We start from the raw sequence: 72,089 nt of genomic DNA, 5'->3' as shown, positions 1-72,089 counted from the left end.
TCTCAAAAGCATTTAGAATGGTGGAAGAAAGTACAGGAGTACTCTTTTAGATATTCTTACATGCCTTTGTGAATTAGCTCTAAACTGGCCCACTTACTATTACTTAAAGTACAGCAAGTATTAATATTTTACACTTAATACTTTGCAGCAAATCAGAAGGGTTGAACTGTGACTCCGTGATCAGCTGTAGTGTATGGGTTATTGTGGTTTTAAGATTGAAGGTCTACAGGTGTGTGAATCAAAAAAAGGTACCCCACATCTACAAGTCTGTTTGATCACTTTGACCATTCCTTTCCATTCCATTCCATTCCCATTAGTTTTTCCACCTACCATTTTAAAGGTACGTGTAATTTTAGTTGTGGCATTTACTTCCTTTTTAAAAGACAGATGACAGACTGGATATTGAATTACTGATTTAAATTTAATGTTTTGCTGAGTTCTGAGTATCTAGCATGTAGCACATCAAAAGTACTTCTGAAAACCTGCTCCTTACACAGGCTTCCAGGATTTCTTATGGAAACATATGCAAGTTGTAAAGTGCCTAGAAATATGTTGCATTAGATCTCTAAATCTCCTTCTATACATTTACATTTTTGTTCGCTTCACTTAGGCCTGTGTCTAGATCAGTTCAAAGAGCTTTCTTGGTCTGCAGCATTTGCCCCAATTTCCTCTCCTTCAGCACTGCTCCTGTAGAGGTAATGAAAAAAAGTAATAGCCTTGCATGTGTGGAGTATAACTCCTATCTACCGGAGGCAGCAATGTGATTAAAATAGTGTTTGAAGAAATCTCTGCGAACCAACAGTAATAAATAAGATGCTTAAGTAGTAACCCAGTAGAAGACTAGTGTAAGAAAATGGGTTATTAGTTTGGGAGGATGTGAGTTCTTTAACTCCAAAATAATTTCAGGACCAACACACAAGTTCATCAAATAAACCTGGGCTTAACCCCTAGTAGCTATAGCACAGAGCAGACAGGCATTACTTAAGGAAAGGCATATAAAGAATGTAGCAGTAACAAAACAACTGAAAAGTAAAGCACAAAATATTAAACAATCAACACCAAATGTCACCAAAATAACAAAGATTTATAAAGGTGAAACATAGAAGTTAATTGTAAAATGTTTAGGGCAATAAGCACCATGAAAAAGTAAAACGTCAATCAAATATCACTGTCTGTCATTGATCCAGGCCACCTGTCCCATTTCTAGCTCCAGACCATGGGTTTCAGCATGAAACTTTCAGCCGTTATTTCCTCTTGCCAACTGTGGCGACTTTGCTCAATTTGCTGCAGGAATGCCGCTACCAATGTGCCTCACTCAGGTTCTGATTCCTGCTGCCTTTTTTTCATCCTGTGTTGAGCGGGTGCAAAGAGTGGCTAAAGCTACACATTGCTTTCGTGGACATTGTCTTCCTTACTGTTGGGACACAGATGCCTGGTTTCTGGCAGCTCACCTTCATTAAGATTCTAGCACATGGAACCACCTCCTCATCCTTTTCAACTATCATTCCCAAGGAACCCTATTTTTTTTTGTACTATCTTAATTTCTAGTAAAGTTTATGTGTTCTCTCAAATCTCAGGCTCGGTTATGTCTTGATAAAGAATACATTATTGTCTGTGGGATTGAAATGTCAGCTTGAATTTGAATTTGAACCATGTACCCTTATCTGTATTGTTTATAAGACAAGAAGACGAGAAGAGGCCTTGCTATTCTTGTTTTTAGCTACGCACATTTTATCACTATTGTTATGTGTGTGTTTATCACCGATGTCTGATGATTAAGCATGTTTTTTTACCCACACCCACTGTGCTGCTGTACATTTTTTTTTTACTAAACACATTTTAGCTTATTGTTTTGTATAAATAACCATTTGACTGGCAACACTGTTGATTCTATAAATTTAAGGACCACTGATTTCAGTTACAGTTGATCAAGACCTGGACATTTTGTTAGCCTCACAGCAATGAAGCAGAATTAAGATACCCTAAGCAGCTTGTCATGTTCTAAGATGTCACCATCTGACTTGTTCTCTGAAATAGCTATTTAAATATTGCAGTGGGGAAAGGCTTCAGGCTGTGTCTAGCAACATTTTCTCAAAACTCGATGGCCATTGGATGAGGTCCTAATGAAGCTGTCTGTTGGTTTGGAGGGAAAAGTTCTGACTTTCAGATGTAGGGCCTAAATTAAGTTGTGGAGTACAGATGACTCTCTCAAACATTGACAGCTAGCCCGCCCACCTTATGACAAGTGATTTAGGTTATATTGCATTTGTAACAAAGCAGTCAGGTTAGCCTTGATATTTGTTAAATAAGTACCCATCCACCAAACTAAAAATCAAGCACTTAGGGGGTCATTCTGACCCTGGCGGTCCGAGACCGCCAGGGCAAAAATGACGAAAGCACCGCCAACAGGCTGGCGGTGCTTTCTTCCCTATTCTGACGCCACGGTCGCACCGCCGGGGCCGGCGGTTTCCCGCCGTTTATGCCCCCGCGGTGATAATCCACCAGGGCAGCGCTGCACGCAGCGCTGCCCTGGGGATTATGACCCCCTTACCGCCAGCCTGTTTCTGGCGGTTTGCACCGCCAGGAAGAGGCTGGCGGTAAGGGGTGTCCATCAGGAGCCGGCTCCTGTGTTGCGACCTCATTCCCGCTGGCCCAGCGGGAATGTCAGAATGGGGGCCGCGTGAGTGCGGCCGCATTGGCGGCCGCATGGCGGTTTCCGCCTGGCGGGCGGCGGTAGCCGCCCGCCAAGGTCGGAATGACCCTCTTAGTCTTTTTTAAGGAGTTCACCATCCTCTATCTGGGCAAGCCTAAAGCTGTTGTAAACAACATCTATTTGAAATCTGGCACCTTTGTCGCAAGGTGCCTCTGAGGCTCTAGAGGTATGTAGTTAACACATTTTCAAGTCCCACCTTTACAGACTTCTCATTGCAGCTTCCTCCTCCTAAGGCTCTTAGGACCACATGGACAGCACGTAGGAGCCAGTACTTTCTCCATCAGAGGCTGCCAGCAGGTTCTAGTCCAGGTCCAGTTGCTACTGGGCAGCAGGGCACTCCAGTATAAAGGCTTCCTGCAGCTTCTTGGCCTCCTGTAGTCAGACAGGAGGTCAACCAACTGACCTTGAAGTTTATTTTCTCAGCCCTTAGTAAAAATGGGAGGTAGACTAGAACCTCAGATCTCCACACAGGTCAGAGACAGCACATCCAGTCCTCTTCTGTTTTTCAGGTCCAGGTGTGTTCTGATGAGCTGTGGGTGAGGTGCCACTTTTATATGATTCACAACCCATTCGGTGGGGTTACCCCTGACACTCCCTAACCAATGAGAAAAAAGTTTCCAGGAGCACTCCTTCAGACTTCTGCAGTGCATCCTTTTTGTCTTACTTCAAGCTATCCCAAAGTGCACTATTCTAAGTAAAATCCAACACTGCAGCACCCTTTTGCCCTTTGATTTTTCTGGTGTTCCTCCTCAGGTGTGTTTAAGAAAATGGGAAGTCCCCTTCTCATCAGCTCCATCAAACTAGTCCTACGACCAGCTCCCGCTCCTACCACTGAGTTTGTGCATACCTGGCTACAGTCAGCCCAAGGAACAATGACCTATTTTCCCGGTTTCCCTTTCACAATTAACTATGAATGACCAGGCCTCACCCTGTTCCCTTCCAAGTTAATTATTTTCTGAGTCCCCACCATCCTTCCTTTTTCTACAAAAAGCCATTGTTTCTGCTTTGGGATCAGATGTCAAACCTCATTAAGGGAAATCACTGATGGGGCAGCTGTTGGAAGGCTATTGCTAATTAGTCTTCTCGATGTTTGGGCAGACAAAATCAAACTTTTTTAAAAGTTACTTTTCCTAAGTATTTAGCAAAAATCTGACATCATTGTTGAATTGGATTTGCATTACGGACATCCAAACCCGCAGTGGCGGTCGGACCACCGCACTCCTGGTGGTCTGACTGCCAGATTATAATCCTGGCTGTGGGATCGCCAGGACAGCAACGCCTGTGCCGGGATCAGGAATGCTGACGAGTTGGCGTTGGTCAAAGTCATTGTCAGCCACAGTGATGCTGAGTTCTGCACTGCCCTGCTGATCACGCCTTTGCTTTCCACCAGGTGTTTCATGCAGGGTGCCCGCCATAAAAATGCTGGCCGGGTTGGGGGGCACTGATGGGACGCTGCACTGCCCACAACCATGTCCTAGGCGGTGCAGGGACCCCATGTCAGCACCCTCTGTTAAGGTAGACAGTGGACATTCAGAGGGTACTGTGTGTGTCTGCATTGGCCTTGGCTCCTTGAGGAGCCAAGGTCAATGCCACCACAAGGTTTCCACTGGGATGACAGGTGGAAAGGTTGTAAAAGACATTTCCACCAGTCAGCTTGGTGGAAACATCATAAAATGATGGGGTTGAGGCTGCCACCTTCTCAGCTGCCTCACTACCGATCTATTGGAGTTGTGACGGTTCAACTGCCCAAACCGTAATGTGGTCCAGTGACAGAGAATATTGCATTAGGTACTTACTTTTCACATCATTGTGGATTTTTGGTCCCCTATGTCTCATGTGCAATTTCCTGCAAGCTGAAGGGAGAGCCTGGATTGCGGCATGGTTACTGGTGTGTGAGACACTGGAACCAGCTCCTGTCTTTTTCTCCTACTCTATTTACCGATTCCCTACATGCATTGTAGCAATATGTATAATCTTCATGGACTGCAGTTCAAGTTTCAACAGTTATCGTTCCTGCCAGATACAGACACCGAGATTAGTGCCTTTGTCAATATTATGCATCTCTCTTTTGCACTTTACTGTACAGTAGCAACCAGTGCTACAGTTATCAAGATCCTTTGTGATGAATTTCATCTCTTCCATTATGCATTCAATACCCAGCACAAACTCACAGGTTATTCAGTCAATAAGCCTCTCAGATGCAACTAGTACTCCTTCTTTTCCTTGCTGTAGTGGATGAGCTAAGCACCCTTTCATGTTCTCTATTTCCCCTAATTTCTGTAATAACAAAAATCAGCTTTATACTATGCCCCATTTCATGTTTGTAAATAAATGTTGTTTAATTGACAATCATTGCATTCCCGGGAGACACAGTTCAGCTTGGCTGTCTATTAAGCGTTGTTTCACTGTGCAGTTTAAAAAGACTGTGTGCAGTTTCTGAGCCTCATGTAGCAAGACGCACAAGAGGCCAAAATGTGCCCTCTCAATTCTGCAGCTATTGACATGTAAATGCAGCCTCAAAATACTCTGTTATATTTCCAAGACTGAGGTTCTTTCACAATGGGTGACTGAGATATCTCTCTCTCTGCGAATTCTATGAACAGTACCTTTATTTTTTGTTAACATGTGAATGATTGTATTTTCATAACACTTGGCTATAGCTCATCAGCAGTGTTTCTTTGTCCTGGCATTTTAGGACGGACTACCCATAGCTTTACTTGTTACTGAACTGCAATTTGAGTTTTTAAATTTAGTATTAGTAAGGGGCATGTTCAGGGAGTCCCTGCCTAAAGGCGACTTGCAGTGGGATGTAAGAATGTTTTGCAACCAGAATGCGGTCACAAAGCATTCACAGGTTAGCGCTAATTTCAAATTGGTGGTAACCCATTCGCAAATGGGAAGGGATCCCTTCCCCTTTATGATTATGAGTGACAACATTTTTTAGGAGCAGGCAGTGGTCCTGCAGACCACTGCCTGCTCCTAAGAAATGACATTTTAAGAAAAAATGCTTTATTTAAAAAGCAAAAAAGCAATCACTGACATGGTGGTTTGTTATGCCCAGCAGGCCCTGTGATATTTAGCCTTTGGACACAAATTACCCCACAAATGGCTCACAAATTGCGACCTACCTCATGAATATTGATGAGGTAGGTCCATGTGCCACCCACTGGGAATCACTAAATGTGTTTGGGACACATTAGTACATCGATGCTTCCAATTTCCTAATTGCGAATTGCAAAAAATCACAATTAGTAAACACATTTTTTGCACATGTGGCCCTAAGCTCCCATGGGGACCAGAAAAACTTAATCAGTGACAAACACCATAATCTCAGACTGAGCTCCATCAAAATGACCTCATTTTCTTAATGATGGGAATACCCTCCTGGACTCATTCACTATGTTTTTATTCTCAGTCTTAAAGACTTCTAGGAAAAACTTTATTATCTCAGTCTACCATAACAAGAAAGTGAGCTACACTTCAGCGTAAGTGTTATGCTCCAGTCCTGATACATCTGCCTCCAAAACTTCCTACATTGCTTAACAAATCTGTCGCCCCTACAGCTTACACAACCGTATTGAGTCGATATTAGATACCCACTGGGCACAGGAGTTAGCTTAGCCTTTGGTTTGCAGACCTGTGTGCCCATTTTAGTTGTATCATTGCTTACATTTTATAAGAAATGTTTTGATTTTCATCATCAGTGCGATTCTGAGAAGGTGTAGTTATCAGTGATGTACGTAGGTATTGTCATTATGTCCCTTTCTCACTTGTGTGAGAGGAACATAATGCACACTAGTTAGGGATTGTTTATGCAATTGCCGACACAAGTCTGACATATTATCAGTTGTTTAGGTAAATACATGTGTCAGGGGTCCTGCATGATCTGTATAAATACACCTCACATGGGCATGGTCATTACAGGGGGTCCTTCCAGATGACATCTATGCTGCACTTCATCTTGCTGCAGAACTCAGCCTTTGTGTCACCATAGAGTCTGACCTAGAGACCTCATTCCAAGGTAACAAAGGCTAACGGGCGCTTCTTATGGACATAGTACTGGCACATTAGGTTCATCAAACTTAATGCTCATTAAGGTCGAATTAGTCTTTCTTGATTAGGAATCTTATATCTCATATTTATTGTAAGATGGTGGGGGTTTTCACATTCACAACTCTCATCTTCACAATTCTGCTTTTATTATTATTCATTATCCTAATCATTGTAGCACATGCATTTTCTTGTAGATTGTAGTCTTTTCAATAAATATATTGAAAACTCTCCTTCATCCTCTTCATTGCCTGTATGTGACTGAGTTGAGACTGATTGCAAACAAGAGAAAAGGGTAACTTCTGTTTCACCATGACTCCCCCGAGAAGTCACAATTTTGCGTCCATGCCTAAGACTGCCAGACATCAACTTTACTGTCTGAGTTTTCGTGAGGTACTGCTTGTGAGCCGGGAGGGTTGGGCCATCAGTTGTGACTTGTTGTAGGAGTGACTCAGTCACACAACTATGTTGGTGTTTTGGTACTAATTTATGGGTATCCTGAGTATCTCAGGGTCACACACAGCAGGTACCCTAAAGTACCATTATAGGCAGACATCCATGGTTTTAGGGGAAATCCTCCTTAGCTGAATAGGGAGCACCTAAGTAGGTTTTAGGTTGCTCAAACCTGAACCCATAAAATGACTTTCCCCATTTGGTGTTCCTTCTCTGTACCCATCCATTAGTATGGCTAATGCCATAAACATTCCAGGAAATGTTAGACACACATTAACACAACATCTAGTAGCCCATGGCAGCTGATGAAGCTTACCAAACAGAAATATTTTATTCCTGGGTCACTTCTCATGAAGAAGACAGTACAACACATACATTTCACACATACAAAATTGTGAACGTACAGTAACAAGCATACCAATATCTAGAGATGCCGCTATCTTATCAAGACCATCAAAATTGGTTTGATGGCACCCTACCACATGTAATACAACCTGTGAGATTAGGTCCCTTAAGTAATGACAGACCAACGTGGCCCATGTTTGACACATATACACCACATCCTGGTGAACAGGCAATGAAGCTAGCTAATGTATCCACACTTTATAATGAGCTAGTAGCACTTTATAGATGACTTGTACAATTCACTATGTAGTCCATGAATACTGCCCCACCATGGGCTGCACCAGCTGGTCACCAATTAGCCGTTACTGGGATTAACCCACAAACAGTACATTCTATGGTGGGCAAGGTGCCCACAGAACATGAGAAAATTCTGTTCAGGATAGCAGAAAAAACTAACCAGCTGCAAGCAGTGTTTATCCATAGGGGACCCCAAAATAAACATAGAATTCTCACAGTGGGCTTTTGCCGTTTGGAGTGCTTCCCTCAGTAGATGAATGCACCACATGGGTACAGTCTTTGATTAAATGTACACTACCAGGCATGGTACCTCGACACTTGTCAATTTACCGGAAGTATTAAAACAAATTCAAAATGAACACAGGGCTGTTCCAGCCCTAGATTTTGGGATGAAATTGATGCACAACTTCAACACGGTCTCCTCAATAATACTCAGTAACATTCAAGGGGAATCAGTTGCATTGGCTATACGCAAGTGGCTCTGGGAGATTGCACAGTTAAAACAGGAGCATCAACTACTGAAAATTATTTCTGGAACCTATACTAGTATATGATGGGATAGTTTGGGAGTCAAACTGAAGAAGTTTGAAATTTAGAGTACCACCCTAAGGGCGGTGCTAAACAAGCATAAGATGGTTCTAAAAAATGCTGGGATAAACAAAAGCCAAATAAAGACAGAAGAAGTCAAAGGTCAGACTCTCCACATCTGGAGAACTCCAATTGGCGATATAATCCCAGAAATAGAGAAGCTTTAAAGAGTCCTGCTAGACATACTGATACACGTCCCTCTCGTTCCTTTCAGGACATGCTGGATAGATGGAGTGAGAGAGTGGGCCGGTCAGAGCCACACACTGACTGTGTGAAACAGAAGACAGACTTAAAGCAGTCCTCAAACAAGAAAGAAGACCAATCCCCACAACAAAAGCCACAATTCAAAAAGAAAAAGGTGGCCGCGATTTCAATAAAACATGCCAGCAAACTTGAGAGCATTGCTGAGAAGCAAGACGTGGGCGGTGATCCTGCTGGACAGTGCTGCAGAGGTCAGGATATGTCGCCAGAGTCTGAAAGATCAACTGGTTGTGAAAGCAACTAACAACTTTGTTATAGTCGAAACTGGACAGGCGCGTTCTCCCATCCGACAGGGTTTATGATTTAAATATCCAAATTGAGGGAAAACATTGTACACACTATTAGTGGAAATTTTCGGGGAGAACTTGATTGTGATTTCTTATTGCCAGAAAAAGACTGGCCACCTAAGCATGTCCGCAAGCTCCCACATGGGGAAGATGTCATTTTGCCTTCTTTTTTAAATCTTGTTCCGAATGCGGTAAAGGAAGCCTATGATGTTGAATGGGCTTTGGTGCAGACACCTGTCATCTATGACCCAAAACTTCAAACAAAATAAATTCTACAATATGAACAGGAGTACCTACTAAAATCTTGCTACTTGACAGATACCAAACTGTCATTTACATTGATGGCTCAGCACAACCAGATGTAGGTACAAAACATCAATACGGAGTCGCTTGCCCACCTGTAAGTGGAGTGATGAAGGATGGTGTATTCCACCCTCAACATACCTACATGCAGACCCTGGGGGACTGCACAGCACAGTTGATAGAGCTTGAAGATCTTACCTTGGCACTGGAAAATACAGACCTAGAACAACTCACATTAACTGTGTATTTTTCATACTACTGTGTTCAGTCCTACAATGATTAGCTCAATCATTGGCAATTGAACGGGTTCAGAGACTCAAAAGGGAACACATTAATGCACAGAACTCTGTGGGGAGGGTAGCTGACCTTAAGGACAGACTACCAAATGCGCATGTAGTACATACACAGGGCCATCAACGTGTAGAAGTACATGTTGTAGGAAATACTTTGGCTGATGAAGCTGCCAAATCCACAGTAGCTACGGCTTCTGTTGCTGCAATGACTCATTCTTATACTAGATTGGATAATGGGATTCAGGCTGCCGTGAAATCTTCAGCTGAGGGCAAGCCTTTTCCAAAAGCATACCCTACAAAATATTCCTATCATGTCAGTGACCAGAATATTGCCTTTGCAACAATTCCTAGGGTGGGAGATCGAGTGATCCCCAACCAAGATCAGAGATTAGATCTCATCAAAGCAGCGCATAAGGGTGTCGTCTCTGCTCATGCTGGCATAGAGGCCACAATATCACTTTTACAGATATGCTTCTGGTGGCCGTGTATTTTGCTGTGACATCTGCCAGTAAATAAAGGGCTCCAACATCAACCGCCCATCGCAGACATCCCTCTTGGTGTCCAATACACCACTGCAATATGTGTACCCATACAGTTGTGGTCCCTTACAACCTGATGGTACATACAAATACATCTTAGTTGCTGTAGAATCTTGCTCTAGAGCCCTGTGGGTATGGCCACAGTGGCCAGCTGACTCTCTGTTATTAAAGACTTGCTGGTCTATATCGGGACATATGCGGTTGCAGCATTCCACTCAGACCACTAGGGCATTCAGGGACACCATGAGGATGATGGGTGTTGAACTCATTACTCTTCCAAATATCATCCTGAGAGTAATAGTGTTGTGGAGAGGAGGAATCAGCAAGAGTAGTGGGTTCAGGTTGCAGTTGACTTCATCACCTATATGGGGTCCAGAGAGCACTGAATAATCTGCCAAGACGGTCCTTGGGGAAAGCACTCCTTATGATCTCCTCTTTGGGATACCTATGTATGTCCCAGATCTAGATGGCCCTGGTATGGTGGTGGCAGACACACCATTCAACATAATGAACATCTCACTGTCTTACAGAAGCTTCAACAATTTCATGATGACAATTCATCCACCAGTGCCACCTCCTTAGGAATAATGGATTTAAAAACATACATAGGCTGGATTCCTAAAGTTGGGGATCTGATTTGTGAGAAGATTGCTGTGAAGAAGGAATTTGGGCCATTTTACAGATCACCAGTTCCATTCCCTGGGAATCTGTGGCACCAGAACTGTCATTCTACACCACTGTCAGGTTCCAAAGGGAACACATTTGTCTCCAAAGACAACATCAGATTTCACCATGTGGCCAATCCTGTGCAGTAGACCCCAAGGTCCCTGGGGTAGTTCCTTGTCCCCTCTCACTACCCAACAGATTATACCTCTTCAAATTAGAAACAACACTTCTTAATATACTACCATGTTAAACAATGTTACAAATGCCTCCTCAAGCATGAGGAGGGTAGAGAATGAGCTTCTGTTGATTCCTGTTACCACCTCACCGACACGAACTGTCCAAGATGTGTCTGTTTATTAGTCCATGCAACACAAACTGACAATATCGTCTACTTAGAACCTCTGCGAGAAGTGGATCTATCCACCAACTCTTCACCAGCTTCGTGTTTGCAAAGACTGCTTCTGGTTACTTCATCGACCTTGATGACTTCTCTTTAGCTTCATCTGCAACCGAAACCTTTTCAAAGACTGGTAAGCTGTACATATGCCTTAATAATAACTAACTGGTTTATCCATGGTATTATCTATGGATTCTGCTGACATTGCTTGCCTTTCTGTTATAAATTGGTTTTGTTTTCTTCTCCTGATAAATGGTCAGTATCTTCCTGTACACTTTGATGTTGAGCCAGTGGGTAAAGTTTTAACACACTATCTTTCTCACATAAGGTCCGAAAAGACTTGTCCCATGAGAACATTTCAGCAGTACCAATTCCTGATGGGATTGTTTGGGATAAAGTACCGTTTGATATACATGGACCTACTGAGGTTATCCAAATTCCATTTGTATTTAAGATTTCAGTTACTGATGTAATGACACCTGGTGTTGTTTCTGATGACTGAAATGTTAAAACAATTGATTCTGTGCTTACTGAGCAGTAGGATTACACTGTATTTGAAAGTGAAGATGTGTATATGAACACAGCAAATTACGCGGAAATGTTATGCTATCATCATTGGGTACATTACCTTCTGCACCGCATTTATAGACCTAGAACACTATTTAATTACACACAATGGGAACATTGTTCAACTCCACCTGTGGGAAGCCCCACAACATATGTGGAAAAGTTTGCATATTTTTCTAGGCACGACACAACAAATGTAGAATCATATTGTTTTTACTTATCACCTACTAAAATGAGAACAATTTTGCTAACTGACACCAAATTAATCTAGATATATTCCTTTGTGTCTTGACTTGCTATTGAAGGTTAAGAATACTGGAAGAACACAATTGAGGTGAAATGTATATAGGGAACAAAAGATTTGCAAATTCAGGGTAGGAAGCCTTTGTTTAGAGCATGCCTTATTCCCGTAAAATTTATATTTTTAAATGAAACAGTACAACAAACATCCTGCTTAGGGTTGGCAAAAATATAAGAAATGAACATACCCAGTATTCCCACACATGCCAAATTCACCAATTGGCAAACATTGCTAAATGTCACAGAGGAAGAACTAAATGCTTGGGTTCAGAATGGTATCTTTAATTCCACACTTTGTGGTTATTATGGCCTTGGGTCCCGAATGGGTCTTAGGCATGTTTTGTTAATTTCTCAGGCGGTTTCAAGATTAGCCGGCCAGACCCTTGCTATGTCTTGGGTCAACACTTGGTGGAGTTACTACATACAGTGTGGGAGAATTCTGCCAACAATGGTTATACACTAAAACCTTAGCAGAATTAAAGAACATCTTACTCTCCAATCAGAGGAAAGTAGACTTACTTGCTAGGTTCAAGAAAACCCTGCTCTAAATGGTTCCTGTATGCCATACTGTATACAATGAGATCTGGAAGCTTTCTCAAATAGAAGCAGCTGCACATTTAAGGCAGATAGATAAGGAAAATATGGGAAAGGCTTTAGATGTTGTCAAAAATGGTGTGAACACTCTGTCGAACAGAATATCTACAATTAATAATATTGTGTCATCTGCTATTGATGTCATTCAGAATGACGTGTCCCTTTTACAACATGTGAAAAGTCCGCTGTGCTCCATCATGCTGTTGGGTTGGACATTGCAGATTCTTAAAAATGGTAGCGTCCCTTGGAAATGCATAAACAATAGTGAATTGTTTGCTACTTTTAATTTGTCCAGGGATCGATAGATAGTTACACCATGCTTTACACTGAAAAGTTAGAAAAGCTGTACCAGAGACACCATCAACAGTATGGTTAGGCCATGGCATTATAAATCTGCCAATTTCCACCTTTAATTTTACAAAATGTTTGAAACATTTTGTTGTTGGCAGGTGCGAGCGACTAGGATCATAACACAATCAAAAATAACAAAATTAATATCCCTGTGGGGCATGGAATGTTGCAGTTTCATTGCACAACCTAGAGTGCATTCAACCTTATTACCTCAAATACATTAAAGAAAGCATTGGTATTCTATGCTCTCAAATTTCTCTAGACAAGAAACATTCCAGTTTCTTCTCTCCACCAGATCATAAACTCCTCTATGACATACAGCTGTCTGTTTTGTGAGATGAACCATGTTTGTTCTCTTTAAAAAAAAAAACAATGCAGACTCATAAGTGCTTCCTCTACAACATTCTATAAATATATGTGTTGACAGATAACTAGAAGAGTGCACTAGTAATAATCAGTCCATGGGAGACCTCAAATATAGGCTCCTTTTTGGGCACATCCCTGAAACTTCCATTCTTAAAATTGTGGATAATGCGCTTTATCTATTAATTGGAAGAAACTCTTGCCTCCTGGGCATCCTCAACAATTTAGTAAACTTTGACATAGTTGATTTGAAAATCCTTTTATAAATCCAAAGAAACAGAATGGGTAATGAGGGAACAATACTCAGTTGGTCAAAACTACCAGACAGAATACAATCAATCAAACGTCAAATCTTTTATTCAACCCTTCCAAAATCCTATATAAAGTCCCTCAGGGATCCATCCTCATACCTTACTATTCAACCTGTTTGTGAAACCTCTATGCAAGGCCTTACACAAATCATCTCCTTTCTAGAATATGCTGATGACACCCAACTCTGCGTTAAAAGTGAATAATCAATCTCAAATCCTTAACTTGCACCATTAAAGAAATTCAGAACTGGATGGCAAATATCAAACTTAAGCTCAACCCACAGAAAATCAAATGCCGCCTGCTCTTTCAAGACAAATGCCAGGAATTACACATTGAGTGGATAAATCACCATAACACCATGAACCTTTTAAAGAAAGCAGCCACCTATACTACATTCTTTAACTTTAAACTTAACATATAACTCAACATTGATGGTAAGCTATCGTCATCTCTTATTACACTACAAATCATCGTTCTAGGTTGAAGGATTTCCGAAAAAGTACAGTCTTCCTTGAAAGTGTGGTTGGTTGTTTGTATTTGTATTTGCTAAGTGCTTGATTTCTCTTGATCTACAGGTGATCACCATTGGTTGTGAAAAGACACATTTTCATTTGGCTGTGATGAGATTTTTGCCTTTTCAGCTTTTCTTTTTCATTTTGTGTATTTGCATTTTCATGTATCTAAGTTCACATTCTTCATTCAGACACATGTACTACATTTAGCATTGATTGCATAGGTACAACATACTTTTATTATATTAAAGTTTGATAGTTTATTAGTCATTTATATGTATTAATGTTTTATGTATGATAGAACTTAGAGAAGTTGCACCAAAATTAAAATGCGAATTATTCCATTTTACATCGTTCATCGCAAGGTTTGCTTTTTCAAAATTATCACAAAGGTGTCATTATGATGATGAAATCCATATTTCATAAGAACTGAAAACTTTAATTCATAGGACCACATTAAATGTGGGTTTTACAATTCTCCAATTTACATTTTGTGCAATAGAAACACCAAAACATATATGATAGTGACAGTAAAGTTATAGATAGGCAAGCATTTCCAGTAAGAACCCATTTTTGTTTTTTTGATTACTTTTGTCCCATTTGTTGAACCATCATTAAACAAATTCAAATAGAGGTCAGCCAATCTGGATTCAGCATGGCATGTTTCGAGAACAGAAATAAGCAAGCAGATGGGGGTGTTAAAAAAGTGACTTTTCCAAATGTAACTCCAATTAGCTTTTTTTAACAATAATTGCTGGAAAGTTATCTTCTCTCTGCACAATTGTAGAGGAAGTGGATACCCAATAATCCTCTGTATTCATCTGCCATTCAACAAAAATTGATGCAGTCAGGTACAAACAAACTACAAAAAGAAAGACAAAACAAGAAAAAGAGGCATGTGCATAGCTGCATACTCCCTATCGATCTTTACATCTTCTGGGTTCTCCTAACTTTTCCAGGATTCCTTTGTCCATTACTTTTACCTAACTAAGCTCCTTTTGGGGAGGAATAGCTGAAGTCTGTTGTAAGTGTTGTAATCTGAGGAAGGGAACGCATGACACCACCCACCAAAGTAGCACTGTCAAGCATGTCCCCAAGTCTGCCATTGTAGCCTGTCTGTGCAGTTTTAAACTGCCTTTTTGACCTGGTAAAATACACCTTATGCTAGGCCTAAACCTTTCTCTTTGATGGTTATAAGTCACCCCTAGGCTAGACCCTAAATGCCCATAGGGCTGGGTGCATAATGTTTAAAAAGTAGGACATGTGTATTTAGGATTTTACATGTCCTGGCAGTGAAAACAACTCCAAAGTCATTTTTCAGTGTGGCAAGGCTGTCTCCCCTATAGAAAAGCACTGGATTATATTGGAACATCATAAAATGACTACCTTAAAATTGGGACTATCTAGAGAAACTATACAATGACTCAAATCAATAGTAATTTAAAATCCAGATTAATGGTTTAGTGACATGTTATATTACTATTTTGGAAAATACACTTTTAGAAAGTTGTAATTTCCTGTCTAAAGCCAAATCTGTCTTTCTGCTAATGTCCAGTGTCACCTGACCCCTGACGGCTCCCCTGGAGAGTTATGTGTATGGCTCCCAGGCAGCGGACAAAGGACCTGGGTTGTGGGAGATGTGTTCCCCTCTTGAGCAGGATTAACCAGGGGCTATACTCAGACCCTTCCTAACTTCAAAGGATGCCTACTCTGTCACTGGCAGATTCAGCTCACACCTGGGTCTGCCTGCCCTTTATGTTTGTGGTCATGCTGGCACCAAACCCAGTGGGGGTAGAGGAATTGACCATAAATGATTTAGGGACTGGACAAAGGCTTGCAATCCACCCACAGGCTACCACTGGGTATCAATAGATGGTCACCACAGTTCTCCTCTCAGAACACTCCAGGACCCATGTTGATCAGAATAAGAGCTACCCTACTGCTTGAAGACTCCGAAGGACGAATAATCCTGCTTGCCTTGAAGCTAATACCTCAGAAGTGAGTTTAAGGGTCAGTTGTCTGACCTCCAATTTGAGCTACAGGGATACAACAAGCTTCCATAGGCCTCTTTCCCTCTCTCTCTCTCTCTCTCTGCAACTGCCCAGTTGACCAGTTTCAACAGGACCTGCCCTTGACTCTGCTGATGGCCTCTACTGAATTGAGTTCTACTCCCCAAGTGATGTCTCTAAGGTCTTGTACTCCTGCTGGTGTTAAAGTGTTTTCCTCCCGCCCACATTGAAAAGCTGGAGCTTAGAAACTTTTTGCCAACTTTTGCACCACAGAATTGATGGGATACTGGGATTGTCGTTGAGACAAATACAATGACTTTGACGCGCCAGTGGTAATCAATTTGTTAGTTTGCCCCATTAAAGGAGATCTCACTTCCAAAAAAGTTTCTAAATATAAACATAAAGAGCCTCATCAGGACCAAAGCTGAGCAGCAACTCATCGCTGTTGAGGCTTTCCTGGGCACATACTTCAGACTTCATTCACTTTGAGCGTTCCTACCTTAGTCAGCGACAGCATCGAGCCCTACTCTGTAGCAAACCACCATCATTGAGCCTTGCATTGGACACAGCTTGCAGCTTACCTTGCTGATGAATTATGCCAACCTCTTTTCTCCAGAAATATTTCAGTCCAAAGGTAAACTTTCCACCAGAACTAACCTGGTCCCAGTATCCAATGGGCGCTTGTTCATGGTCGGCCTTAACCTTTGATTTTGACATGGGTATGCTCAGCCAGTAATTGCTTTCTCTATTACAGCTTTTACATGAAAACAAATGATCTCATGGATCATTTATTTTCATGTAAAAGCTGCAATATCAGGTTGACAGCAAAAGAGATTCCCATAATTTGTATTGCGCAGGTGTCAGGCATGGGCTTTTATAGCCCAGCCTAACACACTCACAATACATATCTGAGATGCTGCACCAGCGTCATGCAGTGCAGCATGTCAGATAAGGAAGATACAGGGCTTGTCAATCATGCACCCTTTACCCTTCATAGAAGTTGGAATAGAGGTAAAGAGTCTGCTTCCAACTCTATTCTAGCTTCTGATAGGGCAGACGCTCCTGGACTTGGTTCTGGTGTTCTGTTTGCAGTAGGTGGGGGATGGGAATTGTGGGCCTTGCAGATAAAGAACATGCATTGTAGACAGTTATTGAATGTGTCTGCACCAGGTAACTTTTATGTTCACAAATGTCCAAATTTGTGTGTGTGTGTGTTTGTCCGTGTGCTAGTACTACATAAATGTATCGTTGTATGCATGCCTGGGACTATGCGTATATGCATGTTTATATGTGTGAAAGTATGTTTAGGTATATGAGTGTATGAACAGGGTGACAGCTATGTTTTATTTAACAAAAGACTCCTGTTAAGCGGTATTTGCCTGAAGGTATGTGGATTGCTGATTGAAGGCCTCAAGTCAGCCGTTGTACTTTCATTTATGGAGTCATGTTTTTGCGTGACAAGCACAGTAGACCTCAAGCTGAGGCAGTGCCGAGCATTTGGCTTGTGCCTGGTTCGAACTTTCAGTAGCTCGCCCACCTCTATTATTAAATGGCGCACAGGTGCAAACAGCAGTGCCAGGTTGCCACCTTAGCCACACAAAAATATAACACCCACTTGTTGGTTTTAAGATTCCTGGCAAAGCCCAGGCCTTGAAGTTACAAGCAGCTGTAGAACACATTTTAAAGGGCTTTCTTCTTATATTCTTCTTATATTTAAGGATTTATGTTTGCACTGAAAAGGGGAATAAAATACCATCAATAGGCGATTTTACTAATATTTGTACTGGCTGGAATATCACAATACTGGCCATGCAGGTATAAAAATGGCCAGGTGGACATCTTACATGGGGCCAGGGTCCAGGTCAAAGGAGGCAATATATGCCTAATTGAAATTGTTGCTGGGCAGAGATGGTACAGCCCAATCCGGTTCCTACACTGGTCATATCAGGGCCTGCAAACTAACAATACTAAGATGCACTGGCCTACCTTGAATACATTACATTATCTGACTAAGAAGAGCCGTGCTTTACAGGCAGCAGGCAGTCTAACAGAAGCAGGACTCAGGCTAAGACCAAGAATAAATGGCACCAAGTACAAAGACTCTTATTTTTGGTCGTCTTTTCCATGATGATTGTGTGGCTACTGCTATCTGGCCTATATGCAACTTGTACCTGCTCAGGATCTCAAGTGTATTGTAGTGCTTACTGATCAAAAAGGCCTTAGGGCCTGATATAGAGTTCGGCAGATGGAATTTACTTTGTCAGGACGATAGTCTCTCGCCCTAATGGAGTACATACCCGCTTAATTGTCTGCCGGCCCAAAAGACATATCTTTCTGCCACTACAGCAGTACCTGTCAATGCATTGAAAGTTTTACAGAAGGCTCCATCAACATGGCAGAGCCATATGGCACACTTTCAATATTATTATTTTTTTCAAAACGAAACCCAAAAGCTGAATTTTCTTTATGAAAATAAAAGAAAAAACAGTGAAAGCCCTTGCCATGGAAGTTTTCTCACAGTAGCAGAAAAGTACATTCCCTCTCTGACCCTCCCTGGACTGGCTACTTTCCTGGTTATGAGTTCTTCTTCCAAAAGATTTGTGCATACAGTGAAAACGATGTGGCTGTGTGAGAGCAGGGTTTGTGGTGTATTTGTGAATGCACGATGGGAGGTGTGCCTGGGTTAGCACAAGGTGAGCAATGTACCTGTATGAGTTCAGGTTGTGCAGTGTACCTGTGAGTGCAAGGTGAGTGTACTGTCTATGTGAGAGCAGGGTGAGTGGTGCATGTGCCTGATATGTCTTTTTAAGTGCAAGGTCAACTGTGTGCCTGTGTGAGTGCAGCGAGAGCAGTGTTGTTTGTGTGAGAGCAGGCTGAGCTGTGCACCTTAGTAGAGAATGCTGTGCATCTGTGTGAGTGCAGGTTCGGACATCGGTCTGGGAGTACAGCATGAGGTTTGCAGGAGGGTACCATTTGCACCTTTTATTCAATAAGTTATAGTACATTTTCTCAAAATATCCCTCTGCACATTCTCTTTCAATTAGGGATTCCTCACTGCGCTAGCTAGCTTTTTATACTCAGTTCCATTTTGTCCCACCACTTTTAATATCCACCAGCCACCACTGGACTTTGCCCCAGTTTGATCAGATAACCTCAGTTAACGCTTTTTCGAGCTATTTTAATTCACACTTTTAAAAATACACATTACTGGGTCTACTATTTGAATTTTTGTCAGTTTGATAATATTTTATTTATTAAAATGTATTCTATTTTTCTTAGTTGATTACGGATTTTTCTTTGGTTGTATGTTTAAAACAGTTTGAGTGCTGCATAAAAATTTAACTCATTACATGTAAGTTAAGAATGACTGTTTTGTGCCAAGCTACAAGAGGGCCAAAGCACAGGTTTAAATAGTGACTTTAGAGGTTCACCTTGGCAAGGACGATTATAATACTATGAAGTGGGTTCTCACCTCCTTCATCAAATATTCAAATTTCTTTCAAGCTGCAACTCCAAAATGACCCCTGACATTCTTGGGTCTTGTGTAACTGCCAACTCTCATGAGACCTGCAAACTGGAAGCACTTTATGGTTGTAACTCTGTCAACCTTTCTGACAGCATTCTGTCAAAAAAATACTAGGCAAAGAAGTGTTAAATAAAAGATAATAAATATGCCATGAGCCCTACTGAATATGCAAGGCCCAGTCCTCTGGATAACCCTAACTGTGCAAGGCTGTGCGCAGTGAGGCTTGGAAAAAAGGACAGATTGGAGGCTAGACCCTGCAGTCAACACCTGCTGCATGCTGCCTTTAGCAAAGCTTATGACCTCACAATATTTGTACCAATATGCAACGAAACCTAAAGTCTCAAGTCCTAAATATGAGTCTGGTGGTCCAAGAGTCGCCAGACTCACGGTGTCAGTCAGACCGCCACCAATGCAGTGGTTTGACAGCCACATTATCACTGTGGGGAAAGTGCCACAGTCCGTCCGCCAGCACCGCCACTTTTTCCCTGGCCGATGGCTGTGTCCGCCAGATTTTGCATGGTGGTTCCACCGCCATGCAAATGTTGAAGGAGATGGGGTGCCATGGGCCACTTGGGGGCCCCATTATGCTTTTCGCTACCTGAATTACAGACAGTGAAAAGTACAACAGGTGCTGTTGCACCTGATGCACCACAAGATTTCCGCTGGCTCCATTACAAGCCAGTGTCAATGTTGTGGGTAGTTTCCCACTTGGCCAGCAGGAGGAAACTCATAATAGGGCCAGTTGGCAGGAAACCAAACTGGCGGTCTTCCAACCTAAAGAGTTTGGCGCGCGGCCTCCACCGCCCGCCAAACTCATAATGAGGCCCTCAATGACTTTAAACAATTCAAACCAATCAAAGTACCATATCTATAGTCATCTCATTGATAGTGTTTATGGTAATGAGGTATGAAATCTGACCAATAAGATAATTTGACATTTGTGATTGAATATATTACATTAAAACTGATGTAGTAAGCACTGCATTTGATGTTTCAGTTATGATTTCTGTGGTTTCTTTGAGAATTATGGATTATGAAGCAAACTTAACTGGGGTATTTTGTAGTTTTTCAAATTTAATTTGTAACCATAGCTATAATGTAAATGTGTTTTATAACCCCTATGACCTATGCAATTAATCCCTATATCCCAAATAGTTAGCACTTCATCCCAAACCATTAACCCTTAACCATATACCCCAACCTCTTAACCTTAGATATTTTAATGTTAGACCCTAAGTTCTTAAACCCCTATGGGAGAAAATGTGTTTGGGACCACCCTTTTTTCTTTGCCCTGACTGTCATATCTCCAACTGAACTGACTGTCATATTAGTTTTGAAAATTTCGTGAAGATTCATCAAGCAGCGTCAATGATATTGGCCAAACAAAAAATGCTCTTCTTATATTCCTATTGTAACTACCTACTGGTGACTGCCAGTAGGCTTTATATATATATATATATATATATATATATATATATATATATATATATATATATATGTTACAATGATTTTATAAATGATGTCAAAAGAGATGCCATGAGCAATGTAATATCTGTGGTAATTAGCAGTACATGGCAAGAGTTATAGTTACCTTAGGGCACAAGTTATAATTACTTGAAATACATCTAACTATGACTGCTGAATTTCAATGGTTCTATGTGAGTAGAATCTGATCCTAACCATAACATCCCTATAACCTTTGTTTGTTTTGTGAATTTCAAAGCTTTTTTTCGTTAACCCCTTCACTGCCAGGCCTTTTCCCCCTCCTGTGCCAGGACTTTTTTTGCCTATTTGGAATAGTTCTCGCTTAGGACCTCATAACATTTTGTCCACATAAGCTACCCACGCCAAATATGCGTCCTCTTTTTCCAACATCCTAGGGATTCTAGAGGTACCTAGACTTTGTGGGTTCCCCTGAAGGAGGCCAAGAAATTAGCCAAAATACAGTGAAAATGTTGTTTTTGTAAAAAGAAATGGGGAAAAAGGGGTGAAGAAGGCTTGAGTTTTTTTCCCTGAAAATGGCATCAAAAAGGGTTTTCGGCGGCGAAATCACCAGCTTCCCAGCTTTCAGGAACAGGCAGACTTGAATCAGAAAACCCAATTTTTCAACACAATTTGGGCATTTTACTGGGACTTACCCCATTTTTACGATTTTTTGTGCTTTCAGCCTCCTTCCAGTCAGTGACAGAAATGGGTGTGAAACCAATGCTGGATCCCAGAAACCAAAACATTTCTAAAACATAGACAAAATTCTGAATTCAGCAATGGGTAATGTGTGTAGATCCTACAAGGGTTTCCTGCAGAAAATAACAACTGAAATACAAAAATATTGAAATTGAGGTGAAAAAAACAGCCATTTTTCTCTACATTTTACTCTGTAACTTTTTCCTGCAATGTCAGATTTTTGAAAGCAATATACTGTTACGTCTGCTGGACTCCTCTGGCTGCGGGGATATATAGGGCTTGTATGTTCATCAAGAAACCTAGGCACCCAAAGCCAATAAATGAGCTGCACCTTGCAGTGGGTTTTCATTCTATACCGGGTATGCAGCAATTCATTTGTTGAAATATAAAGAATCAAAAATAGGTATCAAGAAAACCTTTGTGTTTCCAAAATGCGCACAAGATAAGTGTTAGAAATGGGGTCTTTGGTTGACAGTCAGGTTACCCCCTGTTCAAGCAAGGACCCTCACTCTAGTCAGGGTAAAGGAGAATCACCCTCAGCTAACCCCTGCTTACCCCCTTGGTAGCTTGTCAGAACAGTAGGCTTAACTTCAGAGCGCTAAGTGTAAATTATTTGTACAAACACACACAGTAACTTCATGAAAACACTACAAAATGACACAACACTGGTTTAGAAAAATAGGAAATATTTATCTAAACAAAACAAGACCAAAACGACAAAAATCCGACATACACAAGTCAAGTTATGAATTTTTAAAGATTAAACTCAAAAATAGCGCTTAGAAACAAAAATGCTTCGATGAGATGTTAACACGGCGTCGTGACGGAGTCGTTCCCAACAAGCCGACACCAGCGGCGCCGGACACGGAGTCGTGTAGACCCCCAAGTACAGTACCTTTGGTGAAGAGTGAAAACAAGCCGATGCGCGAAGTGGGGATCGCGGCGTCTGTGCGAAAACGTTGAATCCGCGCACTTCGAGCGGCGTCGGTCACGTCGTGGTGCGGCGACTTCCACGGAGTCGCACACTTCAGTGGGGCTGCTGTGGCGTCGGGCCTGCGAAGAGCGTCGCGTTCCAGCGAAGGTCACGGCGTCAGGTGCAAGCGACGTTACCGGATTCAGCAGCGGCGTCGGTCCGAAGTCGTCCGAAGTCGATTTCCTTGGATTCCACCAGCTTTCCTTTCAAGGGCCCAGGGACTGGATAGGGCACCACTTGTCAGAGCAGGAGTCTCTCCAGAGACTCCAGGTGCTGGCAGAGAGAAGTCTTTGCTGTCCCTGAGACTTCAAACAACAGGAGGCAAGCTCTAAATCAAGCCCTTGAAGATTTCTTCACAAGATGGAAGGCACACAAAGTCCAGTCTTTGCCCTCTTACTCTGGCAGAAGCAGCACTGCAGGAAAGCTCCACAAAGCACAGTCACAGGCAGGGCAGCACTTCTTCCTCAGCTATCAGCTCTTCTACAGGCTGAGGTTCCTCTTGGTTCCAGAAGTGTTTCTAAAGTCTGTAGACTTATACCCATTTTAGTCTTTGAAGTCACCTTGCTTCAAAGGGGACTCACACCTACTTGTGAAATCCTGCCTTGCCCAGGCAAGGCATCAGACACACAGCAGGGGGTTGGAGCCGGCATTGTCAGAGGCATGCACAGTCCTTTCAGATGAGAGTGACCACTCCACCCCTCCCTCCTAGCAGAGATGGCAAATCAGGAAATGCAGGTTACACCCCAGCTCCCTTTGTGTCACTGTCTGGTGTGAGGTGAAAAACAACCCAACTGTCAAACTGACCCAGACAGGGAATCCACAAACACAGCAGAGTCACAGAATGGTTTAAGCAAGAAAATGCCCACTTTCTAAAAGTGGCATTTTTAAACGCACAATCTCAAAATCAACTTCACTAACAGATGTATTTTTAAATTGTGAGTTCAGGGACCCCAAACTCCACATGTCCATCTACTCTCTAGGGGAATCTACACTTTAATCATATTTAAAGGTAGCCCCCATGTTATCCTATGAGATAGACAGGCCTTGCAACTGTGAAAAACGAAATTGGCAGTATTTCACTGTCAGGACATATAAACCACATTACTATATGTCCCACCTTATCCATACACTGCACCCTGCCCTTGGGGCTACCTAGGGCCTACCTTAGGGGTGCCTTACATGTAAGAAAAGGGAAGGTTTAGGCCTGGCAAGTGGGTACACTTGCCAAGTCGAATTTACAGTGTAAAAATACACTTACAGACACTGCAGTGGCAGGTCTGAGACATGATTAAAGGGTACTTGTTTGGGTGGCACAACCAGTGCTGCAGGCCCACTAGTAACATTTGATTTACAGGCCCTGGGCACCTCTAGTGCCCTTTACTAGGGACTTAAGAGTAAAACAAATATGCCAATCATGGAGAACCCAATTACATACAATTTACACGGAGAGCATATGCACTTTAGCACTGGATAGCAGTGGTAAAGTGCTCAGAGTTGAAAAGCCAACAGCAACAGGTCAGAAAAAAATAGGACGCAGGAGGCAAAAAGACTGGGGATGACCCTGCATAAGCAAAAGTCCAACACAACCCCCTACCAGCCTAAAGCCAGGGGAGAACAATCAATACCTTGATGTACTTCCCTGATTGGGGCGATAGAACAAGGACCCAGGCCCACAACAGCAGGGGCATGTTCCAGTTCTACGCCTTCCTGACTCCAGTTGGATCCCTCTGTCCATACTCTCAGGGCCCACTAAGCTAACCCATGGGGAACCCCTCTCCACATCTACAAACACCATCTGTGCAGCACCTAACTTTACTTTGCCCACAGATGTAGTGCAATGGGCAGATAGTACCACCAGGGCCAACACAGTGGTGTTGCCCACTCCACCCCTGGGGTGTGACTCTCGTCCCACCCCAGGGGCTACCAGGACAGCAAGCCACAGTGACCCCTGATGACTGTCAGGGATGAGAGCCTGACCTCTGGCCTCTCCACCCACTGTGACTGTGGAGAGTGGGGGGCGTTAGCCACAGGTGCCTGACACCCTGTGACCACTCTACCTTCCACCAGGTCAGAGAAGATAACCTGACCCTGGTACTCCCCTCTGGGGCTCTGTACCCTCCCTTTAGGAGCGGCACCCCCAGAGTAAAAAATTGTCAGGGTGCTTGTAGAAGCAGTCCTGCACAATTCTTCCACCAGTGAAGGGATGTTAACCTGCAACTGGTCCTCCAACCTGGGGTCTGTACCTTCAGGTTGGACCAGGGCCAGGGGTGAGGCTTCCCTCCCCCTGCCCTCTCTTCTGGGGTCCTGAACCACCCAACTAGGAGTGGCCCCCCCAGAAGACAACATGGTAGGGGCACTGTTAGCAGTAGCCCCTTCCTTCAGGCCAGGGTTTATCCCCTGCACCTGATCCTCCAGTCCAGGGTCTGTACCCACAGACTGGACCACTGCCTGGCAACCCAGGAATTCCTGGGGGGCATACCTATCCCCCACCAGGTCAGAGTTTACCCTCTGAACCTGGTCATCCAACCAAGGGTCACCACCCTGCGGTTGAACCACTGCCTGGCGCACCAGGACTTCCTTGGGAGCACACTTACCCCCCATCAGGTCAGAGTTTACCCCCTGAACCTGATCATTCAACCCAGAGTCACCACCCTGCGGTTGAACCATTGCCTGGCACACTAGGACTTCCAGGGGGGCACACTTACCACCCTCAAAGGACACACTGTCCCGAAGGGCCACACAAGAGTCTGGCTGGCGCAGGTCTCCTGACCTCTGCCCATCTGACAGAGTCTGGATTCCCCCCAACCCAGAAATGGTCTCACCAAGGTCATTCCTGGGGGGCTCTGCTCTCAGAGCTGACCCCTGACCCACCAGGTTCTCCACTGGGGTCTGCAACCCCCTCTCAACCCTCTGTCTGGACTTCTGCACCCCCTCACTAGGAGTGGTACTGCCAGACACCAGAACTGGTGGGACGCTGGCTACAGCCGCCCCCCCAAGTTCTCCTGACACTGTGGGATCTCCCTCAACAGATGGCCCTATGGTACAGGCTAGGCTCCCCTCCTGGTGTTCCCCCATGGAACCCTCCAGGACCTGGGACCGGATCTCGGGCACCTTGGACCTCAGCCCATCCCCATTCCCTCTCCTCAGAGACTGGACATGGGGTCCCTCACCCATCCCACTACACTGGGACCTACCTGGGACACTACAATCCTTCCCTACCTCACCTGGTTGGGAAATACCTAGACCACTCCTCTCAGGAGCCCCCCCAAATGCCTCTTCAGACTCTCTGGTACTCACCAAGAGGTCGGCCTCCATTGTAAGCTCCCTGGGGTCAGAGAACTCATACTCCTCCTGGTGTTGGCGTAGCTCTGGAAAAAAGGACTAGACATATGCTCTCCAGCAATTACATCACTCAGCCCCTTACATGAATTAACCAAAGTACCCTTCACCCAACCATCCAGTGACTCTGCTTTGGAAAAACACCCCACATCACCCTCCTGAGACTGGTGAGACAGTACCTGGCTGTCCCTGACTCTCAACCCACACTCTTCTGGGATGTCTTCACACTCCATAACCAGGACTTCTACGTGGGGGGAACACCTCTCCCTGTCACTCTCACCTAGAGTCAGTAGAGTGTCCCTCCCACCAGTAGGAATATGACTCCCCATGCCAGTTCCCCAATCCACCTCAGGGACCCTGTGCATCACTGGAGCTACCTCATACCCCTGAACCTCATGTTGTGTGTTAACTCCCTCCTTCAAGTAGGGCACCACATCTCTGGGCATGTGCACTTCTTCAGCAGTACTGGATACAAGATTTTTGCTGCCACCATCTGAACTGGACTCAGCCCTCATGGCCTCCAGCTTCAGCTCTTCACAGCTCAGCTCTTGAGCTGTAATCCTTTCTTTTTCCAGGACTAAGGCTCTCTTCTCCTCAGCCCTCTCAAGCTCTGCATCTAGCTCTTCCAGACTCCGGATTCGAGCTAGGAGCCAATCATCTCTTTCTGTTCCCTCCTCAGGGCCACTGCCCTCCTCCTCAGAGTAGTCCTCCTCCTCAGAGTAGTTATCCTCCTCAGACTCATTTGGTGGTGTTGCCTGACAACGTTTCAATTCATACTGAAACAGGGCTGACTCAAGATCCTCCCTTCTGGATTTCTTGTTCACAGCCAGTCCCCTTTCCATGCAGAATGCTTTAAGCTGCCACTTTTTATACATAAATAGGTGCCAGAAATTGACTTCCATTCTGCAAAGGCTTCACAACCAAAAACCAAAGTCCAAAAATATTAGCAATACTTCCAGCAGGACATCAGAGAACAAAAAGCAGAATCACAAGACAAGTAGTATGTGGTCACGTAGTGGTCTGAACTCAAAACAGTAGTGTACACTTAATCACTGTATGTCAAGTACAAATACAAGTCCAAATCCCAACCGCTGATCACCAAACAAGTTAGAAATGGGGTCTTTGGTTGACAGTCAGGTTACCCCCTGTTCAAGCAAGGACCCTCACTCTAGTCAGGGTAAAGGAGAATCACCCTCAGCTAACCCCTGCATACCCCCTTGGTAGCTTTGCAGAGCAGTAGGCTTAACTTCAGAGCGCTAAGTGTAAAGTATTTGTACCAACACACACAGTAACTTCATGAAAACACTAAAAAATGACACAACACTGGTTTAGAAAAATAGGAAATATTTATCTAAACAAAACAAGACCAAAACGACAAAAATCCGACATACACAAGTCAAGTTATGAATTTTTAAAGATTAAACTCAAAAATAGCGCATAGAAACAAAAATGCTTCGATGAGATGTTAACACGGCGTCGTGACGGAGTCGTTCCCAACAAGCCGACACCAGCGGCGCCGGACACGGAGTCGTGTAGACCCCCAAGTACAGAACCTTTGGTGAAGAGTGAAAACAAGCCAATGCGCGAAGTCGGGTATCGCGGCGTCTGTGCGAAACGTTGAATCCGCGCACTTTGAGCGGCGTCGGTCACGACGTGGTGCGGCGACTTCCACAGAGTCGCACACTTCAGTGGGGCTGCTGCGGCGTCGGGCCTGCGAAGAACGTCGCGTTCCAGCGAAGGTCACAGCGTCAGGTGCAAGCGGCATTACCGGATTCAGCAGCGGCGTCGGTCCGAAGTCGTCCGAAGTCGATTTCCTTGGATTCCACCAGCTTTCCTTTCAAGGGCCCAGGGACTGGATAGGGCACCACTTGTCAGAGCAGGAGTCTCTCCAGAGACTCCAGGTGCTGGCAGAGAGAAGTCTTTGCTGTCCCTGAGACTTCAAACAACAGGAGGCAAGCTCTAAATCAAGCCCTTGAAGATTTCTTCACAAGATGGAAGGCACACAAAGTCCAGTCTTTGCCCTCTTACTCTGGCAGAAGCAGCACTGCAGGAAAGCTCCACAAAGCACAGTCACAGGCAGGGCAGCACTTCTTCCTCAGCTATCAGCTCTTCTACAGGCTGAGGTTCCTCTTGGTTCCAGAAGTGTTTCTAAAGTCTGTAGACTTATACCCATTTTAGTCTTTGAAGTCACCTTGCTTCAAAGGGGACTCACACCTACTTGTGAAATCCTGCCTTGCCCAGGCAAGGCATCAGACACACAGCAGGGGGTTGGAGCCGGCATTGTCAGAGGCAGGCACAGTCCTTTCAGATGAGAGTGACCACTCCACCCCTCCCTCCTAGCAGAGATGGCTAATCAGGAAATGCAGGTTACACCCCAGCTCCCTTTGTGTCACTGTCTGGTGTGAGGTGAAAAACAACCCAACTGTCAAACTGACCCAGACAGGGAATCCACAAACACGGCAGAGTCACAGAATGGTTTAAGCAAGAAAATGCCTACTTTCTAAAAGTGGCATTTTCAAACGCACAATCTCAAAATCAACTTCACTAAAAGATGTATTTTTAAATTGTGAGTTCAGGGACCCCAAACTCCACATGTCCATCTACTCTCTAGGGGAATCTACACTTTAATCATATTTAAAGGTAGCTCCCATGTTATCCTATGAGAGAGACAGGCCTTGCAACTGTGAAAAATGAAATTGACAGTATTTAACTGTCAGGACATATAAACCACATTACTATATGTCCCACCTTATCCATACACTGCACCCTGCCCTTGGGGCTACCTAGGGCCTACCTTAGGGGTGCCTTACATGTAAGAAAAGGGAAGGTTTAGGCCTGGCAAGTGGGTACACTTGCCAAGTCGAATTTACAGTGTAAAAATACACTTACAGACACTGCAGTGGCAGGTCTGAGACATGATTACAGGGTACTTGTGTGGGTGGCACAACCAGTGCTGCAGGCCCACTAGTAACATTTGATTTACAGGCCCTGGGCACCTCTAGTGCACTTTACTAGGGACTTAACAGTAAAACAAATATGCCAATCATGGAGAACCCAATTACATACTATTTACACGGAGAGCATATGCACTTTAGCACTGGATAGCAGTGGTAAAGTGCTCAGAGTTGAAAAGCCAACAGCAACAGGTCAGAAAAAAATAGGAGGCAGGAGGCAAAAAGACTGGGGATGACCCTGCATAAGCAAAAGTCCAACAATAAGGTGTTGAGGAGCAGTGGTTATATGCACATCTCTGAATTCTGGGGTGCCCATACTAGCATGTGAATTACAGGGCACTTCGCATATAGTCTTTTTACACGCTGTCTTATATTTGGAAGGAAAACATGTAGAGCAGGACAAGGGACAATAACACTTGTTTTGCTATTCTATGTTCCCCCAAGTCTCCCGATAAAAATGGTACCTCACTTGTGTGGGTAGGCCTAGTACCCGCGACAGGAAACGCCCCAAAACACAACATGGACACATCACATTTTTCCACAGAAAACAGAGGTGTTTTTTGCAAAGTGCCTACCTGTGGATTTTGGCCTCTAGCTCAGCCGCCACCTAGGGAAACCTACCAAACCTGTGCATTTTTTAAAACTAGAGATCTAGGGGAATCCAAGATGGGGTGACTTGTCAAGCTCTCACCAGGTTCTGTTACCCAGAATCCTTTGCAAACCTCAAAATGTGACTTAAAAAAACACCTTTTCCTCACATTTCGGTGACAGAAAGTTCTGGAATCTGAGAGGAGCCACAAATTTCCTTCCACCCAGCGTTCCCCAAAGTCTCCAGATAATAATGGTACCTCACTTGTGTGGGTAGGTCTATTACCCGCGACAGGAAACGCCCCAAAACACAACATTACACATCACATTTTTCCACAGAAAACAGAGGTGTTTCTTGCAAAGTGCCTACCTGTGGATTTTGGCCTCTAGCTCAGCCGGCACATAGGGAAACCTACCAAACCTGCCCATTTTTGAAAACTATAGACCTAGGGGAATCCAAGATGGGGTGACTTGTCAAACTCTCACCAGGTTCTGTTACCCAGAATCCTTTACAACCCTCAAAATGTGGCAAAAAAAACACTTTTTCCTCACATTTCGGTGACAGAAAGTTCTGGAATCTGAGAGGAGCTACAAATTTCCTTCCACCCAGCGTTCCCCCAAGTCTCCCAATAAAAATGGTACCTCACTTGTGTGGGTAGGCCTAGTGCCCGCGACAGGAAATGCCCCAAAACACAAAGTGGACACATCACATTTTCTCAACAGAGGTGTTTTTTGCAAAGTGCCTACCTGTGGATTTTGGCTTCTAGCTCAGCCGCCACCTAGGGACACCTACCAAACCTGTGCATTTCTGAAAACTAGAGACCTAGAGGAATCAAAGATGGGGTGACTTGTCGAGCTCTCACCAGGTTCTGTTACCCAGAATCCTTTGCAAACCTCAAAATGTGGCTAAAAAAACCACTTTTTCCTCACATTTCAGTGACAGAAAGTTCTGTAATCTGAGAGGAGTCACAAATTTCCTTTGACCCAGCGTTCCCCCAAGTCTCCCGATAAACATGGTACCTCACTAGGCCTAGTGCCCGTGACAGGAAATGCCTCAAAACACAAAGTGGACACATCACATTTTCTCAAAGAAAACAGAGGTGTTTTTAGCAAAGTGCCTACCTGTGGATGTTGGCCTCTAGCTCAGCCGCTACCTAGGGAAACCTACCAAACCTGTGCATTTTTGAAAACTAGAGACCTATGGGAATCCACGATGGGGTGACTTGTCAAGCTCTCACCAGATTCTGTTACCCAGAATCCTTTGCAAACCTCAAAATGTGGCTAAAAAAACACTTTTTCCTCACATTTCGGTGACAGAAAGTTCTAGAATCTGAGAGGAGCCACAAATTTCTTTCCACCCAGCGTTCCCCTAAGTCTCCCGATTAAAATGTTACCTCACTTGTGTAGGTGGGCCACGTGGTTGTGACAGGGAAGAGCCAAAAACATGTCGAAATTGAGGGGGAACCAAAGTGGATCCAAAGGGGCAGTTTGAAAAAAACATTTTTAGGCTGACAAGTGCAGCAGAAAGTTTATCGGTATCGATGAGACAATACTGGGTGGTAGGAATTTTGTGGATTACTCTGATCCCGGAATGTTCCATCACAAAAATGTGGGGAAAATGGGTGCTTTCCAGCAAAGTTGCAGGTTTGCAGGGCATTGTGGGTAAGGAAATGGTGTGGGGTGCATGTGAAGCACACCACCCTGGAATCAACTAGATGTTTAGTTTTCAGAAGTGTCTAGGTCTTGCGGATTTTTCTACATGGCAGCGTCCCAAAGTTTAAAAAAAGTGCAGCCCTCACCATGCCAAGTGGGACGATTCTGAGAGTTACCAAGCTCTCATGGCCCAAATGTAAAACAGAAACCCAAAAACATCAATTGTCCTCTTGCTTGCTGTGGGATAAGATGTTTTAGTGTGCAGGTGAGAGCTGAAAGACTGTTAGCCCCTTCAGTTCAGGTGGGGGCATAACCAGGCCCATACTGGTTGGTAGCCACCACCCCACTATTTTCTTTTATTTTTTTTATTCCCTGGCATCTAGTAGACTTTCTGTCCCCCCGGGGTGTGGATCGGGGGTAATTGCCCAATCTGCCCACTGGTGGGCAGAACAATTTTGGCCCCATTTATTTGGGGTGCGAGTATGGCCATACCCCCAACCTCTTATTTTGAAAAAAAAATCTTCCCTGGTCTCTGGTGGGCTTTCTGCCCCCCTTGGGGGCAGATGGGCCTTCCAAAATAGGCCAGTCTGTCCCCAAGGGAGGCAGTTATGGCCAACAGTAATGTACCCCCATGGGGAGAGACCCTTGCCCAAGAGGCTGCCCCCTCCAAACAAAACACACACATACACACACACCAATCCATGGTGTCTAGATGTTTCTGCCCCAAAGGGGGAAGATTGGCCTTACAAAAATAGGCTGATCTGCCCCAAGGGGGGCAGAAATGGCCTAAATACAATTTGCCACCCAGGGGAGCAACCCTTGTCTAAGGGGTCCCACCCCATACATAAAAACATAAAGTAAATACAAAATTATATATATCCCTCGTGTCTAGAGGTTTCTGCCCCCCCGGGGGCAAATCCGCCTAATTATTTTAGGACGATCTGCCTCCAGGGGGGGCAGAAAAGGCCTAAAAATATTACCCCCCCCCCCAGGGGAGTGGCCCTTGCCAAAGGGGTCGCCCCCCTTATGCGTTAGTATAAAAAAGTAAAAATTCCCTGGTGTCTTGTGGTTTCTGCCCCCCCGGGGGCAGATCGGCCTAATAATAATTTGTCCCCCCGGGAGAGACCTTTGCCTAAGGGGTCGCTCCCCAAACATAATAAATAAAAGTAAACAAACAAAAAAATTATCCCTGGTGTCTAGTGGTTTTCTGCCCCCAGGGGTTGCAGAAATAGCCTAATAATGATTCCCCCCCCCCCCCCGCGCGACCCTTGCCCAAGGGGTTGCTCCCCAAACATAAAAAAATAAAAACATTGTGTCTGGTGGATTTCTGTTCCCCCCCCCGGGGGGCAGAAACGGCCTAGAAATAATTTGCCCCCGAGGTGCAGCCCTTGCCCAAGGGGCTGCTCCCTTTACTTCATAAAGCCCACAAAAATATATATTCCCTGGTGTCTAGGCCGATATGCCCCCAGGGGGGCAGAAATGGCCTAATAATAATTTGCCCCCCCTGCAGCGACCCTTGCCCAAGGGGTCACTCCCCAAACATTCCAAAAAAAGAAAAAAAAATAAAGAAAATTTTCCCTGGTGTCTAGTGGATTTCTGCCGCCCCACCGGGGCCAGAGCGGCCTATCTGCCCCCGGGGGGGGAGAAATGACCTAGAAATAATTTGCCCCCCCCGAGGAACAGCCCTTGCCCGTGGGGCTGCTCCCCTTACTTCAAATAGCCCTCAAAAATATGTATTCCCTGGAGTCTAGTGGTTTCTGCCCCCCTGGGGGCAGATGCAAAGGCCGATCTGCCTCCGGGGGGGGGGGGGGGGGGGAATGGCCTAATAATAATTTCCCCCCCTGGAGCGACCTTTGTCCAAGGGTTCGCTCCCCAAATATACAAAAAAACTAAAAAAATAAAAAAGAACATTTTCCCTGGTGTCTAATGGATTTTTGCCGCCCCACCGGGGCCAGAGCGGCCGATCTGCCTCCGGGGGGGGGGGTGAGAAATGACCTAGAAATAAGTTGCCCCCCCCGAGGAACAGCCCTTGCCCGTGGGGCTGCTCCCCTTACTTTAAATAGCCCTCAAAAATATGTATTCCCTGGAGTCTAGTGGTTTCTGCCCCCCTGGGTGCAGATCGCAAGGCCGATCTGCCTCCGGGGGGGGGGGCAGAAATGGCCTAATAATAATTTCCCCCCCTGGAGCGACCTTTGTCCAAGGGGTCGCTCCCCAAATATACAAAAAAACAAAAAAAAGAAAAAAGAAAATTTTCCCTGGTGTCTAGTGGATTTCTGCCCCCCCCCCCCCGGGGGCAGATCGGCGAAACAGCCAAAAGACAAATTGCCCCCCTGGAGAGAGACCCTTGCCCAAGGGGCCGCTCTCTTTATTTAGTAAATAAAAAAAATAAAAAATCCCTGGTGTCTAGTGGTTTCTGCCCCCATTGGGGGCAGATTGGCCTAATAAAAATAGGCCGATCTGCCCCCGAGGGTGGCAGAAATGGCCTAGAAAATGTTTTGTCCCCAGGGGAGCGACCCTTGCCTAAGGGGTCGCTCCCCACAACAGCAGAAACAGCCAAACAATAAATTGCCCCCCTGGAGAGTGGCCCTTGCCCAAGGGGCCGCTCTCCTTATGAAATAAACAAAAAACAAAAAATTCCCTGGTGTCTAGTGGCATTTCTCCTCCGATCCGGCACTGGAAGCTGAGCTTCCAGCACCGGAGGGAAGGCCTCTTATGAGGTCAGTGCGCCAAAGCACGCTGACATCATCAGATGCCACAGGGAGTCACGGGGAGGGGTGGGGTGGAAGGGGAAGCAATTCCCCCGGGGGCCCCTAGCAGGACGAGGTGATCTCGTCCAAGGCACCAGGGAACCGGCGCCTTTGACAAGATCACCTCGTCCTGGGCACACAAGAGGTTTTAATCTATTTCCTAACTATAAAACCCATATAACCTTTGGAATTTTCAGTGAATGTCTAGTGTTTTTTTTCAACGTTAAGTAAGAAGCTCATTGCAAAGCATGGTGGAGACAGTTGGACGCAGGGCCTGGCTTGCATTGAGCTGCCTCCTCCCAAGGTTACTGCTTCTGCATCTCTCATCGTTGCCATCCATCGTCCAAATGCAGGCCCCTGCTCATTCATTTCACCCCTCTGTGCCCATTGTTCTGACACTGCCCTTACTGCCTGCCCTGAACAGTTAGCTTGCTGTCACCCTCTGTTGTCTGAGTCAATGCAGAACCCCGCTCCCTCCTGCCTTACATGGTCTGATGTGGGTCTGATGCGCTGTCACTACCCCCTCCCTCATGCATTTCCTGGACCGTTATACTGCAACTTTCCCTCCTATCTGTCCTGTATGGTCAGCTTGTTGCCCTTGCTTTTTTCCCCCTTCTCTCTGTTGTCCATGTGCAACGTCCTGTCCCCTTCCTATTGCTTTCCATGATCCGTTGTGCTTGTCCTGTGTGGTGTATTGTGTTACTGCAACACCTAACACTTTCTCTGTAAGGTCAGTTTGGGGCCTCTGTCCATATCCCACCTGCCCTCTGTTATCCTATTCCATATCCTTGCCCTGTGTGGTGTATTGTGTTGCTGCAACACCTAACACTTTCTCTGTAAGGTCAGTTTGGTGCCTCTGCACCCTCCTCCCTGCCCTCAATTATCCAAGTCAATGCCATTGACCTCTGCCTCTCCACAGTACTCTAATGAACAACTAGATTGCTAATATGCTATATTCAAGACAAAGGTCTGGTATGCCTGGCATCATGTTGATGTGACCAAATCTGTAATACTCAAAGCATTTCCTTTAGAATTTTTTTTAATGAAAGGGTCTTTTTCCCATTAAAATTATGGTTGGTGCTGTAAAAAACAAACATTCGGGCACATTTTCTGGGTTCTCAAACAGTGACAAAGCATGTTTAAATAATTTCCTATCTTTGTGTTTTTTTTAACCAGTTGATCTCTTGATTATTTGTTACGCTTAGGGGTTCATTTAAAGCACTCCAATACCTTTGGGTCAAGTCTGAGCTACATAAAATGGCAATTTGACTATACTTGGGCTACATTTGAGTGATATTTGTGGTATAGTTTGGCTCTTTCTTCTCTGGTGGCCATCTTGGGAGACGTATTTGTTATGAAGCTCCCTAATTTCCTCATTTACTACAAAATTCTCAGTAGAAAATGCTTTCAGTTTTCAAGTTCGATTCTATCAAAATGGTGGTCAAATGTGCCACTCTGGCATAAATTCAGAATGTTAGCCCGCTAGTTGCACACTAGAACTCTGTAGAGAAGAAGCTGATCACTGGGGACATAACTGACAGCCTGCTGCAAGTGTTGAAAGTGCATGTTTCAGTATGCATGTCAGAATGTTTTAACAAAATAAAAAAGGAAGATCTTTGAGAATTCACTTGAAAAAAGTCATAATTTTTCTTTCTACAGCATAAACCATAATTTCTATGTCAAAATTAACCTCTTTATTGTGTTCCTCCCCACATTAAATTGTTTAAGTTTTACCCGTTTGATTCAATCAAGATGGCTTCAGGTGTGCCACACTTATGTAATAAAAAGACTGTTAGTGCTCTGGTTGTTTTTTAGAACACTCTGGGAGACTACAGTAGAACAAAAGGGAATCATCAACTGACAGGCTGCTCCTGTTGGAAGTACATGCATTACTAGAATTGTCAGGCTTACATGGCTGAGAAAGATAGTGTGAATCTACAGAAAAAATGCTCTCATTTTAGCTTCTGGAGCACTTTTCATTACCTCTATGGGAAAATCATGAGAAAACAGTTTTCTCTCAAACATGATTCATGAAATCTCAGCAGGGTAAGATCACCTTAGAACAAACCACAATTCCTAAAATGAGTATGGTACCGTCAACAAACGATGTATGTTGTAACTAAAATGTGTTATGATCCTTTATACGTTCTCCATTTTGTGTCCTTCAAAACCTGCCATTCACTACAATGCACTTCAATAGGGGCTATCATGCATATTGGTCCCAAAAGGGGACAGCCAATCAGCTCACACCATGAGATCTGTGCTTAGGCTCCTCCCAGATATACACATTTGGATTTACTTGAATATCTCAATCTACTGAACCAACTTACACCCAATTAAAAAAGAGTGATCTTCAGACCAAAAGCAAATTTTCTGCCTAATTTGGTGTAATTCCACCTAGGGGTTTGGGCTGCACTCGTTCAAAATCCCTATGTGAATTAAACTTGGGAAACACACGTTTTTGACCTCTCTTCTTTTTCTGGGCCCCCACTTGACTGATCGCCCCAAAACTTTACATGCACAACAAGACCCTTGGGCACACTTTTTTGGAAAAGGTCATGAAGGTTCATCAAGCAGTGCCAAAAATATAGCCAAGACAAAAATTGCTTTTCTGAGAATTAGAAAAAAATGCAGCCTCCCTAATTTTTTAATTCATTTTGCCCCTGGGGAGCCAAGTCTTGGTGGCATGCCGAAAGTTAAAATGAGAGTGTGGTCACTGGGTCCCACTCCTAGGCCTGTTGGAAACCCAGGGGACCACCACCTCCCTGTGGTATAATGAATTTTAAACAGTGAGTTGCCTGGACCCCCCTAAGGACCACCACCAACCCAGGTCTTCAAAATATATACTGTTGAAGGACTGTGCTGACACCCTGGCACCTCCCTGGAGCTGCAAACAAATTTAAAGGGGGGTCTGAGTGGACACCCTGCTCGGGGACCCAACCTCTCCAGGGCCATAGAGATTTATGAAAAAAATGGAGGGGGGCCAAGTGGCCCACCTCCTGGGCCATATACGGTCTGGTGGACCACCACCTCCTTGGCACTGGCTCATGCTGGTCCAAAAAAAGGGGTTGCATGGCCCCCTTGGATTTATAGATGGCCCTGGGGACTGCCACCCCCAGGGCCGGCTCCTGCTACCTCTCTAGGTGCCCACCCACGGAAGGTAACTGTTTGCTTTTGCTTGGCAGTAGCTGACAGTCCCGCAAAGCAAAAGCAAACATAACTGCCACCAGAAAGTGGGATCATTAAAACTGCTCCCGCTTGCTGGGATCAGAGTTTTCATTTCTTTCTCTGCCCACTGTCATACGGGCAGGGAAAGAGATGAAAAGATTGCTCCTGCATGCAGGGAGCTTCATTTTCAGCAGCTCCCTGCATGCAAGAGCGACGTTGGCTCCCACAGGAGGTAGAGAACCAGCTGGGTCTGCGGGGGCCTTGAGGCTCCCCATGCAGTTGCCATCGTGGAGTAGTGGGTGTCCTGGGGAGGACTCTGCCACTGGAGTGAAGTTTGCAGCTCACCCCTAAAAGCATCCCAACTTCCTGAAAAGTTCCAAGTTCGAATGTAGGGGATTTCTCCAGGCTCAATCAGCAGTACCCCAAATGACGTTTTCCTGGGGCTGGAATTTGGACTTCAGCCACTCTGAGTTTTTCTGCATTTCATGTTGTGAGCCTTAAATGTCCCACTATACCCAAGGCTCCCACAGAGGACCTGCGATTCAGCGGCCCGCCATCAACAAGCCCTTTCTCAGATCCAGCCTCTACCCGACCTGCCGATGACCTCATAGATGTAAAACAAAACAACAGAGTCAGAAGGTAAATTTGTCAGAGTGATAGAGTGATGAACCTGGTCCCTGTATCCAACCCATGCCTTAACTTTTGACTTTGACCTGGTCTAGCACAACCAGATACCCACGATTAGTGCTTTGCACTTTTTAGAGTCAAAAACATCTAAAACTTTGAAAAATCATATTGCTGGTTTCCTACATCAGATTTTCCTTTGTTTTAGTGCCTATATTCTCATTGAAATGTACTCTATTTTTATAAGGCAGAGTGGGATATTTTTGTGTTGTATTTTCTAGGCTTTGACCATTTTGGTAATGATAAATGCTTTAAACATTTGTTCTAATTTCATACTGTCTTCTCTGTGCTACAACTCCCAAGGGTTGATGTTATTGAGATGACCTGGACCTAGTAAGCAATAGTGCCGTTATTACTTGAAGAAATCCACCACCCACTTCATCTAATAACCCATTTCTCACAGTTAGATACAGGATCTTGGCCAAATTTAAGCCTGGCAGCAAAGACTGGACCACACCGTTTATTGCTTCTCATGACAACTAATGTGTTATGTTTATTCTCAATTACTTTTATTCATTCGGGATCGGAAAAAAGAAGAAGTGCTTGTTGCAAGGGAGGCTCTTGTGAACTGACTTACCCCTGGATTAGTGCTGGGTTCCCCGTGGGCATTGGACAAAATTCTTCCCAGGAAAATTAGGATGCATAGTTCTCCTGTTCCTCTGTAGTAAACTTACAAAAGCAGAAGCATAATACTGAGTCGATAAAATGCTCGTACTATTCTGACACTACAAATTAGGAAAATCCACATACCCTTTTTATTTGATATAATACTGTTTGCTCCAACTCAAAGTAAAAAAATGCACATAAGGACCACAATTAAATTTTTTTATTCAGTTCGGCTTCCATAACACAATTGAAATTATTTTAGCAATTATCTCTCACTCGTCTGAAAGACCCAACATGTGGATTTGAGGACCCCCATTCGCTGTAGCTCCTGTACTCCGCCGGTCTTAGGTAGTACTGGTGACCTCTGTAGTTAGGTTCGTCATAGAAGACCCAGTGACCATCCTGCACATTACAGGAGTAGATGTCATGGAAATAGAAGTGCTGATGAACATGTGGGCAATCTTCTTTGAACTCCATCATCTGGCCCCTAAAGTTCTCTTTTTCATAAATCCTTATTCGGCATGAGCCGCGGTACTATAAGGAGATACAAAGAAGGAAAAGAAGAAAGCTGACATTTAGGTTCTTAATTAAATATCCGATCTACATTTTCTTTAATTCACATTATTTTTTATTCACATAACTTTAGCTTTTTAAAACGTATAGCTTTCATCACGCACTTAAAACAAACATACAAGAGTTATGCATGCACTAAAAATAGATTTGCTGACAAAATATTAGTTGTGCAAATGACACATGAAATAAACATCTAGAACCTGCCAGTTATGAATAGTCATAATATTTCTAAAAGAATAAATGCATTTCTACAAGAGGCTCAGGTGAAGAACTATATAAATGTTGTTTAAAGAAATTTTAGAATGATCATTAGAAAGGTTGAAAAGATTATTGGCTTGCTATTTGTGAAGTTAATGACTGTTGCAATAGTTTGTCACACATGTCTTTATTTAACAGTAACAAAATGATTCCTCCTAACACATACTTTACAGAAAATAACTAGAAGTTCATTTAAAGGTCAGTGGGCTTTGAATCCATTGTCAGTGGAAATTTTTACAACCGTGCTGTTGCTGACATGGGTCCACAACACTTTCCTTTAAAAGGCAATGCAGTGCCACAATGTCAGTATAACCATGTCAGGATGCTCTTTGTTGTCGGGGGCGTGGCTGGAGGTCACGCACGATGGCCGCTGCTCTTTAGAGCTCCATGAGGCTTCAGCACTTCCTGGAAGGAAGGAGATGTTTTCACATCAAAATGATTAATTTCTCCAGCATTTTTGAGCACCCGAGCTCTGCCACTGCATAATTATGCCTTTATCTTACAGAGACATCGAGCTTTGAAGTCATTTCAGAGACTTCATTAGAGGGCCTTAGGTAATTATTTATCTGCTTCATTTGCGTTTCACTCCATAAGCCTCTGCACAAACCTAAACTTTCACAGAGATGTTTCTATTTGACTTTTAACTGCTTGCCTGGATGTCATTCTACAAATCTAATTTCCCCTGCAATGGAATATCTATTACCTTTTGACAGCCAGCTGAAATTTTGACCTCTCTCTTCAAACACATTTCGCTGAGGTTTTCAACTTTCAGTATTCACTGGCAGCTCTTGATGTCAAGGAGCTCTTTCAAATTGATCTTCATAACATGGTAAATGCTTTCCTTTGACGGAAGGGATTTTTCCTTTTCAGAAGGTTCCCTTAAAACTAGTTACCAATTGTTTGACTATGTGCAGTAAAGTGCTTTGCTCTTGTGGTATTCTGTCATGCCTGTTCTGAGAGAATAATTTAGGATTTTCTATTTATATATTTTTTATTATATTTTACTCTGTTGTTGGAAACTTCTTGCAGCAGCTTCTCATCGTAATATAATTTCATCATCACCTCACATTGCTGGCTTCCTAATGCCAAATTGCTGCTAGCTTTTATGGGGAGACCACATAATTCTCAGAGCAGCCAGTCATCCTCTTTCTCCAAGTCTAATAATCCTCTTCGAGTGGTGCGCAAACATATAACTAAATCTTCTCTACCATCAGCTTTAACAATGGATAGTGCTACAGACTTTTTAAAGGATAGCGCCTCTTCATCTCATGCTGCTGGCACAATTGTGAAAAAACCATCTAACACCTCCTCCGTCAAGCGCCCAAAAAAAGAACTTGATTCTCCCTCAAAATCACCTATACATCTTACTCTAGTTGATGTCATGGAGGAATTGCATGCATTAAAGCGCTTTATGATGGACACTAATGCCTCTTTGCAACGTGTTGAGGAGCAATGGTCCCAACACGAACAACGAATTTGTACTCTGGAACAGAGAGTCAGTAACCTTGAAGATTGTAACACTGTCAATCCTCAGATCTCCAAGGACATAGCTCAACTTAATAGGCTTACTGAAAATGTAGAAAATAGAAATAGGAGAAACAATCTTTGCCTTTTTGGGATTCCAGAAGGATCAGAAGGCTCTAACATGATTGCATCCCTTCAAACAGCGATACCTTTCTTTGCTTGCCTTTTACCTCTCCCCTCTCTATCCAACGGTCACATCGCTTAGGTGCACAGACTTCAACTGGCCCTCATGCACATCCTAGAGGAATTATTATTCTCTTTCTCCAATTTTCTGACTTGATGCAAATACTCTAGGAAGCCAAAAAGATGGGCTCTTTGCTATGGTCAGGTCATGAAGTGTTTTTCACACAAGACTTTTCTCCTGCTACAGCTGCATGTCACAAACAGTTTTTGGACTTACGTCCACAACTCAAATCCTTGAATATTCAATATGGTCTTTTTTACCCATGCCTTTTCAAAATTACATTAATGGACAAATCTTACTTGTTCGAGGAACCTTCGGCACTACAAACATTTATTAACCAACATAAAACAGAAGCAATGGATTTAGGAGCCTCTGCAATTACTTGAAGATATAATTTAATTTGTCTTTAATGTCCTTTCTTTTTTTTTTCTTCTGGACAGTTTAATAGTAATGGTTGTGTTTAGCATTCATATCCATGATTTTCCTTCTCCGCATCTTCTTATTTTCTTATTTATTTATTTTTTTAGATAGTGTTCTTTGTGCAATCCTCATGTTCCTTTCCCAACCATCCAAATTGTTCTCCTACATGTTCCACTGGTAAGGTTTGATTTTTATTGTTCTTCATGTCACACTCCTTTACTGTAGTTATTACGTTATTTGGTCTCCTGAATGGTACATTTTTCGTTTGTATGGTTTTTTTTTTTCTTCCATGAAACTCACCTTCATATATTTTAATATCTAATATCACTTTTCTTGTGCTGAAGCTACTCTTGCCTGTCTTTTCAGGTTCTCCGCTGTCCCTCTACCTTTCAGGGTATTCACTTTCTATCTTGTCTTCTTTAGCTTTCGTGGACTTTAGTCCTTGTATTGCCACATCCATATATATACAACTTCTGAAGGTCATCTTCCTCCTTTTCTTTTTCTTTACTATCTTGTTTCTTTCCCATTTCTTTGCTTTTGCAAAATTGATATGCCTAGTTTTTTCCTTGTTACAGCAGTTGTTTATTAATACCTCTTGTTATGCAACTTAAAACTGTTACTTGGAATGTTAAGGGGCTTAAACACCCCATTAAACGTCAGCATGTCTTATCTCACCTAGCCCGTTTGAAATGCCACATTGCTTTGTTGCAAGAGACTCACCTCAACGACTCTGAGGCAATTAAGCTTAAAAAACAATGGGCAGGGGACATTTTCTACTCCCCTTCCACCAGAAACAAAAATGGGGTAATTATACTCTGTCATAAATCTCTCAAACCTACCATAATTTCACAGCATCAAGATACAGAAGGTCGCTGGGTACTTGTTACATTTACAATTGACAATATTTCTCTTACTATCCTAGATATATACGGCCCCACACATCCAGATCCAAATTTTTGGAAGAATCTTTCACATATTATCTCCGAACATTCCTCAAATAATTTACTAATAGGTAGTGACTGCACCCAATTTCTCGATCCATTTTTGGACAGACGTTCCACATCACGTTTCGTTCAACATGCCTCCCACAAAGCTTTAATTTTTTTTATTTTACAGCATTGGCTCTCTGATTCCTGTAGAATATGCAATCCCAACCTCTTGGAATACTCTTTTTATTCTCCTACCCACCATTCCCATTCTAGGCTTGATTATATCTTTCTGAGTAAAGGTTTATTGCAACATATGGCCATCTCTGAAATCGGTGCTATTTTGATCTCAGATCACGCACCTGTGATTACTGACCTTGATCTTTTTCTTAATGGTTCTAAAACATCTTCATGGAGGTTTAATAACTCTCTACTTTTAGATGCTACTTTGATCGCTTCCTATAGTAAGTTTATAGAAGAATACTTCCACATCAACAATAGTGATCAACTATCATTTCACTTTGTGTGGGATGCATTAAAAGCAGCCTCTAGGGGTTTCATCATAAGTTACGCTCTCTCCAAAAAAAAGCCTGCTCAACAAAAATCGACTTTCAACCTTGAAAATATAACGTCCCTAGAACATGAATACTACACTCACAAAACTAGTAAATCACACCTTGAAGCACTAGTCTCAGCTAAAATGGAGTCTAACCAATATGCCATTGAACAAGCATGCCGCACCCTCCTGAAAATAAATGCCAGATATTATGGTGGTAACAATGAAGCTGGTTCTCTTCTAGCTCGATATTTGAAACAAAGAAAAGAAAAAACAACTATTAAATCTATCACAGATAACAATGGTGTTAAACACTTTAGAGATAAAGTTATAGCATCACGTTTTGCTTCTTACTATAAGGCCCTGCACACTCCAGAACACACACCAACAGTTGACTCTCTCAACCAACATTTCTCTAATCTCAAACCAAGAGACCCATTGCAGATTGACCTCTCATCTTTAGACCAACCCCTACAATTTACTGAACTATATACAGCTTTACAATCTCTCCCCAAGGGTAGGGCTCCAGGCCCAGATGACTTCACAGTAGAATTCTTTATTCAGTTTGCTAAGTCTCTCTTCCCCAAACTCTTTCAATTACTTAATCACTATATAATGTCAGTTTCTACATCTGGCTCATTTACAGAGGCCATGATTTGTCTTATTCCCAAAAAAGATCAGGATGCGACTGACTGTAAAAATTATAGACCCATATCTTTATTTAATACTGATTGTAAACTCTGTGCCAAAGTTTTAGCTCTTCATTTACTCCCATATATACCTGACCTTATTGATTCGCATCAATCTGGTTTTATCCCTAATAGAAATGTAGCAGATAATTCCCGTACTTTTTAAAATATTTTTAACAAGGCATTTAAACTTAAGATTTCTCTGGCAGCTTTATCATTGGATGCGGAAAAGGCCTTCAATAGGGTCTCCTGGGGTTTCTTGTCGAAGGCATTGGAATGGCATGGACTAGGTACTAAATTCCGGCATTTTATATCCATTCTTTATTCCTCACCATGTTCCTCGGTTATAACAAATGGTATCCAATCTCCTTTTTTCCCTCTTAAAAGGGGTACTCGTCAGGGATGCCCATTATCTATTTTACTATTTATTTTGGCTCTCAAACCTTTGCTATACCAATTAAAAACGTCTGGACAATTTACGGGGTTTCAAATTAATAATGCACACATCAAATTTATGGCATATGCTGATGATATTCTTTTGTTCATGTCTCACCCTGACACTTCTCTTCCTGCATCCTTGCATGAGCTCAACTTATAATATTCTGATGTATCTGGCTATAAACATAATATAGACAAAACAGTGGTCTTAGCACTTAATGCTCATTGCACTGGCTCTGTATTCCTTGATGCAGGATTATCTTGAAATTTTTCTAAGATTAAATGCCTGGGGGTATGGTATTGTACTACTCTTAAGGATACATTAAAGACTAATTTAGAAATCGTATCTGCAAAGCTTGTGGATCTCACACAGAAATGGTCTCCGTTATATCTCACGTGGTGGGGCCGCTTGGACACCATTAAGATGATTCTTCTCCCTATCATTAACTTCTTCATTATGATGCTTCCTCTTAAGATTCCTAAACTATTTTTTAGTTCAATTGATAAAATTCTATCCAAGTTCCTGTAGAACGGAAAACAATCCAGAATATCTCTCTCGAAATTAAAACATCCTAAAGTACAAGGTGGAGTTAATTTTCCTGACTTTTTAACTTATCACAAACCTTTTGCATTAAGCAAATACAACCCTATTTATCTACACTCAATGATGCCCCTCAAAAGCTATGGGTCTCCTTGGAAGAAAAATGTATTTCTCCCTTTTCTCATAAAAAAACATTACATTTATGTCTAACCCCCCAAAATTCTGGTTGTCCAGCACTATCTCCCATTCAGTCAACTTACTGAAACCTTTTTTTATTTTGCATCTTACCCCCATTAATCAATTCTTTAACAGTCCTATTTGGCACAATAGTTCTCTTAGGAAACAAGGTAAAACCTTGTGTTGGAAGGCTTGGATGACTATAGGTATTCTTCTCATTTCCCAATTATATCATAGAGACTCTTTCATCCCTTTTACTACTCTCTCAGCAATTTATAATCTTCCTATTTGCATGAAATTCCAATATATCACTCTTTCTACTCTGGTCGAAGAGGCCCTCAATAAATCATTCTTCTCTTGCATCATCTCCACACCCGATCATAACTTCTAATTATCCTACAGCAGCTGGAATGTATAAACTTTTAAGAACGTCTGTTTCACCTAGACTCAAATCACCTATTGAGACATTGTGGGAATCAGATCTTGGTGTTGTTTGGCCAACTTTTTTATGGGATAGAATATGGTATAAGATACATTCCACTGCACGTACTGCAAGCCTCACACAGACCCTATTTTTTTATAATAGACTTTTCTACACTCCTGTACGCCTTTACAAACTCAAACTTGCACAAAATGACAATTGTTGGCGCTGCCACACTCAGCAGGGTACTGACTTTCACATGTTTTTTTCTTGTCCATCCCTATCTACTTTTTGGTCCTCAATATGGTCTGTCATTTCAGCAATAGCTCAGATCTCCTTACCAATGTCATATGAATGACTGTTTTTGGGAGGCATACACAATATCTGGAGTTCATTCAGGCCTCTTGGAAAATTGGTGGACCTTTTGCTTTCTATTGCAATCTCTATTATTACTTCTAACTGGAAATCTTCGGAGAACATTACTCTCAAACAGTGGTGGAATTATGTATGTTATCATCATAGACTTGACAGCTACAAGCTTGATTCAACAGGAACTTTCTTCAAACATCATCAGCTATGGTTGCCATTATGTAACTATCTCTCATGCACTGCGAAGGAAATAGATTTTTCTCCTCCTTTTTAAAAATGTCAATATATTTCCTGTTTTTCTTCTTATATATACTTATTTCATCTTACATTCGCTGTAACTAATGTCTGTTACCTCTCTCTCCACATGGCTATCACTTGATTCCCTTTTGTATCCCTATAGCTCTTCTCCCTCTTCCTTTCTCTTTCTTCTTTCTTTATTCAAACTTGGAGTCTTCGATACTATGTTGCTGTATATGCCTAATTCATTTACATGTTTAATTTGCATTTATAAGTTCAATATTATTTATGCATATATATTCAGAACTGCATATCTCTCTCCTGGCAATGTTAAGTTAATGTTCTTGTAATTGACTCAATAAAAAACATCTTTAAAAAAAAGGATGCTCTTTGTCTTTTAGAAACAAGCCTAACATGTTTTGCGTTTTTAAACAAATATCCCTGATATGGCTGAGGTCTCTTCCAGTATGTGGGGGACCTTTTGCTCTTTTCCTCTTTGCATTCATCATGCACAGCATGCAATGACATTAGACCACTGTGTTGGAAGAGCATTTTCAATAAGAATGAGGCTGCAGATTCTGTTGGATTGAAAATCTGCAGTGGCTGGCCTGCTGGACTTTCCAAAAACCGGAATCAGCTGGGACTCTGCTATTAGAAATTCAGCAACTCTCCTGATAGCAGAGGAACAAAGACAGACTGATGTCTTTGGGCTTTTGGTCTATGCGCTCTGCACAGTGTAGCGTCCTGCTCAGCCTGGATACTCACCAATGAATACACCACATATGGAGCTATGTAATACACGTTTTTATTCATCTGTGTTACTTCACCAAATTCTAACACTTGTGTCATCACTCTATAGAGTCTTCTAGGAGCCAAAAGGGTTATGTCATACACACTCACATGACATCTCCCCCTCTAGTAAATATAAAATTAAAATTTCTTACAGCACATATATAATTATAGCTCTTCAATAAGCCTTGTTGGCACTTTGATAACTCATCCTGATTGTGTCTTCGGGAACTGGGAATCAGTAATGGGAGTGTCAATCTGCTTTGGCGATGTACAGCAGACTGGGATTTTCCAATTGTCTTCTCTGAGCCAGTCTGTACATTGACATCAGAATCTGACGAATATGAAGTCACATGTTTGAAATGCGAGGAATCCCTCCTAATGGATTTCACAGGACGTTGAGCAGTGCCATGTGCACTTTGCTGGTTATAACATGGAATGGCTCTGCATCACATGGAGCATCAGATATATGTCCTCTTGGCGGACGTACAAGCACTTGATCTCCTCTTATGAAAAAAACGTCCTTTGTGTGCTGTCTCTTGCCTACATAGGCCTTCATTTACTATTTATGATCCTAGTCTTTTGAATGGGTATCATTATCAGTTCTTGATCTGGTGTTGGTCCACTGAGGTTAATTGGTCATCATAGCGAGTGAGGAGTTGGATGGTAAGCTCGCAGGGTAGAATTCAGGACAGTCTTGAGGTTGAGCTTTTCTAAGGCAGCACTCTGATTAGCTTTCTTTAATGTACTCAAGGCCATTAGCCTGTGGCCAAATATATGTGCTCTTCTGATGCTTCATGTTAAGGAGATTGAGAAAGTCTTTGAATTCTCGACTATTGAAAGGTGTAACATTGTCATCTTTTAAAATTGTAGTAATGCTCCATGTCGCAAAGATGTCATCTAATCTCTAACTTACTGTTTTCTGAGTGATAGACAAGAGATATTCAATTAATGGCAAGCAAGAGTATTCGTCCACAATTATCATCGTGGATGTTCATTTTCAAGTGGACCGAAAAGCAACAGCAATTCTTTCCCATGCATGCTTTGGCAACTCTGACATAGTTAAGGGCTGTTGAGTGGTTTTTGATGACAGGCAGTTGCATAGATTACAGGCCTTCAACTCTCTTTCAACTTGTACATCGAGATAAGGAAACCAGACTTGATCTCAGAGAGTTTGTTTAGTGGCAAAGATTCCAGAATGTCTTTCATTGGCCACGTCAATAATCTACATTTGGCATTGGATTGAACTTGAGAATCAAGGCTTTTTAACTTGACACTACATAACTTCATGAGCTCACAGCATTTTCTTTATGACTTCTTTTACACCATCACCAGCAAGATTCTTGAGGTATTTGATTATCTTTTTGTCATTTGTCTCTTCTGGCACATCAATGAAATGTCAAATGTCTCGATGCCAATATTTTGCTTTTTGGCATTATCAGAGGGTGGTGGTGGTTTCAGGGAGGCGTCAGCATTATAACTGTTCATGGGATTGGCTGACATGGGGACTGGAGCTCTCTCCAGCTCCATCTGGTGGTTTTGGTGAAATGGTTCATGCACACCATCTCTGAGGTCTTGTGATGTGCCAGCCTCTGGATCGTCATGAACAGTCAGTGGAACTGTAACTTCTTTCTTGACCTCCGTTGGAGCCCTTCACTGTCTGAAGACTTATGGAGTTGTGCAGAGCCTCCACTCGGAAGCTTTGGTTGTGTGCCTCTTCAGGTATTGGAAGCAAACCCTGTGCTTCTTCTTGGATCTCCTCACTGACCACTGATGTTGTAGAGCTCTTCTGCTTGAGGATCTAGTAAGAGTGATGGCAGTATGCTTGGTTATCAATTGTTCTGTCAGCTAGCCCACTTTCCTGTATCGGTTTAGTGATGCCTTCCTCATTATCTCTCCATGCACTGTATAGCTCTATATTGTGTAGTACTGTGGTATGGCATTGGTAATAGTTGCTTGATAAACAATGCCTCGACTTCTGAGCAAAACTTTCTTTATCTTCAAACATTTCACACCTGCTGGAGTTGGGCTTTGACGAAACATATGCTGACCATCAGTCTTCAGCACTTCGACTAAGGCACGCGTGGCACACAAAGGTAGATTTTCTGTGAGAACAATGTTGATCATCGGGTTACTTATCCCCTATCACGTTGCCAGTTGTAGCATCCTCCCCAGCCTGAGTACACATCAATGAAAATGCCACTCATGAAGATATATATTACTCTTCTTTATTCGTCTGCTTGTAACCACAAATTCAACATTCTAAACCTGCATTAGATTTACCATGTTCTAACCCTTCGGTCATCTGTCTATGGAGTCTTTTAGGAGCCAAAAGGGTTCTGCCATACACACTCACACAAAACTACATACAGCAACAATTAAATGAGGCAAATGGGTCCTCCTTACAAGTGGCCTCTTACAATTCCTAGAATTTCCTCCTTCGGAATTATCATTACTGAAGAGGTCCTGGCAGTTTTGGAAGCAAATAATGGGAATTATATGCTCTTGGACAACAGCATGCGGACATCAGAATCACTGTGCTGATGCAGGATTTCCCAGATATTCCACCTAAAGACCTTGTCTTACTGCATCTGGTGAAATTTCGAGTTGGAATACAACTCCCCAGTGATTTTCCCCCTTAACCTACAATTCCAGTGCACCCGGTAACTCTTATTCTCCAACCTGGCTTACTTAGTTTAGAGGGAAAATGATCCTCCTATGTTGTAACATTATCATGCAATGCTAAAAAAAAATCTTTGCTGAGGTTCAGGTAAACCAGCAAACATTACAATCATCCTGAAGGGGAGAAAATATAAGGAACTACACAAATATTTACTCGCAGTAAAACCATTGCTCATGCTTAATTTCAACAGACCAATAACTTCTGTAAAAGCTTCTCTGGCTAAAACTAGACCTTATTTATTTCTTATTGTCTGGTAGGTGTTAGACCCACCCTATTTCACAGTTCTTCTTAATTGTATGAGTACCTGGTAGTTCCAATTCTACTGCTTCATTAAATCTACGCACATTAATAGCAGTCAAGACATAGACCAATGTAAACTCCAGTGTGCCAGTTTTGTTGTCCCACTTTCAGTATATCAACCTCCTAAACCTTTGTATATATATTCACAATGCTCTAAGATACTCTAGAGCATTAAATGTGGCTAATTACTAGGATATATTTAAATTACTTTATTTGTACATAAATTATATCATGACTATAAACATGCACACAAACCTGCACTAACACAAATAGAAGTGTGTTTTTTTTTTTCAAGAAATGAACAACATTTGAGCTACAACAATCTCCCAATGAGTTATCATGCTATGAACATTCTAGAGCAAGAAACAGGAAGTGACCATCCTTCTAGACCTTTTGTCCTCACTCCTTTTCCCCATCATGAGTTTCCTCAAGATCCCTGTCATGACCCATCCAGTAATTGCTCCCTTTTCAGTAATCTTTCCATTGAGTTGGTTCTAAATACTAATTTGACTCACCCTACCAAGGTTAGTCATCACCAACATGTACATCTCCAAAGGCCATGCACTTTCTCCCAACACCAGTTTTCTCCAGCCTGTCTTTCCTCCTTGCTAAGACACCCTACTCAACACTATTACCACACTGTGGCTAGCTTTTCTTCATCAGCTTTTTCATGGCTTCATTTCCAACTTCACCACCTTCTTGTTTTATTTCTTCAGCAAAAAACACATGCAAACAAAAACAGCTATGTAATGAACGTATCCATCTAGCCTGCTTCAGCCCACACCACTGAACCCACTTCAAAAAGGCTGCTTTTATCCAGTGTCTCTGCATCCAGCTCCACACTGAAATCTCTGAAGCCAGTTCTACCCCACTGCAAACACTACCCTACAGTTGATGCAGCCCTTTCTGCCTTAAAGACCCTGCTGGGGACAACCCCAGTCTACAGTTCCAACAACAATTCAGAAATCAGAGCCCTGCTTCCAGTTCCTAATATCAAAAACTGACTCTGTGTAGTAACTGCTATCACGATCTCAACCCAGCCACCTCTATCCCAGTACCTACAGGCAGCACGTCCCAGTCCATACAAGGGTGTTGGAAAATGGGTTATTGGTAAGGGCAGGTAGGTACCTACACTTAGCAATAGGCCACTAACCTCCACTTAGGACCAGTTAGGTCTCAGTAAATTAAACCCAGCTCAACCCTTGGTAGCTTGGGAACGAGCGACAAGGCTTAACTTAGGAGACAGAGTGTAAAGCATTCAAATATCACAAAACAGTAATTAAGTAAAACACAGGAAACAGTTAAAAAATCTAAAACTAATTTATAAAAATATACTATATTTTTATCTTTAAAATGACACAAAAATGAATACAATCGGATAAGGGGAACCAGAGATATGAATTTTTTAAGAATTATTGTTTTCTAGCGCCTAGAAACAAAAAGCGCCAATCTGGTCATCTGGTCAATCTGGTCGCACCTCTACCGGGGCAAATTCAAAGTTTAAGGTCGACCGCATTGGAGCCCAGCTCGGGTACAGCCTGCAGGAGGCCTCGGTCAAAAGTTTACCTTCACACTTCACACTCGTTTTTCTGAAGATTTTCTTCAGCGGGACGAACCTGCCAGTCCAATCCGACCTCCTGGAACTCTTCTCCGGATACACGTCGCAGGAGCCCTCGGTGGAGATTTTTACCTTCAGACTTATTCATTTTTTCGAAGTGAAAATCCTTCGACCGAGGCAAACCTGGATCTTGATCCGACGTCCTTGGAGCCCTCATCGGATATGCTGGCTGGGAGGTCCCGGTCAACTTTCTACGTTCGGACTTAGGGGGTCATTCTGACCTTCGCCATGGCGGAGTGTGGCGGAAGCACCGCCAACAGGCTGGCGGTGCTTCCTGGGCGATTCTGACCGCGCCGGTTTCCCGCTGGCCCAGGGAACCCACCATGGCGGCGCTGCTTGCAGCACCGCCATGGGGATTTCGAACCCCTTCCCGCCAGCCTGTTTCTGGCGGTGTCCAACGCCAGAACCAGGATGGCGGGAACGGGTGCCGTGGGGCCCCTGGGGGCCCCTGCACTGCCCACGCCACTGGCATGGGCAGTGCAGGGGCCCCCTAACAGGGCCCCACAAAGATTTTCACTGTCTGCTGTGCAGACAGTGAAAATCGCGACGGGTGCCACTGCACCCGTCGCACCCCTTCAACTCCGCCGGCTCCATTCCGAGCCGGCTTCATTGTTGAAGGGGCTGTCCCGCTGGGCCGGCCGGCGGTCTTCTGGCGGTCGCCCACTGGCCCAGCGGAAAAGCCGGAATGGCCGCCGCGGTCTTTCGGCGGGAACCGCTTGGCGGGCGGCGACCGCCGACCGCCGCGGTCAGAATGACCGCCTTAGTCTCTTTTTTGGAGATTTTCTTCACCGGGATGAACCTGCAAATCATGCCGTGTCGCGGTTGAGGCAAGCCGGCTAGAGTTGCTGTGGCGGGTCGGTCCCTCTATGGAGCTTTTTTTCAAAAGTTCTCCAAACTTCTCCAAAATTCTGGATCTTCTTCCAGATGTTCCTTTAAGGTTCTTTTGGGGCCCACGGCTCATCCCAAGGTTCCAGAGGCTCTGAGATGATCCTTGGGGGTGTGGAATACAATTCCCAGAAAGCACCTGGCGCAAACTCCTTTTTGGCCACTGGACAGTGGTCAGCTGGTTGATTTCTTCAGGAGTTGGTATAGGGGACTCTGGTTAGCAATTTTTTACCTGTAGTAAACAGGGAGTCCCTCCTTGAACCAGTTGAAGCTAGGCAAAGTCCTTCTTGTAGTGAAGCCCGGGTGTGCAGCTGGTGCAGTCCTTCAGAGTGCAGGGTCCAGGTGCAGGCCAGGGGTCCAGCAGGGCAGTCCTTCTTCTTCTGTAGTTCTTCCCGGTAGGGATCTGGTAGGGAACTGAGGTGTGGGTGCAGGTCTGCCAGTTTTATCCTTGCTCCTGGGTGAAAAGCAGGGGGGTCCTGGTTCTCCAATCAGGTGCAGGGTCCTTCCCCCTGTGATGGCCATTCCCTGGGAAGTGTGGCAAATATCACTCCCGGGAGGCAACATTCCTCAAAAATCTATCATGGCTGAAAGTGATTTTTGGAGGTTACATCTGGCTGAGCCCACCCACTGGTGTGGCTAAAAATCATAAACATACCCCTCTCCTGCCCTCTCCTAATCTAATCAAGGGGGCACATAGTTGTCTGGGGTTGCAGGAAGTGGGGGTGTTGCTGGGTTGCTCCAAATGTCCTTCTCTGCCTTTGAAGACCAGTTTGGCAGCCCTCCCCCTTCCTGCCTCACCATCTGCTGAGGGGAGATCCCCCCCCCACAGGCACATCTCTTTGTGTGAAGCCAGGCCACTTCACACCTCCTCAATGCAGCCTGACCAGACTGCCAGAGGCTGGCCAATCAGAGCACAGCAGCAAAAACACTGCAGGGCTGAATTTGGCAACTTTTCAGGTAAAGTTTAAAACTCTTTACCTGAACAAGTTATATTAAATCCAACAACTGGACGTTGTGGGATTTATTACAACAATTAATTGGATATCAAACTCTTTGTATCTGTCACTTAAGGGGACTTTTAAAATTAAAATAAAGTTTCCCCATTCTAGCCTATGGAGGCCATTCACTACAATGAGGGAAAAACAAATATGGCTGTTTTTACCTCACCAGGGCTTATACAGCTATTTTTATTAGGTCCCTGCTTATAATTACATGGCACACAGCCCTAGGGGCACATAGGGCACACCTTAGGGGTGACTTATATGTAAAAATAAGGCAGTTTAAGACTTTGGAACTACTTTTAATTCCAAAGACGAATTTGCATATAACTTTAATTTAAAAGCAGCCAGCAAGGCAGGCCTGCTTTAAAAATGACACTGGGCACCTCAGCAGTGCACCTATGGGTGCACTACCTATGCTGTGGTTCCTAAACCTACATGCCCTACCATATACTAGGGATTTATAGGTAGGTTAACTTAGCCAATTATAATTAGCCTAATTTGCATATCCACTTTACGCAGAGCACAGGCCCTGGGACTGGTTAGCAGTACCCAGGGCATCATCAGAGTCAGGAAAACACCAGCAAAAAGTGGAATTGGGGGAAAAAAGTTAGGGGGCCTCTGCAATCAGCGCTGTTTTCTCACACCATCCTGCAAGGCTACAAGTTGATCCAGTCAAGAAAGACACGTTTCCCCTCATGGTACGCCTCAACTTCCTAATCGAAACCGGTGCCAGAACCACCATCCGAGGGACCCTTGTGTACTGGCCCCTGGAACCCCTCCCCATCTTCTACAAAGCTATAACCAAATGTATTGCCCCCCTGGCCATCAACTCAAGACGCTACTTGCTTTTAGGAGACCTCAATTTCCACCATGAAGATTCCAATGACCACAACTCCATCGCCCTCCTGTACAACCTAAGCAACATTAGACTCAAACAGCTAGTCATCAGCCCCACACATTTCGCAGGACACACCCTCAACCCCATCTTTACAGCCAGTGGCAGAATTAAATTTGCACAACAAATGTAGCTTAAGTGGACCGACCACCACATTGTGCACTTCAACATAACTAGCAGACCGGAGCCTTCAACCACACCCCCAGTCCGCAAGTTGGGAAAAGTCATGGAGATTAAATGGACCTTCGCCCTCAACACCAACAAACCCAACACCTCCAGCGTGCTCAAGCATGATGCCCACAAGCTCTCCGAATGGATCCTTAACTGCGCCAACAAGGTAACCCCCACATGGAGCTCCAATATCAGATGATCCAGCAAGGCCAGTTGGTTTTCTCCTGAACTCTGCATACTCAAGAGAGAATGCTAATGGCTAGAAAGAAGATGGCACATAAGCAGAGACCCAGTGGATTGCACTACCTTCAAATGAACACTCAGTAAATACCATTGTCACCTACTCAGCCACATTGAAGAAGGCACCAACTGCAACAAGGAACTCTTCAAACTCGTGAAAGAGTTCTCTTGTCCTGCAGCCACGGAAAACACTATTTAACCCTCTCAGACCCTCTGGAACTCACTTGCCAACTATTTTCATGACAAAATTGCTGCAACTACAGCAACTTTCAACTCCAACCCACCAGCATTGCTCCATCTTCTGAGCCCTCCAAATGACACCCACTAGCACCTGATCACCGATTGGAAGTCACTATCCATCGAGAAAACAGCTGCCCTCGTGAGCTCAACCCACTCTGGCTCACCCATCGACCCATGTGCCCATTACTTCTTTGACCTAGGCCAGAAGGAGATCAGTAGCGTCCTTTCACTCATCCTCAACACCTTTATCATGACGGCCACCATCGCTGCAGCATGAAAGCAAACTGAGGTCAAACTGCTCCTGAAAAAAAATCTGCCGACCCCAGAGAACCCCAAAATTAACACTCAATCTCACATCTCCCCTTTCCAGCTAAGGCCCTCGAAAGAGCCATCAGCCAACAGCTCAATGATCATCTGGGAGAACACAATCTACTGGACACCTCCCAATGCAGTTTCTGCAGCAACCAGAGCACTGAGGCTGCCCTAACCACTGCAACAGACATCAGGTCTCTCCTCAACCGTGAAGAGAAGGTATCCCTGATCCTCCTTGATCTCTCTGCCATGTTCAACACCGTCTCCCATTACACCCTAACCTCCGGACTTCACCACTTCGGAATCCAAAGCAACACCCTCAAATGGATCCATGCCTTCCTCACCAGCTGCACACAGAGTCTTTCTCCAGCTTTTGACCTCCGAGCCCAAGAACAACATATGTGGTGTACCCCAGGGGTCATCACTCAACCCCACCCTCTTCAAAACCTACATGACACCAATGGCTGAGGTTGTTCTCTCTCACAGACTCAATATTATCTCATATGATGTTGACACTCAACTTATACTCTCCCTCTCCGAGGACCACTTCACCCCCGATGAGATCCAACTGACTGAAAGTGAACACAGACAAGACAGAAGAGATCATTTTTGGTAACAACACCTCCCATAGGATGGCACCTGGTGGCCCCCTACGCTCGGAAAAAACCCCAAACTCTGCATGCATCATCATTGATTGTAAACTCACCTTCAAGCGATTAACGCTGTACCTTTCTCCTGCTTCTACATTCTCGGCATGCTACAGAAGATTTTCAGATGGACCACTATCGAAGCCAGAAAAACAGTAACTAAATATAGGAAAGTACCCTCTTTCTTGGCATGGTTATCCCCTTTTTCTGCCTGATGTCAGTGTGTTAGACTGTATTCACTGGGACCCTGCTAACCAGGACCCCAGTGATTATCCTCTCTCTCCCAAAATTGAGAATTTCACCCACCATTGGCACACTAGTGCCCCAGTATAAGTCCATAGTATTGGTACTTAGGTACCCAGGTCATTGTGGTTCCAGAGGATCCCTATGGGCTGCAGCATATATTTTGAGACCATCCATAGGGAGCTCAAGCAAAGGGTTCTGCAGGACTGCCATTGCAGCCTGCGTGAAAAGGTGCAAGCACCCTTTCACTGACACTTTTCACTACACCAGGTTACTTATAAGTTACCTCTATGGCAGGCCTTCCAGCCCATAGGCAGGGTGCCAAGTACCTGCATGTGACGGCAACCCTACACTAGCAGAGGTGCCGCCACAATCTCCAGGCCCATTGTCCCAGACTTCGTGGGTGTGGGGATGCCATTTTACGTGTGTACTGGACGTAGGTCAATACCTATGTCCAGCTACATAATAATAACTCCGAACATAGGCATGTTTGGTATCAAACATGTTGAAATCATACCCCAAGGCTTTTGCAAGCATTGGTTTGTATGATTCCATGCACTATGGAGGCTCCTTAGAGGACAACCAGCATTGCCATTACAGCCTTCTGAGGGTTTCCAGGCAGCCCAAGCTGCTGCCACCTCCCAGACAGGTTTCTGCCCTCCAGTTGTTTGAAAAGCTCAATCCCAGGAAGGCAGAACAAAGGATTTACTTTGGGAGAGGAGTGTTACTCTTTCTCCCTTTGAAAATAGGTGTTACAGGCTTGTAGGAGTAGCCTCTCCAGGCCACTGGAAATGCTTTGAAGGGCACATTTGGTGCCCTTCTTGCATAAACCAGTCTACACAGGTCCAGGGACCCTTAGTCCCTGCTCTGGTGCAAAACTGGACAAAGGAAAGGGGAGTGAACACTCCACTGCCATCACCACCCCAGGGGTGGTGCACAGACCTCCTCCAGAGGGTCCCTGGGTTTTGCCATCTTGGATTCAAGGTTGTCAGGGAACCCTGGGAGCATCTGAGTGGTCAGTGCAAACAGGTAATGTCAGAGCCCCCTCCTAATAGATGGTGTCTCAGCTAGGTGACTAATTTCCCTTTCAGGGCTATTTAGGGTCTCTCCGTTGGGTAGTTTCTCAGATTCAGATTGCAGGACTGGAGCAAGAATCCTCTGCACCCTCCACTTCGACTTCTGACTGAAGAAACTGCATCTGGACTCTTCAGGACCCTACAATCTGCAACAAAGAAGCAAGACACCTTCTGCAACATTGTAACTCCTTCCAGCAACTGCAACATTTCCCCGGTTGTGCATCCTCTGAGGACAGCCCGTCTTCAGCCTGCATCAGCAGGAAAAAGGAATCTCCCTTTGGGTAAAGGAGCCACTCCCCTGATTCTGCAGGCACCAACTGCGACGACGATCAGCTGCGTGGATCCCCTCTCCTGCTGAGCTGTGTGGATCCTGCATCACGGGTGGTAGACTGAAGTGGTTCTGATGGTCCTCTGTTCCAACTGTCCAACTTGGGTGAAGGTAAGCCCTTGCCCTCCAAAACAAGACAGTACCCCGGTGCACCACATCATTTGCAGCTGCCACGTCTTGTTGGCATCCTTCCTCCAAGATCTTCATGCATCTTGAAGCTCTAGCCCCCAGCACTGCTTCCTGTGACGCACAGCTTCGTGAGTGGTTACCCGGTGGCGTGAGCACCTTTTTCGTAGTGCTGTGTGGGCCTCTTCTGCAACTTTTCTGTCCCCATACTGTGGGACTCTTGTGGGTGCTGCCTGGTCTTCTGTGGTCTGTCTGTGTTGCTGAGGCCCCCTTCTGACTTCCCTGTGGGTAGAGCCCATCTGGTCCTTCGTGGTTCCCGGCAGCGCCATTTTCTGCTCACTGTAAGCTTTGCATGTGCCAAGGCTTGCTGTCAGACTCTGACAATGCAAACCCAACTGCAATCCTCCATCCAGTGTGGGACATCAACTGCACCAACCAGGATCCCGACTTTGTCTTCTTGGGTGCAGTGCTGACTCTTCTTCTTCACCGGTGGTTCACCTTTTGCATCTCCTTCCTGGTGGGTAGGGGCCCCTGCCATTCCTGAATTCTACTGTGTTTCTTGTACTTGGTCCCATTCTACCACAGGTCTTCTTGTCCAGGAATCCACTGTTGGTGTCTTGCAGTCTCTTCTGGGTTTTGCATAATTCTTCTTCTCGTTTCTGGGTGCGTTCTTGGAAAAGTTACTGTGATTTACTCCTGCTTTCCTGGTCGCTGGGGTGGTTGTGGTACTTACCTTTGAGCTGTCTTAGTATCCCCAACTCCCCTCTACACACTACACTTACCTAGGTGGGGGACCGAAATTTGCATTCCACTTTCTTAGTATATGGTTTGTGCTCCTCCCATTTCTTCCTATTGTGATCTTCACTAGCTGCACTGTTTTCTAACTGCTTTTATGCCTATTTCTGCAAACTAGTGTATATGATTTGTGTATTACTTAGCTCCTAAGGGAGTGTAGTCTCTATGTTATTTTTGGTATTTGTGTCACCAAAATAAAGTACCGTTATTTTTTAACACTGAGGCCCTTATTGTGAACTTAGTGGGAAATCCTACAGAGTTCGCAGCTGGCGGTTGGAACATCGACTGCCAGCATGTTGAGGATCCTGCCGGCCCAATAAAGAACATTCTGCTGGGCCGTCGGGCAGAAACAGTGTTTCCGCCCGCCGGCTCAGAAAAATGTTGGGCCTGTACATTGGCGACGGCTCCATGTAGCAGTGTGGCGGGTGCTGCAGCACCCGTTGTGCATATTGCTGCCTGTAAATTGGGCAGTGACATGAGCTACAGGGCTGTGTGCGGTGGGCCCTGCACTGCTGATGGCAAGTGCATGGGTAGTGCAGAGGCCCCCAGGGGGCCCCAGGGCACCTATTCTGCCAGCCTTTCCCTAGATGAGGGAAACCGCCAGGGAAAGGCTGGGGGAACACAGGTTCTTTATCTGAAGGGCAGTGCTGCTTGCAGATAAGGAACTCCGCCATCGTCAGGCTGCCTGGCGGCGGTTGCCTAGTGGTGGCTGAATTCCGCCTGTGGTGGTCTCCCTGTGTTCAGAATATGGCAGTCCAGACTGCCATGCCAGTGGCGGTAATTTCCGTCACCACTGGCATAGCGGTCCGGACCGCCAGGTTTATAATGAGGGCCTGAGTTTTTTCTTTCTTGTCTGTAAGTACTAAGTATGACTACAGTGGTACTGCATGAGCTTTGCATGTGCCCTAGATAAGCCTTGGCTGTACATCCACAGCTACCTCTAGGAGCCTGGCTTCTAGACACTGACTACACTACACTAATAAGGGACACATGGACCTAGTATAAGGTGTAAGTACTATAGGTACCCACTGGACCCAGACTGGACTATGGAAATGCCCTTTACGCCTGCCTCCTCGCCCAAGTCCTCCACCTCCTCCAAGCAATCCAGAATGCTGCAGTGAGACGCGTCCCGGACCATCCCAAACAGACAATGCCCACCCCCCACCTCAGAACACTCCACTGGCTGCCCAGGCACAAAAGGTGCAAATTCAAAGTTCTGACTGTCGCATACAAAGCCCTCCACAACATTGGACCCGATCTCATCAACCATAGACTCTCCTTCCACCGGCCCACCAGAGAACTTAGCTCAACTTCCCTCGCCCTCACTCAAGTACCACTTGTTCGTCGCAACCGCTGCGGAGGTCGCTCCTCCAACTTCCTCTCTTCCAAGATCTAGAATGATCTCCCCCTCCACCTGCACACTGCACACACCCTCTGTGACTTTGAGAGGAAAGTCTTCGACGAGAGTCGACCACTTCACAGTGACAACCCCCAGCTCCTGGATACCTTCCGGGGTGAGAAGCTGTGTTTTACAAACATTGATTGATTGATTAAGTGAAGTTTGGCAAATGACTGCTAAACCACTTTATATTGTACTTTGAAAATCTACTCCATATGGATTCAGATAGGGGGACTCATTTTCCTGGACAAATTATTCGGGAGGCATGGAGGGCCCTCAACATTGTGCAGTTTTTTCAGTGCTACTATTATCCACAGTCCTCAAGAGCTATGGAATGCCAGAAAGGCATATTTAAAAAAACTTGAAAAATATGTGTTGGTTGCATTTTAAATTGCTGTTGCCTGTGAAAACAGGCCAAAATCTACACAAGATAATAATAGGAAGCCCTATCATTATCCTCCCAAGTCCAGTGTTCTCGACTATTCATTTCACTGATAATGTGATTGTGGACTGATGAGTAGCATTTATCAATACATCTGTTCGCAGGTGTCTGTTGTATTGACTGAAACACCAAAAGGAGCTTGCTGCAGCTTATAACCCAGAGTTTGGGTTTTCAAGAAGGTGCCCTAGCACAAGTCAGCTCTTCAGTTTCATTAGAGGGGATCTTCCATGTATTGTTAGTGATCAACACCGCTGTAAAGTGCCAAGCATCCAAAATCTTTCCACCATAAAAAAACGATTGGAGACGATTAGAAGGATGGTGTGCACATGCTAGAAATCTTTCCTCCAAAGAAGACTTATTGGGAGGCCCCAGGAAAAAGAAATAGAAATAGTGGAAATTAGATCTGTGTGCTAGCATTGAGCAGCACTCATGTTACAAATGCACCTGCATAAAATACTACTTGTTTGCATAATCTGCTTGAATGAATGAATGATCTTTATAGCAAAGATTAATTAAAATCGTAGCAAAAAAATTACAGATAATTTGCATGATTTTTATTATTTTGTGTTACGCTTGTTAAACAAAATTTCCAAAACCAGCCAATTTTGCTAATTGACATAATTACACACTATTCAAGGTAATGTGCAGTCTTTGGTAAAAATATACATCAAATGCATGCGGAAAACAAAATGTGAGAAGTTTTGTTGACAGTGCTTTAGTTTAAATGTGTCCCTGCACCAAAAATGAATTAATTAATGCATTCCAATTAACACGCAGTCCTTCTGACATTCACAGATCCAGGAGTGTTCGGGAGTGGTACTGCAGGTGCCAGCCTCCTAACTAGACTTGGGCAAAATTTTAATTATGCCAAAGCGATTGGAGTCATTTTAGTAAGTATGCATTACTCTTGTGATCCAAAGTTTGTGAAATTATATGATTATGCCATCTTGAGTAAATGAGAGAAAAAAAACCTACCGCAGGAGCACAGGAACAACGATCTATGATGAAGCGAGCAGCTGCTGGCTACTGATGTTCATCTCATGTAGCATTCAGTGCTATTTTCTTTGCACAAAAGGAATCATCAGGTCCATTTAGGACTTCAAAATGGCACTAAATGTGGGATCATGCTTCCCAAGAAATTATGCATAATTACTAGTAATTTTCCTGTAATTTCACATAATTATGCTAGAGAAAACGACATTAGTGATGTCCACCCCTACTCCTAACCAATGAGATAAAAGTTAACAGGGTGACTCTACCCATTTTTGCAGCACTTTCTGTGTGTTGTACTGTAAACTAGCCCACAGTGCCCCTGTCTACCTGAATCCAACATGGCAGAAGCTTTCTTCCCGAGGTCAGAGATACTTGTGCCTATCCAAAGGTGTGACTATAAGAATAAGCAAACCCCTCCCTTGTGGTCACTCCAAACCAGATCAGGGGCAGCACTGCCAACTGACTGTGCTTTGAGCGAAGCTCAACAGGAGGTAAAATGGAGGAGGCCTAGGTGTGAAGTGCATCTGCCAGTGACACAATAGACACCCTTTGAAGCTCAGGAAGAGGCTGGAAACTGCTCCCAGGCCATCATGCCCAAAGAGGAAAAACACCTTTTCACACCAAAGAATGTTGTCCACTGTCTGGGAGCAATCCATATTCCACGACAGGGCAGCCATTCACCAGTCAGGTGACACTGGACACAGGTAGAAAGGCACATTTGTCTTTGGCAGGAAAATGTCACTTTCAAATAGTGTAGTTTTCAAAATAGTACTATAAAGTCTTACTTTATCATTAAGTTGAAATTTAAATTACTATCAAAATGAATTCTGCAATCATTTTTCTAGGTGCTCCAGAATTGAAAATACGTTGCTGTAATGTAGTCCAGAATTCCTGTATGAGAAAGGCAGCCTTGCTACAGGGGACGTTTTTCACTGCCAGGACCTGTAAACCATTAAATATGCATGTCTTGCTTCGTAGATACCGTGGGCCCTGTCCTATGGGTATTTAGGGCCTACTTTAGGAGTGACTTATGAATATTAAAAAGGAGGGTTTAGACCTGGAATAAGGTTTATTTTGGTAGGTCGAAATGGCAGTTCGCACACACAGGCTGCAAGGGCAGGCCTGGAGTCATGTTTTATAGGGCTACTTTAGTGGGTGGCATAATGAGTGCTGCTTCTCACTGGTTGCTTTTAATTTAAAAGCTCTAGATACAAGCTGTACCATATACAAGGGACGTATAAGTAAATTAATGTGCCTATTAGATGCCAATGTTACCATGTTTAGAACAGGAGCACACGCACATTACCATTGGTTAGCAGCAGTAAAGGGTGCAAAGTGCTCTAGCCAACAAACACAAGCTCGTTTAAAGAGGACAAAACATCTAGAGGGAAACCATGCAATGATACATTGAAATGACCATATATGTCACTATAAAATATGAGTCCTATCTTTCTAATCATATTTACATTTGAATGATGACGTTCACATAGTAGGACCTAACAATAATGACATTACTTACCTGTGGGGTCAAGCGGCAAGATCTGATAGGGTCATTGTACCCCATCCAGTGCTGGAAGTCTGGGTATTCACCTGGTCTCAAGTAGTACTGGTGCCCCCTGAAGTAGGGATGCTCATAGAGCATCCAGCTACCATATTCCACTCGAACAGAGTTGCAGCGGGTGAAGTAGGAGTGCAAGTCAGAACAGTCAGAGTCACATTCGTAGAAATGGCCCCGGAAGTTCCGTTCCTCATAGAAGATGATCTGGAATGAACACAGTTTACACAGGTAGTTAACAGAATTGGATGGGAAATTTCACATGTTAAGTTTTAGTTGAATGAAAACATGTCTAAAGCATTTTTATAAGGTCAGTGTAATGTTCTGAACAAGGCTGAACGTTTCCCTGCAAAAGTTGACATTTGTGCGGGATTCGTACCAATTGTTTTCTGAATTTGGCTCAAAGTTTCCCTGGCAAAATTAACAGTGGTGCTGGAATCCACCAAATTTTTGACATTGATTTATAGTTACTATAAAAATGAGCCATAAGGGACAAAAACATGTCGTGCTTTGTTTTGCTCTTATTTGCTGTTTTTCGTGTGTTGGCTCACCAGGCCACTCTTGTTCTTATTTCCAGACCCTTAAAATTCCTCATGAGAATTTCAAGGGCACCTTATGCCATGAAGATTGTGTATGACGCAAAAATACAGCATGCGGAAGCAATTTCAACAACATGTCATTCTAAGGTACCCACGCATTCACCGTACCATTGATGTATACAGCGTTATTAACATTCCCAGCTACTACCAAGATCACGGCTTCGTATATCGAGCTTGTAATTACACATACTTTGAAAACACAAAGTGCCTGCAACCCAGTTATGAAATGTAATTCAAACCACAGCTTTAAGTCACGCCTTAAGTATAGAGGGGTGACCAACCAGAAGAAATATGGAAGTAATAATCAAACTTGTCTCCTCGACCCGCACTAATCAGACATATAGATGGATCTATCATTACACGTATTGTTGCCGGGAACTTTACTCAGCTTCTTCTACAACACCAGCATCTAATTAACATTATCTCCATTGAAAAGTGCAAGATTATATCAAAATTCGATACTTTTAATGACCCGGAGCCGAAGACCCACTGCACGGGTGCTGTATCACCGTGTATGTTGAAAAGCTGCGGTGGTTGAGGGTTGGGGCCTGCAGGAGACAAATTAGGCCGAACTCCCATTTCATTCCAGAATGCCTGTGCCTCCCCTGCAGTGTGATAATTGAGTTACCTCTATTGGTCCCGGTACCTATCACTCGTTTTCTGAACATCCATTGCAGAAGGGGCCCCATTTTGATCTCTGGGGCTGCCATCTCTCAAGCCAGTCCCATACCTCCTCCAGAATAGAAGATACCAGGACTTCAGCATCATGACAATACTTAAAGTATCATACACTTAGGGGCAGATTAAAGAGCCCCTAGCGCCTCCTTGCGCCACATTAGCGTAATTTTTTTGAGGCAAATGTGGCCCAATGAGGCCAAAATTGCAGCTCCAAATTTACAAAGTGGCGCAAGGCATGCATTGCACCAATGTTTAACCCTTTGTGGCACTGGGTGCAGCACCACCTTTCTTAAATCAGGGTCTTAATATACTAGTTGTGCAGTTCACCATTCACAGCTTCAAAAGAACATGAAATATGGGAAAAGGAGTATTATGGAGTTGTTTAATGTGAGTGGGTGGCCCACCCACCTCAGAGGCATACAAGAGAGCGTCTTGGTGTCTCTGTCAGCAGTCTGAATGCGTGCACCATGACTGCGCTTGGAAGGGCCCCTGGCTTATAAGGGAACACTGGTAAACTGTGTGTTCTTTCTGTCGAGTAGAACGGTGGCCGAAGACCCTGTTCGTGGCTGATGATGGGTAACAAGGGGAGCCCTCTAAATTTGTCACCATCCTGTTTGTCACTCGGGCCACGTCGGCAGTATTGTTCATTTGCGTGCTCCTTGTCACCAACAGTAGAAGGTAGTAGAAATGTAGATCATAAAATGTGAGCAAAGAATTACTGTGAGTTCACCTAAGACTAGACTCTGGGGTGAAAAAACAGGCGACCATAACCTCTGTGGAAAAAAGCGGCCATGCCTGCCGCCTTTTACAGCAGTATTATAGCCTAAATTAAACGTTTTAATGCATCTGAAGTCTTTATTAAATAATAAAATCAGGTACATGTTTGGAATTTCCAAAAAGGATTTTTGGCAAAGCATTCACTCACCTTTCCCATGTTTTACGCAGGAGATTTAGCAGGCTTCATGCAGTGAAGAGATAAACACCACGTCCCTTATATACGTTCACTCAAGTGACCCGCAGTACATAATCTATACATTGCTAAATGAGGACTTTTCTAGTCCAGTAAGGTAAATGTGTAGGTCTTTCTGTTCGAAACTACAATGCAGTTTACACTGCCTTCATGTGTGCGCTGCCATTGTTCTCTTTTGCTTACTGTGGAAATGCAATTTTAGAGGAATTGTCTGGCTCTTTAAACGTTTCGAGATAGGTAAAGAATTCAGCTTCAGTGAATGGTTCTTGAAAATGTAAAGCGCTAATTTAACTGGTAATTCATTCAGAATTTCCTAAATTAGATACTGGGGAGTATTGTACCAAACGAGACGGCATCCACGCTATTAATGTATGTTAAACTGAAATATCCAGTGTATTTTTAGAGCATATTCTTTAAAAATGCCAAAACTTATAAAAAAGGAAGGACCCGATTTTTCTTCTTACTTTTCTAATTCTTATTTACGCATTATGAAAATCAAGACTTTTCTCGACTTCGCACATTCAATTCTGAATACCTTTTTTAACTTGAAGCTGCTTTATATTTAGTATACTATACACAAAGGCGTACCTAAGGATAATTAGAAATCTGGTATTTTTATTTTTTTATTTAATGCAACTGTTAGAAATGGGGTCTTCGGTTGGCAGTTAGGTTACCCCCTGTCCAAGCAGAGACCCTCACTCTAGTCAGAGTAAAAGAGAATCAATCTCAGCTAAACCCTGCTTACCCCCTTGGTAGCTTGGCACGAGCAGTAGGCTTAACTTCAGAGTGCTAGGTGTAAAGTATTTGTACCAACACACACAGTAACTTAATGAAATCACTACAAAATGACACAACACAGGTTTAAAAAAATAAGAAATATTTATCTGAACAAAATAAGACCAAAACAACAAAAATCCACAATACACTAGTCAAGTTATCAATTAAAAAGCAAAAAGAGTCTTCATGTAGTTTTAAACACACACTGTTAGCGCAGAAATGTACCTTGGGTGTGTCAAAAATAACCCTGCATGGGGGAGTGTGCGTCAAAAAGGGCTTGCGATGCGTCGATTCCACTCACTAGCGGGACCTTAAGTTGTTTCTCATTTCGTCGGGCAGATGCACGTCATTTCTTCTCTCCGCAGGAGAGCGATGTGTCGATCCGGTCAGCACTCTCGAGTCCGGGCAGGCCTGGCGCTGTTTTTACATGCCAAGTGGTACTTGTGTCGGAAATCCAGCCGCACAATGATCTGAAAACCACGCAGTGCGAGTTGTGATTTCCCGGCCTCCGTCAACGATGCTGCACGTAGTTTCTCCAGGTCTGTGCATCCATTCTTTGGTCGCATTGCAGGCAAGAGTCGATTTTCAGCCGTGAAGCTGGCAGCGCATCGATTTCCCAGCCGCAGATCGGAGTCACGTTGATCTTTTCCCAGCATTTCTTCCTCTTAGGCTGCCAGCTTCTCCTTTCAGGGTCCCAGGAACTGGATGGGCACCACAGGGCAGAATAGTAGTCTCTCCAGAGACTCCAGGTGCTGGCAGAGAGAAGTCTTTGATGTCCCTGAGACTTCAAAGAATAGGAGGCAAGCTCTAAATCAAGCCCTTGGAGATCTTCACAAGATGGAAGGCACACACAGTCAAGTCTTCCACAAAGCACAGTCACAGGAAGAGCAGCTCTTCTTCCTCAGCTCTTCAGCTTTCTCCAGGCAGAGGTTCCTCTTGGTTTCCAGAAGTGTCCCGCAGTCTGTGGTTTTGGGTGACCTTCTTATACCCAATTTCTCCTTTGAAGTAGGCCTACTTCAAAGCAAAGTCTCTCTTGAATGAGAAATCCTGCCTTTGCCAGGCTGTTAGAAATGGGGTCTTTGGTTGGCAGTCAGGTTACCCCCTGTCCAAGCAAGGACCCTCACTCTAGTCAGGGTAAGTCACACACAATCCAAATTATCCTGTGCCCACCCTCTGGTAGCTTGGCACTGAGCAGCCAGGCTTAACTTAGAAGGCAATGTGTAAAGTATTTGTGCAATAAATCATACAATAACACAATATAGCACCACAAAAATACACCACACAGTGTTTAAAAAAATGTATAATATTTATCTGGATATTTGCAGGTCAAAACGATAAAACATGCAATATGAAATTGTAGACATATCACTGAAAAGTGTTATAAAATGTTTTAAGTCTTTATAAAGCAAACAAAATCTCTTTCAAGCACAATGTACCAGGTTTGGAGTGGAAAATCTCCGTAAAGGGCCACAGAGGAGGAGATGCGTGGAAAAATGGTGTGTTTGTCGGTTTCGCCCCTTCACACACGGACTTGCGTAGTTATTTTTCACGCGGGGAAGACGTGTGTCGATTTCCGGCACGCGGCCAGGTCTCCTCTGTGGGTCGCGGGGTTTTCAGACGCCCTGGGGTCTGTGCGTGGAATCCTGGGCTTGTTGTCAGGCTGCACGTCGTTCCGGTGGGCTGTGCGTGGAAATTTCTTCCTCAGGCCTGAGACAAGGTAAAGGGGCTACTAAAGTGGGTGGCACAACCAGTGCTGCAGGCCCACTAGTAGCATTTAATTTACAGGCCCTGGGCACATATAGTGCTCATTATTAGGGACTTATAAGTAAATTAAATAGTCCAATTGGGTATGATCCAAAGTTACCATGTTTAAAGGGAGAGAGCATATGCACTTTAGCACTGGTTAGCAGTGGTAAAGTGCGCAGAGTCTAAAAGCCAGCAAAAACAGTGTCCAAAAAGTGGAGGGAGGCAGGCAAAAAGTTAGGGGTGACCACCCTAAGGCATGTCAGGTCTAACACAGGCCAAGCCCCAGACACTCACCAGGGGGTTGGAGACTGCATTGTGTGAGGGCAGGCACAGCCCTTTCAAGTGTGAGTGACCACTCCTCCCCTCCCTCCTAGCACAGATGGCTCATCAGAAAATACAGACAACACCCCAGCTCCCTTTGTGTCACTGTCTAGTGTGAGGTGCAACCAGCCCAACTGTCAAACTGACCCACAAAGAGGCAGAGTCACAGAAATGGTGTAAGAAAGAAAATGCTCACTTTCTAAAAGTGGCATTTTCAAACACACAATCTTAAAATCAACTTTACTAAAAGATGTATTTTAAAATTGTGAGCTCAGAGACCCCCAAACTCCACATGTCCATCCGCTCCCAAAGGGAATCTACACTTTAATCAGATTTAAACATAGCCCCCATGTTAACCTATGAGAGGGACAGGCCTTGCAACAGTAAAATAACAAATCAAGCAATATTTCACTGTTAGTATATATAAAACACATTACTATATGTCCTACCGTAACCATACACTACACCCCGCCACTGGGGCTACCTAGGGCCTACCTTAGGGGTGTCTGACATGTAAGAAAAGGGATGGTTAAGGCCTAGCAAGTGGGTACACTCGCCAAGTTGAATTTACAGTTAAAACCACACCCACAGAGACTGCAATGGCAAGTCTGAGACATGATTACAGAGCTACTTATGTGGGTGGCACAACCAGTGCTGCAGGTCCACTAGTAGCATTTGATTTACAGATCCTGGGCACCTCTAGTGCACTGTACTAGGGACATACTAGTAAATTAAATATGCCAATTGTTAGACCTGACATGCCTTAGGGTGGTCACCCCTAACTTTTTGGACCCTGTTTTGCTGGCTTTTAGACTCTGCGCACTTTACCACTGCTAACCAGTGCTAAAGTGCATATGCTCTCTCCCTTTTTAAACATGGTAACTTTGGATCATACCTGATTGGACTATTTAATTTACTTATAAGTACCTAGTAATGTGCACTACATGTGCCTAGGGCCTGTAGATTAAATGCTACTAGTGGACCTGCAGCACTGGTTGTGCCACCCACTTAAGTAGCCCCCTTAACCTTGTCTCAGGCTTGCCATTGCAAGGCCTGTGTGTGCAGTTTCACTACCACCTCGACTTGGCATTTAAAAGTACTTGCCAAGCCTAGAACTCCCCTTTTTCTACATATAATTCACCCCTAATGTGTGCCCTAGGTAACCCCTAGAGCAGGGTGCTGTGTAGGTAAAAGGCAGGACATGTACCTGTGTAGTTATATGTCCTGGTAGTGTAAAACTCCTAAATTCGTTTTTACACTACCGTGAGGCCTGCTCCCTTCATAGGCTAACATTGGGGCTGCCCTCACACACTGTTGAAGTGGCAGCTGCTGATCTGAAAGGATCAGGAAGGTCATATTTAGTATGGCCAGAATGGTAATACAAAATCCTGCTGACTGGTGAAGTCGGATTTAATATTACTATTCTAGAAATGCCACTTTTAGAAAGTGATCATTTCTTTGCACTTAAATCTTTCTGTGCCTTCCAATCCACGTCTGGCTGGGCTTGGTTAACAGCTCCTTGTGCATTCACTCAGTCACACCCCAAACACAGGGTACTCAGCCTCACTTGCATACATCTGCATTTTGAATGGGTCTTCCTGGGCTGGGAGGGTGGAGGGCCTGCTCTCACACAAAGGACTGCCACACCCCCTACTGGGACCCTGGCAGACAGGATTGAACTGAAAGGGGACCTGGTGCACTTCTTAGCCACTCTTTGAAGTCTCCCCCACTTCAAAGGCACATTTGGGTATAAAACAGGGCCTCTGCCCTACCTCATCAGACACTTGCTGGAGAAGAAACCTGAACTAGAAACTACATCCTGACAAGAAGAACTGCCTGGCTGCTCAAAGGACTCACCTGTCTGCTTTCTACAAAGGACTGCTGCCTTGCTGTTGGCCTGCTGCCTTGCTGAACTCTTGCCTGGCTGTGAAAGTGCTCTCCAAGGGCTTGGATAGAGCTTGCCTCCTGTTCCCTGAAGTCTCAGGACCAAAAAGACTTCTCTTTTTCACTTGGACGCTTCGTGCGCCGAAATTTTTGACGCACAGCTTGTTCCGCGGCGAGAAAAACGCCGCACAACGACGCTGACCGACGCGACGCCTTCGGGACGACCGGAACTTTGACGCACGGCCTCGCAAGGACAACGCCGCCCGACCACCAGAGGAGAAATCGACGCAACGCCTGCCGTGAGAGCGAAACTTAGACGCACAGCCCCGCAGAATGACACGCAGCCGGAAAACAAGCAGGAGAATCCACGCACAGACCCGGGACATCTGGTAATCCCCGCGATCCACAGATAGAGACTGTCCGCGTGCCGGAAAACGACGTATGACTGCCCCGCGTGAAAAATAACGACGCAAGTCCGTGTGTGCTGGGGAGAAATCGACGCGCACACCAATCATGGATAAACCAATCAACAGTACAATTTACACAGAGAGCATGTGCACTTTAGCACTAGTTAGCAGTGGTAAAGTGCTCAGAGTTAAAAAAACAACAAAAACAGGTCAGAAAAAATAGGAGTCAGGAGGCAAAAAGACTGGGGATGACCCTGCATAAACTCAAAAGTCTAACAGCAACAATGATCCATGTATTAAAAAATAGCAAAACCCTAAAACATTCAATGGAGGACTACATAATGGAAGACCGCTATCCTTCAAACTGTAAAGGTAGTATAAAGATTTAAAAAGTAAGAAATCGAAGAAAGGGTGTAATTGAAAAATCTATTGTACTTGAAGTGCTCGGCGATCTAAAGAGGCACACACAGTGAATAAATGTGCAAAAAGCATAAGAAGAACAGCTTCATTGTGGTTACAAAATCCAGTACTATTAACACAATTTGTGTATAACACTATACACTTCATTTTTTAGAGAAAGTGCTGTATCTGACATGAACACTCCAATTTATTTTCAGAAGGATGCTGCAGGATTTGGACTCTGCAAACTGGGATACTGCTAATCAGCCCTAGGGCATCTGCTAAGACCCCTAAACTAAAACCTAACAAAATTGGCTAACTCCCAATTGCCATATTTATCTATCTTAAAAGGATATAGTATAAGGTGCAGAAATAAACCTATGGCAAGGGAAGAAATTTCACTTGTTGGCTAAAGCACTTATTATGCCCTCGACCAGGAGCAGCTGGTGACCATTTTTTAAAGTGGTGGGGTGAGCAAAATGCCCCACCAACTCAAAAAAAAAAAAAAAAATGTTTCCCTCCTTACAAAGCCCATACTGAAAAACCCTCCCCAAAGCCCAAATAAAACAAAACCTCCCTCCAAATTAAAACAAACTAAAGTGCATTTTCTAATAATTAAATAAAATTAAATTGTACTTACCCATGAGTTCCACATCCTGCTCACTTTACTTCAGAAGACTGTGAAATGAAGAACCCCCTAACCAATTCAGTGGTTGCTGTCATGCTATCAACCAACATGGGAGCAGTGCCGGTATTGGATGGAGTGGGTTGGCGTGACGTGCCTGAAGGCCCAGGAGGGCAATGCTTGGTCTCCACTCAGCTGTCCAAGACAGCTGGGTGGAGGTTTTCAAAGTGCGCTTGTCACTTTGTCTAGCGCAAGACAGCCAACCAAAGTGACATGGGCACTTTCAAATGTCTGGCCATGAGTACTCTAGTCCTCCATGCTGCCAATTGGCAGCAGAGGACACAGCTTCCCGGCTCGGCAGCATGCTGGCAGCTGCAGCGTGCCTCAGTTAAAAAAAAGATGGCAATTAAATTGTTTAGAAGCATTTTATTTTTCACACTTAGCATGGCTCAGACTGGTGGTGGGCAGGGGTTATGCTCCCCCCACGCTCATGAAGAAACCATATTGTGACAAAGGAAAACATAGTTTTTAGGCCTACCAATGTATCCTGACTTCTTCAGTTTAAACCTTCAGCCTGACCTGTCAAAATAATCCTTTTCACTAGGGAAAAATCTTCCTTTTAAATATTAACAAGCCATCCATATGTAGGCCTTGTAGCCTACAAGGTAGAGTGCATGGTATATAAAAATGGGAGATATAGAAATGTAATGTTTTTCAAAATACTAATTCGGCAAGCTTGGGTATGGGACAAGTTAGAGAAATGATTTAATCAACATTTTTAATAATTATAAAAAATCCAATCTAATGGTGAAGTTAGATTTGTAATACATATTTTGGAAAAGTAACTTTTAGAAAGTTACCTTTTCCCTGTCTGAATCCAGTTTGCCTTTGTTGACAGCATCTGCTCCGATGGTGTTTGACCTTTATGAGGTGTTAAAACCTCCCACAGAGCAGAGTCAGTGTTTTAGCCTGGCCACAGGATTTATTGGTGGTAGCAAGTGTGATATCTA

General features: G+C 43.9%; 1 protein-coding gene across 1 annotated transcript; it reads right to left on the bottom strand.

Annotated features, from left to right (window-relative positions):
- Window positions 1-38,837: 38,837 nt before the first annotated feature.
- LOC138285688 (gamma-crystallin 1-like) lies at window positions 38,838-65,823 on the bottom strand. Its single transcript, XM_069225954.1, has 3 exons — window positions 64,876-65,823; window positions 62,638-62,880; window positions 38,838-39,156 (listed from the first exon to the last, which is right to left on the bottom strand). The coding sequence occupies exons 1-3, from the start codon at window positions 64,882-64,884 to the stop codon at window positions 38,881-38,883; spliced, it is 528 nt and encodes a 175-aa protein (XP_069082055.1). The 5' UTR covers window positions 64,885-65,823; the 3' UTR covers window positions 38,838-38,880.
- Between the last annotated feature and the right edge of the window lie 6,266 nt (window positions 65,824-72,089).

The sequence above is a fragment of the Pleurodeles waltl genome, chromosome 3_1 (assembly GCF_031143425.1).
Source record: "Pleurodeles waltl isolate 20211129_DDA chromosome 3_1, aPleWal1.hap1.20221129, whole genome shotgun sequence".
Lineage (NCBI taxonomy): Eukaryota > Metazoa > Chordata > Amphibia > Caudata > Salamandridae > Pleurodeles > Pleurodeles waltl.
The sequence above is the reverse complement of the archived record's forward strand: the minus strand, read 5'-3'. Positions and strand labels throughout refer to the sequence as shown.

Excerpts from the sequence above, each read along its gene's own strand:
- LOC138285688 (XM_069225954.1), bottom strand. Across the intron at positions 39,157-62,637 it reads CTTGCCGCTTGACCCCACAG|TACCGCGGCTCATGCCGAAT; the intron begins GTAAGTAATGTC and ends ATCTCCTTATAG.